The sequence below is a fragment of the Mytilus trossulus genome, chromosome 9 (assembly GCF_036588685.1).
Source record: "Mytilus trossulus isolate FHL-02 chromosome 9, PNRI_Mtr1.1.1.hap1, whole genome shotgun sequence".
In the NCBI taxonomy this organism is placed as follows: domain Eukaryota; kingdom Metazoa; phylum Mollusca; class Bivalvia; order Mytilida; family Mytilidae; genus Mytilus; species Mytilus trossulus.
In genome coordinates this window covers 61719071-61780018 of record NC_086381.1, presented here as the reverse complement: position 1 = coordinate 61780018, position 60948 = coordinate 61719071, and the positions used below count along the sequence as shown (strand labels likewise).

The window sequence follows — 60948 nt, the reverse complement described above, 5'->3', positions numbered from 1 at the left end:
GATTGGTGAGGAGGTCAGAGACACAATTAAAGTATCAGACTTTCGCACATAGTAATCAATTCGTACAAATATGTACTATGGACTGCAAATATTTACAAAAAGGCACAGACGAAATCAATGTTGCCCTAATTCTTGAAAAAGTCGATCCAATCATTTCTCCTCACGTTTTAATTAATTGAAAATATAAGACGTGATCTTAGTTCAAATGATTCATTAATCAGTATTTTAAGACGTGAACCAGAGCTACTATAATGAAAGAAAATTATATTACTTTATTAAAATAGGAACTGAACTGACTGTGTTGTGCGTTATTGATATTTACAAAAAAGAAGAAAAAAAGACAAAAACGCAAGCCCCCCTCCCCCTCCAAAAAAAATTGACAAAATAGATCAAATCAAAGTACTGAAGTACTGAACATCGGATGACCACATTTTCTTGTTGATGGTCAAAAGCACATGTCACATAAACAGATCACATTTATTATACCTGAACATGAGGTTAATTTACAGAGATATTTTTTTCTGATACAAGTTCGTGCTTGGATAATGAAAAATTGACAGGATATTCAACCTCACTGTTATAACTTGTATATTGTAGTGATGCAAATCAGTATACTTTGGACTATTCTTCTTAAATATTCATTTTCATCAAGTGCCTACTATGACATAAGGATATAGAGAATACACTGGTTTGTTGTTTTATATTATATTAATATTACGGTTGAAGGTTTGTATAAATATGGAACTTTTACAATTATGATTGGCTAAAACATACGATTAGAACTAGTCTCCAAGACCAATTTATTCAAACTTGGAGTTCAAATATTAATAACAGTCCTAAAACTGTTAACTATTGCATTTAAAAAGAAAGTTTTGCTTTCAAGAACTATATCAACAAGCTAGACGATAAAGACGTTTTCACTCTTTGTAGATTTAGAACCGTAAATCACAAGCTCCCAATAGAATCTGGAAGATGGAAAAACATACCCAGAGAAAATCGAACTTGTAACTTATGTAATAGTAATGAAATTGGAGATGAATGTCACTATATTCTAGAATGTACAAGACTCCGAAGAAAGGAAAGAATGCATTATTAGATGAACAATTCTGTACCAACATTAATACTCTAAAGTTTAAAGCAGTTATGAATTTTTCAAAACAATCAAAACTTAAAAAGCTGTGTAAGCTCACTAGAATCATTAATACAAAAATGGATTCTCTCTGATAAAATGGAAGCCTCCAAACATATACATTCTTTTTTCTCTATTTGCTGTGACCTCACCATGTTTTATAATATTATTATGTATGTCTATGTATTTCTGTATACCATTGTATCAACATAGGTTCTTCAGAATAAAATATATATATATATATATATATATATAAATTATGTTCATCTATTTGTCTATCATTTTATTCTACTATTATTATAGTGCAGTGCAAGTGCATGGTGGACACAATTTTGTAAAAAAAACCAAAGCCTTAAAGGCTATAAAGGCAATTGCTGTCATGTGAATGTTTTGGGGACTTTTATTTTTCATCCACATATATAAGAATTAAACCTGACAGGACATGAGTGTTGTCTAGTAAGAAACAAGAAGGTTTTAACTTTATATCAATAAAATATTTTATGTGCTTTGCTCATTGTTGAAGGACGTACGGTAACCTTTAGATGTTAATATCTGTGTCATTTTGGTCCTCTGTGGATAGTTGTCTCATTGGCAATCAAACCACATCTTTTTTTTTAATATTTAGCACGAACACATTTTTAATATGTTTTATATTTCACGAGGAGACAACAAGTTTATCAGGCTAAATTTAGGGATAATTATATATGTGCTGAAAAGTATAACTCAAAAAGAAATCATTATAGATTATACCCTGGTAGTGTTTGTAAGGGACGACATCAAAAGTTCAATGAAGGATAAAAAACTTAATTCACATAGTTTTTTCCCTGACCCCCCTCCCCCCTCTTTAACTTAATTTTGGAAAAATTGATTGACCAATATGGATATGTAAAAATCAATGTGGGATAAACAAAACTTGCAACAGTTTAACCCCTACCCCGGAGCTATTTGATTTTAGTTTTTTTTTATTTATCCTACATTGATCTTTTGATGTCATCCCTAACTGGGCAATGCTTTCCTTTATTGATTAAATTTTAACAATTTTCTAAATTAATTTAAATTAACCATTCAGTTAAAACATTTCAACTTTCCAAACGCAAATGTTGAAAAACGGGACAAAAATAAAATATCTTACAAGACATAAACATGTAAAAAATAAATATATATTTCAGCTTACAAAAATATTTTCATAATGTTACTTTGACATCATTTCTTAAAACTAAGTCCCAACCATAATTGCTCAGTTGATATGTGTCATGCTCATGCGATACGATATGACTATAATTCTGATGCAATCCCAAAATAGGGGGTCAACACAGACAAACATGACATTAAATAGTCATTATACGAACAAGAACACACAGCTCTATGTTACTTTGACATTTATCATTTTTTAGGAAACATTGCGAAAAATGATCTTGTTTAATGTGTTACCTTGGTTAAATTAAGAATTATTATTATTATTATTATTATTGTCTTCAATATTTCGAAAACATGTGAAATAAATTGCAGGTCCATTGGTGAGGGGAGTCGGTTAAGTTTGTCAACTGACGGTACAAGGTCAAGGTCGTTAATAACTTCCATCTGTTGTTGTAAGTCTGTTTTTTTATATTACAGGTTATCATTTGGCACTACATATGTATAACCTGTGTGACCTGTGTAGTGGTTTTGATTGTACGTTACATTTAGGAATGAACAAGAGCCCTTGACCTCTTTCTTAACAATCCAATGAAACATATAGACCCGTATTTAATTAAAGATAATTCAGTCAAATTTTCAGTACTTAACCAACAACTGAAATGATTCCATATTTTTTTGAAACATCGTATGAACGGAAAACGGAATTGCAGGTATAGAAAATGCATTTTTTTTCACTTGTAATGACAGCGGATCTATAATTGTTATAGATCTGTTGAAAACCCCAAACTAATTTGCATAATTTATGCATAATGGAAATTTAGGCGAGAGCAATACATCGAAATGACCTCAAGTAAAAAGGACGAGACACGGAATGTCAAACATGAAAACAATATTGAAACTTAAGACTCGGTGAGGCTAAATTCATTGAAAAAGGAAAACATTCAGTTACAAGGGGACACGAAACACGAATATAACTAATATAATGAAGTTTCAAAATGATTAAGTTCATTAATTTACCAATGGACATGCACCAAGGGGGCAATGCAACAAATAAGTTGAAGATCGTACAACTTTTAAGACAACAGTGTAAACATTACATGAAGATGAAATAAACAAAGTTTCCATATAAAACTAAAACCTAAAACCTGAACAACACAAACTTCATGTATAAACCTTTTCTCTATTGTTTGTGTCTGTCTTGCAACTCATTTTACGAACTTAACGACAATTCATACCAGATCAGAGGGCATCATAATTATGCTTGTACTATAACCGTATTGTTAAAAGAAATATGTCTTGTGTTCGATTGAAAAATATTAAATAGTGGCAAAAAAGGTTTGATTAAATCAAAATTAGCCAATAGTTAATTTGTACCTCAGTGAGCGAACTATTATAGTATAATGCATGCGCTGAGTTGGTGTAGACTTGTGTAAAAGATGGTATGTTTTTTTCGACAGTAGATACCTTATACCATAGAAGTTAGCAACTTTAGGCCACCGCACGACCTTCAGCAATGAGCAACACCTTAACCGATAATTGTCAGAATGCTTTCTTGTATTCAATTCAGTTTGTAGAACCAAACAGACGAATAATGAGGAAAATAACTATAAAATTAGTGTATTTTACAACAAATGCTTTCTTTAGTTTGATAGATGCTTTTTGTGCTTGTTTGTTTGTTTCGAGATTGTAACGCAGTGATGACTGCTGTAACCATATTTTGACTAGTTTACCTATTGTGTCTGTTTTGTTCACGCATCGTCGTAAAAATAACGGAATTTGAAACGACTGTCATACACGAGAGAGGTTTAGCGTTATCAAATCTGATTTAATCCACCATTTTCTTCATTTAAAAATGCCCGTACGAAGTCAGGAATATGACGGTTGTTGTCCGTTCGTTTGGTGGATTTTGTCGTTTGATTTTGCCTTTGGATAACGGACTTTCCGTTTTGAGTTTCCTAGGAGTTCATTTTTTTTGTGATTTTAATTTTTACATGTCTAAATATATATGGTACGGTTGATACGGATGTTAAAAATGTGATTCGTAACTATATCATGCAAAAATAAGAATATTTCAATAGAATTTATTGTTTATTCTAGCATTAGCAGCGGACTAAGAACGATAATAAGAACTAACTTGAATAGTATTTATTTCAGCTTACTTTTTCGTTTATTTGACGATTCTTTTTTTCTAAGAATAAACATTGCACACTGTTCAGATTTTTGATGCGAAGATTACTATTTGATTTATTTTACCTTAATTCTTTCAAAAAGAGGTAATTTGTTGTAACCTGACTGTCATGGCTTTGTTGCATACTTATGCATGGAATTAATTATATAAGAAGTGCAAATATATCCATATATTTGACAGTATAACCACAAACTTTGTAAAACTTAGGACAAAGCAATAACTTTATATTGATAGATGCATTTTTAAGAAGTATAAGGCCTATAACATTTGCTGGTAAATAGCATAAAAAGATAAAACAACAAAATAGATTGATAATAATATTTAAAATTTGTCTACATGTATATATGTAACTCGTCTAAACATCAACCCATCAATGTTAGATCTGTAAATTTGCTTTTGCAAATTTTTGGTTCTTCCCTCGCCGGGATTCGAACCCATGCTACTGTGCTATCTTGACACCAAATAGCCTGCACTGCAGCCGTCCCGCTAGACCACACGACCACCTGGGCTCTCAAATAAAGAGCTTTCGCTGGCCATGTGTTACCTTTCCACGTCAGTTTTAATCTAGCGGCGTACTACAGTACATGATATATAAGGCATGAAGATGTTATGGTTACAGATCAGCTAAATTATCTATAGTAAAGGATCCTACAAATTAATGTAAGATACAGTCACAGAAAATAATTATATTCATAAGTATGTCTGAGTCAGTGACAGACCTACAACAGATGTATCCATCGGATCGCCATCAATGATGGTGATACATGGCTGTGTACATAATGTATATACAACTCGTCTAAACATCAACCCAACAATGTTAGATCTGTAAATTTGCTTTCGCAAATTTTTAGTTCCTCCCTCGCCGGGATTCGAACCCATGCTACTGTGATATCGTGACACCAAATCGCCTGCACTGCAGCCGTCCCGCTAGACCACACGACCACACGACCACCTGGGCTCTCAAATATATATACATTTAGGTGAACTTGAACCTACAACAAAGATAATGTATCTTAAGGAAACATAATGCAAGATTTTTACACAGAAACAATCGTTACAAAACCGAAAGAGGTACAAATGTACAGTGTATACAAAAGTCATATACGTTTTGTATATAAGTTAAATGGTACCAGTAGATATCTTATTAGAACTATTTAACATACAAGTATTTATATCTCTCTTTGCATTTATTCCTAATTGGATACTAGAAATTTTGCAGATATGTGACAACCCATATACTTACACTTACTGTAGATGCGAAGATGCTTCCAATTGTCTATATATTTATAGATACGAAGAAGCTTCCAATATTACCAGACACATTGCCATGTGATTTTGAAGACCTTGCCCCAATCATCTTTTGCCTCTGTTCGTTTAGTTTAAACCTTCATACAGAGTATCGCAGGTACATGTATGTCAAGCATATATAATACGATAAAATAATGACAAAAACTATGATCTTGATCAATCTTAACATCTACAATTGTCTTATACACAAGGCATACTAAAAAAAAATCATTAGTCGTAATCAAACTGACAATTTGATGCCACGGCGAAAAATTGAGAAAAAAGATACAACAGTACACAAAACACAACATAGAAAATAAAGCGTGAGCTGCACGAGCCCCTATAAAAATCCGGGATCATCTCAGTTGCCCTGAGTTGCCAACAGATCTTGCCAACAGTTAAAGACTGAACTAAAAGAGGGACGAAATATACCAAAGGGACAGTCAAACTCTAAAACAAACGGACAACGCCATGGCTAAAAATGAAAAAGACAAACAGACAAACAATAGTACACATGACACAACATAGAAAACTAAAGAATAAAGAACACGAACCCCACTTTTACTAAATGTTAGCTGAGACAAGCTTTTCAGAAGTGTATATACGTGTACAAAAAGTAACAGTTGAAACAAAGACACCAAGACATGTCAATATGAACGAAGATTATCTGTGCTAAATAAACTCATTTAAGTTTCGGTTGATGCTTTCTAAAATTAATTATTTTGAAAGTTGCACCACACGCAGTAAATGTATCCTTAATGCAGCATTCAGAACATGAAAACTTGTCCTTGTTACTCTATGAACGAACTTTTCTGTATTACTCCTGGCATATTTGACTATGGAAAGAAATGCAAGCGTAAGCGCATTTAGTTTTGTAACCTTTGGAATACATGTATATGTTAACATTATACTTAATCAATACACCATACATGCAATCTTCTCATTTACGTTATAACAACAGATGTACATGTATTGTGTGAATATACTGCTAGGCCATACAGTCCACACGTATGTATGCTAATTTCAAGCACAACTCCATATACAGACTGTACTTTGACTTTTAAGTGTGACAACAACAGAATAAAAAGGTATGCTATTTCTTATTGATTTTTTACGAACGTCTATTTATTAGTACGAAGTACACCTTTTGTGTCATTTTGACTTATTTTTGTTTTCTTTGACCTTTTTTCTATTACGAATTATTTTCATCACTTATTCTATGTTTCCTCTTTTTAACATTCACTATTGACTCTCTGAAGTTTCCTCTTGCATAAACATACAAACTCAACGTGTGTATGCGTCTATAATAGTTTAAAGGTCACTGTACATTTGAACATGACTAATAAATTCAAGACAGATGTATTTATGTTTTGGACAATGCATCAAATGAAAAAGGATAAAAAGTGAAAAATGTTGTTCATAAAAAAAACGTAACATCATTTAATATGATGTTTCATATGTGTCTTCCTGGTAGTTGATAAAATAATTGCGCTTGAACTTCAAAAAATTGCAAACTGCATACGAGTCAGAGCAAGGATTTATACAATAAAACTGACATTATTTAATGTGCGCCCTCGGTCAGAGTATCAACATTTTACATTTTACGAACAAATATAAAAAAGAAGGTGTGGTATAATTGAAAATGAGACAGCACGACACACAAATTAACAACTATAAGTCACCGTACGGTCTTCATCAATGAGCAAGACCCATACCGCATAGTCTGCTATATAAAAGGCCCCGAAATGACTATATATATATATATGAACTGTATTTGATTCACAGGAAAAAAACATTCATTTGTATTACACAAAGTAACTGACATAATTTCTTTTTATAAGATGTTGCTATCAAGAACTATGTTATTATACTTTTGATATACTTTTTGAATTTGGCCATCTCGATTCCACATTAAAACACAACCCTATTCGATTTTTGATTCTGTACTATTTACATGAATTTAACTCTTTTTTTATTAAATATACGACATTTGTCCGATAAACATCAATATATCTGTCTTGAATTCATTAGTCATGTACAAACTGAACATGAACTGAACTGCTTTAATCCTGCAATGGAATAAACAGCCGCAACAACTGTTACATTGTTGTGAGTCTTTCAGATCAACAAGGTCTGTACCTCAAGTTGTCGCGGCGTTCCATTTTTTTCTTATCAATTTGAAATTGAATGACTAAACATTTTAATCGTTGAGTAATTTGAACATACTGCACTAATTATATTTAAACTACAAAAAACAAATAGTATAGAGAACTATGCAAACATTACTTTTCTCCTTTAATAAAATATAAGTATACATGTACGCATGAAAACAGCATCAACAGAATGATGGATGCTTCCCTTGTCAACCACTGAGTCGTAAAGCTCTTTTTTAAAGTGTTGCATTGACAGATATTTAAGAATGTCTTATACATCGTGTTTACATTTGTTGTAGTAGCAAACATGTTCCTGTCAGCTTTGGTAGTTATTGTAACAACAAGCCTGGTGCTTGTCCAGTGTCATGATTGTAAAGATTATGACTTATCGGCATCTGACCAGTCTTTTCTAATGAAGCATTATCTTCGTACAACTAGAAAAGAGGAAGGCATTTCAACAGGAAGGCCGGTTGCTTCAGGCATGAACGTTTAATATGTATAACTTATGTCAAGAAAATAGATTTTAAAAAGGAAAATAAAACAAAACAATACAAAACAAGACAAAGCAAGAACGAAAGAAAGAAAACAACAAGAAAAAAAATGTATACACAATTTTATACAAAAGATTGAAACATAAAACTAATTTAAAAAGAAAAAAATACACAAAAGATATTGCATCTTTTCAATAATAAAATATATTATTTTAGATGATGACATAATGCAGCTGAACAAAACATATTTAATTTTAATATGTTTAAAATTAAAAAAAGAAAAGGATCAATTTACAATCAAAGATCACCCACCGATACCAATTCCTGCCAAACAAATATTTTTATGAATATCCGCTTTGCTTGTGAGAGGAGGAGAGACATACAAAGTACATGAAGAAATTATCAAAAAGCTCTGTATTCGTGCTTTATGAATCTGGTTGTGCATGCAATTTCAAATTTAAATAATTTCATTTTAATCAGATCAGCATAATGTATCATAAGCACGTAATTTTGAATTTAGAGGCGAAATTAATAATATATTTTGCAAATCAACACACTTAACTATTACTGTTTATTTACGTACATTTTTAGGTGTTACATATATACGTTGGGGTAAGAAAGGATGTCCGAAAGGAGTAGATATGGTTTATACAGGTAAGCAAAAGAAAATAAATACATAATATACAGTTCTGATACAGGACCTCTTTCCACTTCTTTGTTAATCCATTGGGAAAATTGGGCTGCCAAAAGTATCAAGATTAATATATTTTAACTAGCCATGATTTTTGTAAAAAAAAAACGAGACAATAAATATATGTACAAACTTAGTTCGACAAATTTTCAAGATTGACGTACACTCACTCATTTTTATTCTTAAAAAGTCAAGCTGTAGATTATTAATGTAAGCATGACCATTTTGATCTCGTTTTTATGAGGAAGGGGTCACTTGGTGATAGACGGCATGGATGACCCATTAGAACATGTCACTTTTTAAAGTTTTATGATATGTCATAAAGTCAAAAATTAAGATAAAATATATGACAAGGTTGACTGAATCATAAGCAAATGACATATATTTTGTGTCGATTTTTATTTCTAACATGAGACTACGACAGTTGAAAATGCATGTCGAGATATTTGTCAAATATATGTATCTGCCCTTGAAAGTAAGATTGCAAAAGGTATATCTTTTGTGAAAAAATAAATGATAGGGTATGCATTTGTGTTTTTAAAAATGTTTTGAAAGAGTTATATATGTACTTAATCTCTAAATTGTTTACCCCCCCACTACATAATGTACAACACGTTTGTATTGTTAACCGCCTCAACCCCCCTTTTTCTACCGTTCACCAAGTCTTTACTAAATTTATATATACAAAATTAATGTCAATGATACACTACAATAGTACTGAATTATTTCGATGTTTTGTACTTTTCTTTTCATAATGAAAAATTTAACACATTTCTGTAACGTAGGGCAGGTTGGCGGAAATGACTATAGAAACAAAGCTGGAGGTGTCAACTATCTATGTCTACCAAATGACCCGGAAAATGGAGAGTCACAGAAAACTGAAAACGACCAATTATATGGTTCGGAATATGAGTTTGGTTCATCATACAAACCATCAGGAATGAAAGCAGATATGCAAAACAAAGAAGTACCATGCGCTGTTTGTTTCCAAAGAAGAAGATCGGTTCATGTGATGATTCCAGGTATAGTTGGATTATTTATTTTGCAGTTGATATTATTAGATTTTATTGTTATTGACGTTTATCATAATGTGTGTTTCCTTATCATTTAAAAGTCTTAATAAAATTTAGATGAATAGGTTTCTGTTTGTGGTAAAGCTTTTCAATTATTCGCCATTATACAATAAAACAAGATACATTTAAACAAATTAAAACGAAAAAGTTACCTTACCTGTTGATTAAGTTTGCAAAAAGTAAAAACTGCAGCTATAGCTGACTGATAATCAACAAACTTTTATTTGGTAGCTGTTGATTTAAGAACATAAGTCAATAACATATATGCATTTGATCAACAAAGTAGTGATTAAAAGATCATCACAACAACGACCTTATAAATAGACAATAATAGTGCATTGATTTGACATATCAACGATATTAGGACGAGGCTTAGAAACGGGGAAAGCGAGGCTATGCCGAGCATTTTCCCCATTTCGTGCCGAATCCTTATATCGTTGATATGTCAAGTCAATGCACTATTATTGTCTTTATACTGCAATCTAAAAAAAACCATTTTCAATAGTTGTTTAATGTGTTAATTTTATTATTTGATTTAAACATTGGGAAACTCCCGCTTTTATAAAAAAAAAAAGGCCTCATATCATGCAGGCGGAGAAATATACAACACAAGGAAATGTACATTTCCTAATGATCCTAATGAAACATTTAATCGATGGTGAAGGAATTATTGTTTAAGAATAAACTAAAATATCAACTATAAGCATAAAACATAATGATTTAAGTGGAATATTTGTTTTCTAAAAATTGTAAAAGAAAGAAGTTTGAGTTGTTGTATACATTGAAAACAAGAACAGGTTGAATAGGTCGTATGAATAATAAATTACAATTTCGGCAATTTCTGTTTAAATATTCATGAGGAAAAGTGATATCAGGTCAGTGACTGTATATGACATAGAAATATACAGTCAACGCATTTTGACTGCTCAAATAGAACGAGTGCAGTATAAGTTATAGTAAACACAATTGTTCAATTTACAGGTAGAAAAACATGTTACAAGGGATGGACATCCGAGTACAGTGGTTTCCTAATGACAGATTATAAGACTTACAGCAGTAAGGATTATGCATGTGTTGACAAAGATGCCGAACCTCTCGACAATAAAACTGGAGACGAAAACGGGGCTTTATTCTATGGAATCAGAACCAAATGTGGCAGTTTGAGGTGCCCTCCATACAAAGATGCTACAGATGTACGATGCGTTGTTTGTACAAAATAGTTAATAAAATCACGTAAACATATTAAATGGTTTCTTTTTAATTCAAACAGTATATACTGTTAGTATGAGACGATTAGTGAACACCATGACCAACTTTAATGTCAATACAACTGGATTTTTCAAAGAAAATCAACTTTGCTGTAGTTGATATTTAATGCAAAGGTTTAGAACAATTACAAATTTTACAAACAAATTATTTACAATCTTTACTTATAAAAGAACTTTGAAAGACCTCCAAAAAACTAACATTTTACCAGCAGTTACAGCGACTTAGTTGAGACAAATTGTTATTGTTCGCCATGAATTTTCCGTGCAGAGTACCCCTCTCTCGAATAGTCGTCATGAATTACGCAAGAGAAAACACATTTTGTTTTTGGTGTTGTTTTATTTTTTAACTCACCTGGACCGAAGGGCCAAGTGAGCTTTTCTTATCACTTAGCGTCCGTCGTCGTCCGTCGTCGTTAACTTTTACACAAATCTTTTCCTCTGAAACTTTTGTGCAAAATTTAACCAAACGTGGCCACAATTGTCCTTGGGGTTACTAGTTTGAAAATATGTTCGGTGACTCGCCCAACTAACCAAAATGGCCGCCGTAGCTAATAATAGGACAAAGAGGGTAACATGTAGATTTTGGCTTTTTCTCTGAAATAAAAGCATCAAGTGCAAATTTGACATGGAGTAAAAAAGTTTATTAGGTCATCATCATTCTATCTGCCCTAAAACTTTCTGATGAATCGGACAATCTGTTGTTAGGTGCTGCCCCTTAATTTGTTATTTTAAGAAAATTTTGCAGCTTTTGATTATCATCTTGAATGATATTACAGATAGAGATAAACTGTAAACAGCAATAATGTACAGCAAAGTAAGACCTACAAATAAGTCAACATGTCCAAAATGACCAATTGATCCCTCAAAAAGTTATTGCTCTTTATAGTAAATTTTTAACAATTTTCATAAAGTTTGTAAATTTTTACAAAATATTTACCACTGAACTACAGGTCCAAGTTCATTATGGATAGAGATAATTGTAAGCATCAATAATGTTCAGTAAAGTAAGATCTACAAACACATAACCATTACCAAAAACAATCGTGTCATGAATTTATCTGTGTCCTTTGTTTAACATGCACATAGACCAAGAAGGTGACGTAGGCTCTTTAGAGCCTCTAGTTTTGTTTTGGTTACGGTGTAGGTAAAATAATATTTTGATCTACTTTTCATTTTACAATACCTTTTTAATTTCAATTCTTTCAACATTTCTGAGGATGAATATAATTTGATTTCATTAAGATTTTTCTTTTCAAAGATCTTACCAAATTGGTATGAATATTTTATTCCGATCTTTCATTTCTTGCGTTGAATGTGCTTTAACAAGGTTTGATATTCGTCACATGCATGATATCTAACATATATCGGGCTTTTGATTATAACCCTGTTTAATGTTAAATTCTTCTTTGTTTTCACTGATAATTTCTGTTTGCTTCTCTTCCGTTTCAAAAAGATTGATGCAATTCATGTGTTTATTCTGAAACATTGTTTGTGTGTGTAACGTTAATGCAACTACAACTTAACAGGATAGGAAACCATATCGTTCTGCAGACTATTACCACGGAACTAGGGTTTATATTTATACATGTTCTCTTTCTGAATATGCATTAAATTCGCCACTGGACACTAATCAGCTATCCATTCATCCAAATATATTTTTTTAATTCGAAATTGAACAGGGGTACATTTCTGCAGAATTTATAACTAAAACAAGGCCGGAATTTAAAGTGTGATTAAAAGAATGTAAACTGTTGTAGGTTAAGTTTTTGTAAAAGATCTATTTAAACTACTAATAATAATTCATTGTAATTTTGCATGAAGACAGATCATACTTTTTACAATATTTTAGGCGAAAAAAAATTTGGGGTCACCGATGATATTTTCGAGACATGACGTCATCAAAAAGTAAAGAATCGCGTTATACCGAAATATAGAAATAGCGCTCTAAATTGCTAATTGAAGTCAAAATTATTGAAAAACGATGTTTTACTGGTAAAACTATAACAGTCAATTGTAACTTTTACCTTATACACATTTATTTTTCGCAGTTTCCTTAATTTTCAAGGCCTTTGAACATTTCCCGCCGTTTTTAATTTCGATTTATTATAGATTTTTCTTGAAAATAAAAAAATCTACTAATGTTTTTTCCTTCAAACTTCTGCAAAAGTTGCAGCTTCAGGGAAGATTTTAAAACCATAAATAAAAATGGGGGGTCACCGATGTTTTAAATCCGCTTAAACGGAAACAATTTTATAATCGATTTTTGGCGGGAATTATTTATAACTAACGTTATAGAACGACGTTGCTAGCATAGGGGCATTTCTGGCAATGCTTGGAACTATCGGGTTGGACTAAACCTTGTCACAACAAAATATAATAACATTTTTCAGGGTATTTCGATTATTTATCGATATTTTTATCAATCTATCGAAACGTTAAACATTAAATACAGTAACAGTTTATTATAAAGTAATTGTCAAAGTTGAAATCATCTGCATTTTTTAATTGCATTCATTGTATAGGGTAAACGATTGTCTGCCTCATGCCGTATATATTAAAGAAATAATTTACAGCTTGCAGATAAAGAATCTTCTACTTCGGAAGTAACACGTTCCAGTAGACTACAAACAGAATAAATTCACTAACTTGTATATATTCGCACCTGGAAGATAAAACCTGATATGCAGTGTTTAAAAACCCACAAACTTGGCACTGTTTAAAAAAAGAGTCCTTAATGACACCATTTTCGGAAGAAATTTGAAAATGGTTAACATTTCCGTAATAACACCACGCTCAATATATAGGTTACAGACCATATGAGTATTTTGACCATACGCGTACGGTCCGGACCGTATACGTCTACTTGAACGGTGCGACCATACGCGTACGGTCGAACCGTATGAGTATACGCGTATGGTCCATTACGAGCCAACCATGCATGGTTTGGGATCATATGGGTTAAATTTAAACAAACATTTATCACAATCTTTATTTTCAGTTTTATAAATTGTTATCATTACAATTAGATGGATAAAATGAACAATTGATAAATTGAAATTAAATATTTGTTAAAATTGTATATCTGGATCCTATTTTGGTACTTTCGCCCAAGGTGACACTTGCTACAACAATTAATGTAATATTTTTTACATTTACATGTTTGCAGTCCATTCATGTTTCTTTGCATTTGCATTTTTTGTAAAGTTTCTAATATTATAAAATTGTCGTCTACATCATGTTTTCTTCCGATGTCGTAAATTTCTATGATCATAATTCAATTAATGTATTACTGATCGACATGCTAAATACAAGATATTAACAGATTTAATTAGCGTGAATTTTTTCTATAGTTAAAAAATAAAGATTTTATTCCAATTACAATTTTACTTTTCCATATTAATTTGAGAGTTAAGCTATGTTGATCTTAACATGAACTTTACATGCATTTGTAACTTATAAACTTAAGCAACTTCTCAATGATATTAATCAGACCGTACGCGTACGGTCCAAATACTCATATGGTCCGGAACATGTATATATAATCGAACCAAATTAAGTTCGACTCCCAGGTTGAGTTCGAGTTTTATTTTGATTTCGGACATTTATTCGAGTAAGATTTCTAGTCAAAGCTAGAGTTACACTTAGAAACTTTCGAGTTATACTGTTAGATAGAGTCAAAATTTTGGAAAGAGTAAATACACATTTTGAGATCCGATGAAATTAACAGTAAGAATATTGCAGTTTCTATTTTCTGTTGGTTAAACTCTCTTTCTTTGAATGTATATCATATTTATCTTTTATGATGGTATATGTACTTTTTGTTTGCCAATACTGATTGATGATAGTTAATTTGGAAATAACTGATTGAATCTGTGTGTCCATTTAAGCACTCTCTGCTATATCATATTGGCCTTCTTTTTTTAAAAGAACCAAAGAATGAGAGGTTAATTAGCTATACCTTTGTATTAAAAACCTAGTCGTTCTTTTCAATCATGGTCGAAATCCGACAATCTGACTGTACGTACCACAGGCAAGTGATTTGAACTAGCATTACTATTAATTTTTTTTATTTTTTTCATGAATTTTGCAAAATTTTCAGTGGCGAATATTTCATGATCATCAGCACAAAACTTTTGTCTATATTAGTGGAATATTCCTTCACCAGACGGACCATTAATGTGTTGGTTACAGTTAAGCAGTACTCCGTGAAACATGTAAATCTACATAAATACATGTGTGTGTGTGTGTGTGTGTGTGTGTTGAATATTTCTCTTGATGGAGACTTTTAAAGCCAAATGTATAGTACGTGTTAAGAAATTTGTATACGCCCGTTTACGGGACATACATGTATCATGGTATACCGTTGTCCGTCCGTCCGTCCGTCCGTCCATCCGTCAATATGTCGGACGCTTCAACCAATTGACAACAAACTTTGGTGATATTTTTGTATCTACTGACGAGAGCTTCCTTTCGTCTTTTATGAATTTTAGATTTTTCGTGTCCGAGTTACTATTAAAAAAGGTTTTTTTTAAGTTTTCAGACAATAACTAAATAAGTGCTTTCAGCAGTTCCCATGAAACTTTAGTGCATTGTTCATATCGATTGATGTAGGCTCAATTTTATAGATTTTCGATTGTACGATTCTAAGATATGGGGTTTTATTCATTAAAAAGGGGGGCTTTTTCCAGTTTTCGTACGCCTAACTCTAAGATGCTTTTTCCAATTTTCATACAACTTTGATGAATTGTTTAAATTTGTTGATATAAATTCCGTTTTGATTTTCATTAATTTCTTATATGACATTGAGAATAATGAATATCTCTGAAATTGTACCACAAGGTTTCATATCACAAATTGAGGTTGGGGGTACTTGTAATTGCTCTAAACGTTCAGGAATTAGGTTTCAAAAACAAGCATTTAACTAGTTTTACAATTTTACACTAACTTGTGTTTGAGTATATGGATCTGTCTAGAATTGTACTATAAGGTTCCACACCACAAAGGAAAGACTGGGATTGAGTTTTGGGGTAATAACCACAAAAGGAATGGGGTGGGGGTGGGGTGTGTGTGGATCATAATTTTTTTCTGCAATTTTTTGAAATTTCTAATTTTTTGAAATATATCAAGAAGAAATCTCCGATTGCACAATAGTTTTGTAAGACCTTCGACTATATTTATTTTGTGTCAGAAACCTTTATTATGTAAAAAATTTGATCACAGTCCAAATTCCCTAGTATATATATATCAAGCTTGGATATTGTGTCCAAACGTCAGTGCCAAAACTGTTCAACCTCTTCGGGCGTATCAGGCTGCGCTCAGCGTAGCATTTTATTGTTGTTGGTGTAGGTCATCAATAGTACTAAAATATATAACTATTCATAGTGTTTGATATTCCCAGATTATTTGACGTCTAGCGGCCTTATTTCTTACTTGCTGGTCCTTCAGTTCGCTAACGACAGTTTGAAGAAATACTACAAAATGTGTGCCCAAATGTTAGCAGGAACAAAGCATTTAAGAGAGATTGAGTATCATGTACCATACAATACGGTGCTAAAGTTTCTTTGATTTCGACAGCCAGCAACCGATGTAAAATTTTGGATGATTTTCGTTATTATATTAACGTTTTATAATTGAATATTTCAATAAATATGATTACTCTACAAATCACTCGTTTTCATCCTTCCCCCCTTAAAAAATGAGAGGCATTGAATGCCAAAGGAACATTCGGGAAAGATGGACGACACTTGAATTATTTCTGTCGTCACATGTGAAATAAAAAACGAGATCAAATACCACTTCAAACATTATTTACGTTCAGTGGCAAGTTTAGTGCATACAAGTATTCAGAACTAGAACATATTAATTTTGACCCTGCTTTGTATTGACCCGACAGGCTGCGCTGGATAAATATAAATATCAAATGAGATTTTTGATGAATTATTTATACATGTAGTATAAAAAAAAAACTATAGTTATGACGTTTCATGCATTTGATATGAGAAAACTGTAAAAACTCATTGTTCCTATTTACAACTCTCTGTTCGACTGAGATTTCGAAAGGTGTACGCTTACATGCTGCTACTCTTGGTTTATTTGTACCCCCTCTCCCTCCTCCCGAAAATATACCATGAACTCTATATACCACATTGCGACGATATGCTGCCAAAGAAAAGTATTTGTCACTAACTTCGGTTTCGAGAAAATGGTCCGAGAGGGTACTAAATTATATTGAATATGCTATGAATTTCCATCGTTCTTAGTGTTGATTAATCATGATGATTAGGTGTTTTGACTTGTATTGATATGTTTTTTTATCATTAGGGTCTGGATAGAGGGTCGTCCGTTTATTAATATTAATGTTGTGTTACCAGTATTTTTTATTCTTTATATTTAAGCTTCATTCTCTATTCATCTGTTTTTTTGCCTTTTATTCTGCAGTATTTGCCCATTATTCTGTATTCCGTAAATTTACCCCAATACAATCAGACCCTTTTTTGTGGACATGTATTTTTTATTTAATTATAACAGTTCTAAAAAAAAATATGATATGTTCATTGTCATTTCTCCCGCTTGAGTGGAACTGACGTATTGTAATTTTACAACACGGGGGAACTAGCGGTAGATTTAAATAAATAAGAAATACACAGGTTGTACTTTCAATGTTCTATTTTTGAATCAAATTATCTCAATATAGTTACATAAATCAAAGTTACATATGGAAGTCCATAAAACAATAACAACGGCACAGTCCGTTTGAGAGTCCTTAAAAGTAGCAATACGAGTTCCGTATTCTAACGTTCGGTAATCCTCACTGACCATAATTTCTGAATGTTTCTTTTTATAACAAATGTTGAGTTACTCTAATATAGAATGACACTAATTAATACAAATTTGACAAATTTTGTCTATTCACGAGAACTTGTTAAGCTTAATCCGTTATCTCAAAATGACATTAAGTTCTATTTAACTAATTGTACTTTAAGAAGATTACGACATATGGATTTGTGAAAGTTTGTAACAACATAAATATGAAATAAAATCACAGAAATTTACACCATGACAGAACGTCCCTTCGAGCGGATCGTTATTTTTCAAATTAGAAACCTTTACGACGGACACGAAAACGGCGACGTCATAATACAGTTACGACACTATAGCGGCGCCGAGAGCGATGCGTATAAACAATAGTGTGATTTCCCTTTGATGGAATATTAAGCTTCTCAGTGATCAAAATGAGTGTTTTTCAAACTGCTATATAACCAGTGTAATTTTTCTAATAAAACGGTTGGTTCAAATTTTTTGATTTTTTTTATATTTTTATCAAAGGGTCAAATTGAATACTTCGTCAAAGTTTTATGAAAATTAATCGAGTCAAATTAATTTTAGTATAGGTGTTGGGTAGACTATACAAGCAATTGCTGCCATGCTAATGTTTGTGGACCTTTATTTTTCATCCACATAATTAATAAGAACTAAACCTGAAAGGACATGAGTGTTGTCTTGTGAGAAGCAAGAAGGTTTTAACTTTATATCAATAAAAGACTTTAATGTGCTAAGTCAGGAATCTGATGTACAGTAGTTGTCGTTTGTTTATGTAATATATACGTGTTTTTCGTTTCTCGTTTTGTTTATATATATAAGACCGTTGGTTTTCCAGTTTGAATGGTTTTACACTAGTAATTTTGAGGCCCTTTATTGCTTGTTGTTCGGTGTGAGCCAAGGCTTCGTGTTGAAGGCCGTACTTTAACCTATAATGGTTTACTTTTTAAATTGTTATTTGGATGGAGAGTTGTCTCATTGGCACTCACACCACATCTTCCTATATCTATTTAGCATGAACACATTTTCAATATGTTTTATATTTCACCAGGCATTTGCCAGGAGACAACAAGTTTATCCGCCCCCCCCCCCCCCCAAACCCCCTTCCCCTCCTTTAACTTAATTTTGGAAACATTGATTGACCAATATGGATATATGTAAAAATCAATGTCGTATAAACAAAACTTGCAGGAGTTTTACCCTCACCCCGAAACTATTTGATTTAAGTTTTTCTTGTTATCCTACATTGATCTTTTGATGTCGTCCCTAACTGGGCAATTTATTATTTTTCATTGATTTAATTTTAACAATTTTCATAATTACTTTAAATTATATAACCATTCAGTTAAAATATTTCAACTTTCCAGACGAAAAACGGGACAAAAATAAAATATCTTACAAGACATAAACATGTAAAAAATAAATATATATTTCAGCTTACAAAAATATTTTCATAATGTTACCTTGACAGGATTTCTTTAAACTAAGTCCCTAACATAATTGCTCAGTTGATATGTGTCATCCTCATGCGATACGAGATAACTATAATTCTGATGCAATCCCGAAATAGGGGGTCATACCAGACAAACATGACATTAAATAGTCAATTTACGAACAAGAACAAACAGATCTATGTTTCTTTGATATTTATCAATTTTTAGGAAACATTGCGAGAAATTATATTATTAAACGTGTTACCTTAGTTAAATTAAAATTTTTATTAATATTACCATTATTATCTTCCATATATCGAAAATATGTGAAATAAATTTCAGATCCATTGGTAGGGGGAGTCAGTTGAGTATGTCAACTGACCGTGCAAGGGTTGTATAGCCAGTCAAGGTCGTTCAAAACTTCCATCTGTTGTTGTAAGTCCGTCAGTTTTTTTAGATTACAAGTTATCATTTGACACGACGTATTTATAACCTGTGTGACCTGTGTAGTGGTTTTGATTTTACGATTAATTTATGAATGAACGATAATTTTATGAATGAACAAGAGCCCTTGACCTCTTTCTTAAATCTAATTAAACATATAAAAGCGTATTTTATTAAAGATAATTCAGTCAATTTTTCAGTACTAAACAGACAACTGAAATGATTCCATATTTTGTTGAAACATCGTATGAACGGAGAACGGAATAGCAGGTATAAAAAATGCACTTTGTCTTTTATTCACTTGTAATGACCGCGGATCTATAATTTTTATAGATCTGTTGAAAACCCCAAACTAATTTGCATAATTTATGCATAATGGAAATTTAGGCGAGAGCAATACATCGATATCACCTCGAGTATAAAGGACGAGACACGGAATGTCAAACATGTTAACAATATTGAAACTTAAGACTCGGTGAGGCTAAATTCATTGAAAAAGAAGAACATTACAAGGGATCAAGAAACATGAAACACGAATATAACTAATATTATGAAGTTTCAAAATAATTAAGTTCATTAATTTACCTATGGACATGCACCAAGGGGACAATGCAACAAATAAGTTGAAGATCGTACAGCTTTTTAATACAAAAGTGTAAACAATACATGAAGAAGAAACAAACATATAAAACTAGAACCTAAAACCTGATCAACACAAACCTCATGTATAAACCTTTTCTCCATTGTTTGCGCCTGTCTTGCAACTCATTTTACGAACTTAACGACAATTCATATCAGATCATAGAGCATCATAATTATGCTTTTACTATAACCGTATTGTTAAAAAAAATATGTCTTGTGGTCGATTGAAAAATATTAAATAGTGGCAAAAAAGGTTTGATTAAATCCAAATTAGCCAATAGTTCATGTGTACCTCAGTGAGCGAACTATTTAAGAAATAATTCATGGGGGCTTGAATATATCGTGATTTTACCACGGGTTGGCCTTTATGACAAATATTTTACCCTGAGCGATAAAATAACCCGTAGTAAAATTTAGATATATTCAAGCCCCCATGAATTATTTCGATTCTAATAAGACAAATACGGCAATTCTTTTGGATCGAAGCGCTTTAGGTGGAGGCAAATATTTGCCGTTCCCATAAATTAACGCACTTTTAGATTGGCGGTACAGATCGGAGGAAACAGAATTAGTGACATGCTCAAACTATTTAAAATAACATATTTAGATAAATTTGGATGAATTTTAATGATAATTTACCTATATATCTTCTATGTATATAAAAAAAAGGGCTTATACCTCATTTTAGCATCGTTTGTTACCGTTTCTGTGTTGTGATGATTTTCGGTATCAGAAGCGTGTATTTTCCCGTAAAATGCTTAAATTACTACTTCATTATTCTATGACGTCGTGTACTTCATTCATAAACAATCATGTGACGTGGGAGTACAATCGGAACAGCCCAACCAATATATTCATATTTTACCACGGGTGTGTACTCAAAGCGTTTGAAGGACGTCATGGTAGAATATAGTATAATGCATGCGATGAGTTGGTGTACACTTGTGTAAAAATTAATATGTTTTTATCTCCAGCAGATACCTTATACCATAGAAGTTAGCAACTTTAGGCCACCGCACGACCTTCAGCAATGAGCAACACCTAAACCGATAATTGTCAGAATGCTTTCTTGTATTAAATTCAGTTTGTAGAACCAAACAGACGAATAATGAGGAAAATAACTATAAAATTAATGTATTTTACAACGAATGCTTTTTTTAATTTGATAGATGTTTTTTGTGATTGTTTGTTTGTTTTGAGATTGTAATGCAGTGATGACTGCTGTAACCATATTTTGATTATTTTACCTATTGTGTCCGTTTTGTTCACGCATCGTTGTAAATATAACGGAATTTGAAACGACTGCTATACAATTGAGAGGTTTAGCGTTATAAAACCCGATTTAATCAACGACTTTCTACATTTTAAAATGTCTGTACCAAGTCAGGTGTATGACGGTTGTTGTCCATTCGTTTGGTGTTTTTTGTCGTTTCATTTTGCCTTTGGATAAGGGACTTTCCGTTTTGAGTTTTATGTGATTTTAATTTTTACATGTCTAGATATATATTTTACGGTTGATACAGATGTTAGAAATGTGATTCGTAACTATATCATGCAAAAATGAACCTGTAATTGAAGACTATTTCAATAGAATTTATTGTTCACTCTAGCATTAGCAGCGGACTAAGAACGATAATCAGAATTAACTTGAATATTATTTGTTTAAGCTTAATTTCTAGTTTATTTGACGATTCTTTTTTCTAAGAATAAACATTGCACACTGTTGAGATTTTTGATGCGAAGATAATTTTAATACGCAGATAAATATTTAATTTATCTTACCTTAATTCTTTCAAAAAGAGGTAATTTGTTGTAACCTGACTTTAATGGCTTTGTTGCATAATTATGCATGGAATTAATTATATAAGAAATGCATGTATATATTCATATGTTTGACAGTATAACCACAAACTTTGTAAAACTTAGGACAAAGCAATAACTTTATATTGATAGATGCATTTTTAAGAATTATAAGGCCTATAGCATTTGCTGGTAAATAGCATAAACAAGAAAAAAGGTATAACAACAAAATAAATTGATAATAATATTTAAAATTTGCTTATTTGCACCCATTATAGGTGAACATGGACCTACAATAAAGATAAAGTATATTAAGGAAACAAAATGCAAGATTTTTATTCAGAAACAATCGTGAAAAAAAAACCGAAAGAAATACAGTGTTGTAGCGACTTTTAATAGTTTGACTGTATAATTTATCATTATGTAAGATGTCTTTTTTTTTTAATACGTTTGGTTAAATTACATTTCTATAGGGCAATGCCCAGTATTTTTATTTATTTAAACGGTAACTTTATCATGTAAATTCACGTATCTTAAGAACCGCCCGGTACCCCATCTTAGGAACCGTCGGAGTACAGTCCGGAACCCCATCTTTGAAACTGTCAGGGTACCGCCCGGTAACCAATCTTTAGAACAGTTTAGGTACCGCCCGGTATCTAGATATCCGCCCGGTATCCCATCTTTGGAATCGTTGAGGTACCGCTTGTAATTATGTTATAGTTTTTGACCAAGCAAGTCGGTATAAAGATGTTAATCTGGGCAGCTCAGGTGACCCTTATTAACCCAAACGACGTAGGAGTTCGGGTTAGAGGGCCACCCTGAGCGTGCAGATTAACCTCTATATACCGATTTGATTGGCCAATAACTGTTTTAACACATGACGTCATTAATTTACGAGAACGTTTTAGATGTGGACGATGTTCCAAGGATCCTAGGAAAGTTCCTTGTAGGCTTTAGGGAAAAGAAAGGGGGGAAAATCGACTTGAGTAAGTTTTGAATTGCTAACTTTTTTTTAGTTTAGACTTATTGTAAACGTGAGATTTAAAGGTAATTTTTTTTTTAATGTTTCTGTTAAATCTGTTCCCATTTTTTATTTAATAAGTGACGATTAAGAATTTGACAAATTGTGTACTTTCAAATCGTTGTATGAAAACATAACTGAACGGGTTATTTAGCTTTTGAATTTCTTTCCTTCACTGATATGCTTTAAAAGAGAAAGATAAACCGAGAAAGATTACCTAAATTTTAAATGTTGAATAAACAAAAGTACGTTTCTCTTTCCTATCTTTTACGACCTCTCCGAAGTTGCTTTTTATCTACTGTATTAATTTTTAAGACACGATCATCTAAATGAAATATGTTTGATCTCCAGCTAATCTCCGTGTTTTAAAAGAAACTTAACATGACCACTTTAAATTCGATCCAAAAATATGGGGAATAGATATTTAAAAAGTAGTTATAATTTCCATTAAGTCTAAAACTAATCCAAATCAGATTTCTTTTATTCGGATATTCTTAGATACATTTCTTTTTTGGCAGAAATTACCCAAAAAATGTTTTAACCATCTTTCTGAATTTGAAACACTGATTTAAGATTTATGTTCTACACAAAATATAATAAAACATTTAATGTTCAAGCTAAGATGATAAAAAAGGAATAAGAAACCTTTCAGTTTTCCTATTTTGAAACTACGATGTTTGTACCAAGTTCAATTTGTTGAAATTTAAAGGCAGAGTGATGGTTCGGGGGGGGGGGGGGGGGGGGGGGGGGGCTAATATGTCGTCATCCTAGTATTAGACAGTATCGTGTTTTAGCTAAAAATAGTCAATATTGTGCTTAGTCTCGCTACACTCAAAAAATGTTTTTTAATTTGATAGAATAACGCCCCTTAAATATCTACATGTAGGAACCGACCCTAAAGGTAAACATAGATTTGAACTGTGCAGTATATCTGAGGTAGTTAATGCACACCTTTGCTGTGCATTATCCAGATTATACCACAGTAAGAACAAAGAGATTTTACTCATGTCATGTGTTAAGTATATAAGGGTATGCGAGAGAGATCAGAGTAAAAGAGAATAGATAGATTGTTAGTTAGAAGTGCTGAGAGTAATATTGTGTTATTGAATAAGGATTATTGTTCAACTGTTTTATTATGTCAAACTGATATTTATTTACAGATTACATAGTGATTTGATCTGAAACTTTGTGTTGTGGTTTGTTTTCTTTGTGCCATTTGAACATGGATTTTACGTTATTTACGCTACCAAAATAACACACCGACAAACACGAATCCATATAAAAACGACAACGCTACAGTGTATACAAAAGTCATATACGTTTTGTATATAAGTTAAATGGTACCAGTAGATATCTTATTATAACTATTCATCATACAAGTATTTATAACTCTCTTTGCATTTATTCCTAATTGGATACTAGAAATTTTGCAGATATGTGACAACCCATATACTTACACTTAATTGTAGATGCGAAGAAGCTTCCAATATTACCAGACACATTGCCATGTGATTTTAAGACCTTGCCCAGATCATCTTTTGCCTCTGTTCGTTTAATGAAGCCATTCATATAGAATCTCGCAGATACATGTATGTCAATATAAAAAAGAAGATGTGGTATGGTTGCCAATGAGACAACTTTCAACAAAAGACCAAATTGACACAAACATTAACAAGCATAGATAATACGAGTAAATTAGGACAAACACTATGATCTTGATCAACCTTAACATCTATATTTATCTTAAGCCTCGGTTACACCTTACCGAATAGCTCGAACGGACGCCTAACGGATAACTTTTTTCAATCCGTTCTTATCTGTCCATATCCGTTGCATGTCCGATAAGCGTACGTTTTATCCGTTGACGTCCGTTCTGTTCGGTGGAAAACTTTGAGCATGTTCAAAACTTTGAACGGATAAAATGTCCGTTGAACGTCCGTTTTGTACGGTACTCGTCCGTTTCGTTTCCGTTTTGTATTCGTTACGTACGTGTCCGTTATACATCTGTTGGAGGTCTGGAAGATAAATTCGTCAACGGACATCTACCGGACGTTTAACGGATAAAACGGATGTTGAACGGATGAAAAACGGACTCATACCGGACGTATAACGGATAAAACGGATGATGAACGGATCTAAAACGGATAAATGTCAAATGAAAAGTTTGCGTTTGAAATGCTAATTACTAGTATTGGTATGTCAGACTTCTTAAGGTTCGTGAATTCTTAATATTCATAATCGATCTTAGCACATTTTGAATATTTATGCGAATTACATGTATTATTATTGTCGCCTTTGATTTTTCCGTATATCTTGTTCGTCCGTTTTATCCGGTTCGCTTTCGTTAGGTGTCCGTTTTATGCGGTACTCGTCCGTTGGATGTACGTTCGACATCCGTTCTGTCCGGTACGTTTCCGTTTCTCGTACGTTGCATATACGTTGTGTGTCCGTTATGCATCCGTTACACGTCCGTTTTATTCGGTCAGTACATTGTACATCAACGGACTCACAACGGATAACAATTTTGTCAACAGACAACTTTTATTTTCATCCGTTAGGTGTCCGTTCGTGCTATCCGGTAAGGTGTGACAGAGGCTTTATAAACAAGGCATATTAAAAAAATATTAGTCGAAATCAAACTGACAATTTGATGCCACGGCGAAAAAATGAGAAAAGAGAAACAACAGTACACAAAACACAACATAGAAAATAAAGCGTGAGCTGCACGAGCCCCTATAAACATCCGGAATTATCTCAGTTGCCCAGAGTTGTCAACATATCTTGCCAACAGTTAGAGACTGAACTAAAAGAGGGACGAAAGATACCAAAGGGACAGTCAAACTCGTAAATCTAAAACAAACGGACAACGCCATGGCTAAAAATAAAAAAAGACAAACAGACAAACAATAGTACACATGACACAACATAGAAAACTAAAGAATAAACAACACGAACCCCACTTTTACTAAATGTTCGCTGAGGCGAGACACGCTTTTCAGAAATGTATATACGTGTACAAAACGTAACAGTTGACATAAAGACACCAAGACATGTCAATATGAACGAAGATTATCTGTGCTAAATAAACTCATTTAAGTTTCGTTTAATGCTTTCTAAAATTTATTGTTTTGGAAGTTGCACCACACGCAGTAAACGTATCATTAAGGTAGCATTCAGAGCATGAAAACTTATCCTTGTTACTATTAATTGGTAATGAACAAACTTTTCTGTACTACTCCTAGCATACTTGAATATGGAAAGAAATTCGCAAAAGTAAGCGCATTTAGTTTTGTAACCTTTAAAAAACATGTATATGTTAACATTATACTTAATCAATACACCATACATGCAATCTTCTCATTTACTTCATAACAACAGATGTACATGTATTGCTAGGCCGTACAGTCTACATGTATGCATGCTTATTTCAAGCACAACTCCATATACAGACTTTACAGTGACCTTTCAGTGTGACAACAAAATAATAAAAAGGTATGCCATTTCTTATTGATTTTTTACGAACGTCTGTTTATTAGTAGGAAATACACCTTTTCTGTCCTTCGGGAATTTTGACTTATTTTGTTTTCTTTGACATTTTTTCTAATACGAATTATTTTCATCACTTATTCTATGTTTCCTCTTTTTAACATTGACTCTCTGAAGTTTCCTTTTGCATAAACATACAAAATCAACGTGTGTATGCGTTAATAATACATGTAGTTCAAAGGTCACTGTACATTTATACATGACTAATAAATTCAAGACAGATATTTTTATGTTTTGTATCAAAGGATAAAAAGTGAAAAATGTTGTTCATAAAAAAAACGTAACATCATTTAATGTGATGTTTCATGTGTGTCTTCCTGGTAATTGATAAAATAATTGCGCTTGAACTTCAAAAAATTGCAAACTGCATACGAGTCAGGATTTATACAATAAAACTGACATTATTTAACGTGCGCCCTCGGTCAGAGTATCAACATTTTACATTTTACGAACAAATATAAAAAAAGAAGGTGTGGTATAATTGCAAATGAGACAGCACGACACACATGTTAACAACTATAAGTCACCGTACGGTCTTCATCAATGAGCAAGACCCATACCGCATAGTCTGCTCTATACATGTAAAAGGCCCCGAAATGACTATACATGTATATGAACTGTATTTGATTCACAGGAAATAAGCATTCATTTGTATTACACCAAGTAACTGACATAATTTCTTTTTATAAGATGTTGCTATCAAGAACTATTATTATGCTTTTGATATACTTTTTGAATTTGGCCATCTCGATTCCACATTAAAACACAACCCTATTCGATTTTTGATTCTGTACTATTTACATAAATTTAACACTTTTTTTTTATTAAATACACTACATTTGTCCGATAAACATAAATATATCTGTCTTGAATTCATTAGTCATGTACAAACTGAACATGAACTGAACTGCTTTAATCCTTCAGTGGGATAAACAGCCGCAACAACTGTTACATTGTTGTGAGTCTTTCAGATCAACAAGGTCTGTACCTCAAGTTGTCGCGGCGTTCCATTTTTTTTATCAATTTTCTTATCAATTTGAAATTGAATGACTAACCATTTTAAACGTCGAGTAATTTGAATATACTGCACTAATTATATTAACTACAAAAACAAATAGTATAGAGAACTATGCAAACATTACTTTTCTCCTTTAATAAAACATAAGTATACATGTACGCATGAAAACAGCATCAACAGAATGATGGATGCCTCCCTTGTAAACCATTGAGTCGTAAAGCTCTTTTTTAAAGTGTTGAATTGACAGATATTTAAGAATGTCTTATGCATAGTGTTTATATTTGTTTTAGTAGCAAACATGTTCCTGTCAGCTTTGGTAGTTGTTGTAACAACAAGCTTGGTCCTTGTGCAATGTCATGATTGTAAAGATTATGACTTATCGGCATCTGACCAGTCTTTTCTAATGAAGCATTATCTTCGTTCAACTAGAAAAGAGGAAGGAATTTCAACAGGAAAGCCGGTTGCTTCAGGCATGAACGTTTAATATGTATGACTTATGTCAAAAAAATTGATTTAAAAAAGGAAAATAAAATAAAACAATACAATACAAGACAAAGCAAGAACGAAAGAAAGAAAACAACAAGAAAAAAACGTATACACAATTTTATACAAAAGATTGAAACATAAAATTAATGTAAAAAGAAAAAAATACACAAAAGATATTGCATCTTTTCAATAATAAAATACACTTTTTTTAGATGATGACATAATGCAGCTGAACAAAACAGATTTAATTTTATGTTTAAAATTAAAAAAGAAAAGGATCAGTTTACAATCAAAGATCACCCATCGATACCAATTCCTGCCAAACAAAGAATTTTTTGAATATCCGCTTTGCTTGTGAGAGTAGGAGAGACATAAAAAGTACACGAAGAAATCATCAAAAAAAGAAAGTTGTATTCGTGCTTTATAAATCTGGTTGTGCATGCAATTTCAAATTTAAATAATTTCATTTTAATCAGATCATCATAATGTATCATAAGCACGTAATTTTGAATTTAGAGGCGAAATTAATAATATATTTTGCAAATCAACACACTTAACTATTACTGTTTATTTACGTACATTTTTAGGTGTTACATATATACGTTGGGGTAAGAAAGGATGTCCGAAAGGAGTAGATATGGTTTATACAGGTAAGCAAAAGAAAATAAATACATAATATACAGTTCTGATACAGGACCTCTTTCCACTTCTTTGTTAATCCATTGGGAAAATTGGGCTGCCAAAAGTATTAAGATTAATATATTTTAACTAGCCATGATTTTCGTAAAAAAATCGAGAAAATAAATATATGTACAAACTTAGTTCGACAAATTTTCAAGATTGACGTACACTCACTCATTTTTATTCTTAAAAAGTCAAGCTGTAGATTATTAATGTAAGCATGACCATTTTGATCTCATTTTTATGAGGAAGGGGTCACTTGGTGATAGGCGGCATGGATGACCCATTAGAACATGTCACTTTTTTAAAAAGTTTTATGATATGTCATAAAGTCAAAATTTAAGATAAAATATATGACAAGGTAGACTGAATCATAAGCAATTGACAAATATTTTATGTCGATTTTTATTTCTAACATGAGACTACGACAGTTGAAAATGCATGTCGAGATATTTGTCAAATATATATATCTGCCCTTGAAAGTAAGATTGCAAAAGGTATATCTTTGTTGAAAAATAAATGATAGGGTATGCATTTGTGCTTTTAAAAATGTTTTGAAAGAGTTATCTATGTACTTAATCTCTAAATTTTTAACCCCCACTACATAATGTATAACACGTTTATATTGTTAACCGCCTCAACCCCCCTTTTTCTACCGTTCACCAAGTCTTTACTAAATTCATATATACAAAATCAATGTCAATGTTACACTACAATAGTACTGAATTATTTCGATGTTTTGTACTTTTCTTTTCATAATGAAAAATTTAACACATTTCTGTAACGTAGGGCAGGTTGGCGGAAATGACTATAGAAACAAAGCTGGAGGTGTCAACTATCTATGTCTACCAAATGACCCGGAAAATGGAGAGTCACAGAAAACTGAAAACGACCAATTATATGGTGCGGAATATGAGTTTGGTTCATCATACAAACCATCAGGAATGAAATCGGATATGAAACAAAAAGAAGTACCATGCGCTGTTTGTTTCCAAAGAAGAAGATCGGTTCATCTGATGATTCCAGGTATAGTTGGATTATTTATTTTGCAGTTGATATTATTAGATTTTATTGTTATTTCTTGTCTAATTTTGTTTTGCGGTGCATCATATGTTTGTGTTTTTTACCATTTTAAAATAGTCTAAATACGATTTAGATAAATAAGTTTATCAATGCTCACCACTTTAACAGAAAACAACAAAAAATACAACAAAATAAAATTAAATACAAGAAGTTACTGTTGATTAGTGTTATCAGTAACACAAAAAGTTAAAGCTCCAACTTAAACAGATTTTGATAATAAAAAAAAAATGTACTTGATAAATTAAAGAACATTAGTCATTTACATGTGTGAACGAAGCAAAGCAGTGTTTAGAAAAATCAGACGAAGAAATGTCTGGCAAAAACGATCTTATAGCAAACACAATTGTTGTCATTACAGGAAGGGAAACATGCTACAAAGGCTGGACATCGGAATACAGTGGTTATCTTATGACGGATCATAAAAGTGACAGCAGTAAGGAGTATGCATGTGTTGACAAAGATGCCGAACCTCTCGACAATAAAACTGGAAACGAAAACGGGGCTTTATTCTATGGAATCAGAACCAAATGTGGCAGTTTGAGGTGTCCTCCATACAAAGATGCTACAGATGTACGATGCGTTGTTTGTACAAAATAGTTAATAAAATCACATAAACATATTAAATGTTTTCTTTTTATTTCAAACATTATACTGTTAGTATAAGACGATTGGTGAACACCATGACCAACTTTAATGTCAATACAACTGGATTTTTCAAAGAAGGGCAACTTTGCTGTAGTTGATATTTAATTCTGAGTACAAGTTGTTTAGGAATGATTCTTAATTTACTTTTGTATTCAATGGTCATTTATTATTCAACGACTATTCACACGATATTCTTTGGTTATTTACAAATCCCCATCTTTAGGTTGGAAAATATCTCAGAAAAAAATAAACAAGAAAATAATGTGCACATTAAAAAGCTAAAAAACAACCTACCTGTTTATCAATGCAAAGTACAGCATCATTTAAAATTGAGAATGGAAAGTTCAAACGGGGAGTGTGTAAAAGAGACAACAACCGGACCATAAAAAAAAACCAACAGAAGGCCACCAACAGGTCTTCAATGTAGCGAGAAATTCCTGCTCCCGGAGGCGTCCTTCAGCTGGCCCATAAACACATATATACTAGTTCAGTGGTATTGAACGCCATTCTAATTTCCAAATTGTTCACAAGAAACTAAAATTAAAATAAAACAAGACTTGAGACAGGTGCAACAATACAGCGGTGGTTAAATATGCTTGTGAGATCTCAACCCTCCCCCTAAACCTCTAGTCAATGTAAAAAAGTAACGCATTTGTCTCTTCATATGACGTAATTGATCATGCACATCATCCAATAAATCTCAATCGAGTTGTGTTCCAACAACAAAGATATACAAAAATGCACTCATCAAGTTTCAAAATGTAAACATGCAAACAAAAATACAAGAGAGAAAATGTATTTCCTTTTTCAGTTAGAGATGTTTGATTTCAAGTAAACCTATAAATATCAACAGTTCTTAAGGTGTTATTTGAATATTTGTTGAATTGAAATATAGTATTGCAAATATATTCTCAAATGCAGACAACTTTAACATTTGATAATTCATTGATAACAATCTGGCGTATCATAAACAAACAACTTGTTACGTCTCTTTTCATTGGCCGAAAGATTTAAATACAACAACAATGTAGTCAGTGTGCACGTGAATTGACACAGGTGACCAACAATGGAATTTACTATGTTACTACGAACGTAAACACAATAATTTGTATAGTCTACAAACCATTGGTCAAAAGAATTAAATAAATGTTTTGTTAACTTCAAATAGTGGGGTCGAAATATTATACTGATATTTTGTTTTAAGTAATATTCTAAGTTCTTTATGGATGCAGCAACTCAATTATTTTGTACCAATTATCTTGTACCCGTGATGATGAGAAATATAAGGATAACATAAAATACATGTGCCGCTTTTATACGGATGAATGTATGAACCACTTTTAATTTCTTTCATACTGACGATAGGTTATAATCCTAACAATGTCGTAGTCACTTATAATACATGTAAGTATCTCATAATACTGATCCGTTACAATAATTAATGAGGGGGTGCACTGACATTCCTCTTTTATTATGTTCATGCTATAAAACATACACACAGTAGCTATAAGCGTACCATAAACGGAGAAAAGTGTCCCCCAAAGATAGAAACAAAATAACTTTAAACGTATCATTTGTGCACCTGAATGAATTTAGTGAAGGCATGTTGTTGTAATAAATTGAAATGTTACATCGGCGAAAATTATTTCTTTTGCATGTGTGGAACTAATTACATAAAAATGAACGATCCATTCAAATAGGATCCCACTCCCAGGGTAGTTCCCCAGATGAAATGGACAAGTGCGTGAACTGTTTACATTCCTTCTCTCACCTAATCTTCCTATGCCGGTATAAAATATTTGACAATCAGTTGCATCCAAACTGCACACATTAGTTCCACATCACGATATGACGAAGAGACTTAAATCGGCGTACTCTTTTTGGTAAAACGCATTTGTCTGTCTTGGCAGCCGACCGAGTCGTCCATATTTGTTTACCATAACTTTTGTTTCCGGATTTTCAAAGTTGGACAATTCATAGAAAAAATGAGCATTTACTCTATAGTCAATGGAAATATTCTTTAATTAAGCCTTTCTGATATTCTTATCATCATTTTAAAATCAATAACTTTATACTTTCGCTTACTAGGCAGAAAATACCGAGGTGTTGAAAAAATTGACACCTCGGTAATCTCCGGAAAAATTTCCTTAAACCTTTATTATGGGTCGGATACTTTGTATTGAGTACACTTAAATTTTATAAGTATCCATTGAAAACATGAATTTAAAAGAAGCGATTAGGAATTTAAGATTGCACTATATATGTGCGCGGACATATATTTTTTATACCTCGGATATCATTCCAAAACTAATTATTTTCTTATTCGTGCCCTCAAACGCAAATAAAGTATTTATGAACAAAAACTCAAACACTTATCTATGGGAAACAGCTCACCTAGACGAGTGCAGCAAAGTTTTATTATCAACTGATTCAACTGCCCTCAAATCACTTTGCCAGCACACTAAGACCGCTGCAGCATACATGTCTTACAAACATATCTACAATGATAAATAATGAAATAGAATCTTTCATATCACAAAAACATAATTTCATAATGTTCTTTTAACATCTGCAGAAAAGCATAATGCATTTACAATATTATAAGCTTATACAAAAACATGTAAACAGGGGGAGGGGGTGGGGGAAACTTCACTGCACTAAGACTGAGCTTCGAATGGTCAAGCTATGAAAATGTATTTTCAATGTTAACTTTTACCGCGACTGACCAGTCCGTGCTATCATACAAAGAACTTTAAACTCTTAACTTTGTTAAGGTGACTCATTGTTATGCTAAAATAATTTAAATATTATTGTAAACATAAACACATGTTCCCAACATAACAACAAAGCCATGTGCTATTGATAGTTAATAAATACATTTATATATGCATATATCCTTGTATGAATATTAAAATTAGGCGAAAATTAGGCGATGGCAATACACACGAGGTCCTGACGGTCCTCTGATGTAATAACAATGATAGTCTATGTGTGGGGTCAATACAGGATATATTGACCCAAACAGTTTATGGACCTCGGACTTCGTCTTCTTTCAATATACTTCTTTTTGGTAAATACAGGATATATTGACCAAAAGAAGTAGATCGACCGCGGACTTCGTCCTCAGTCAATATATCTTTGTATCGACCTCAAACAAAGGCTATCATTGTATAAAATTTAGAAAAAATAGTAACTGATCGACGCACTGCGGGATAAACACAGATACATGTTCATTTGTATTGAGAAATCCATTAAATGACTTGAATTACTCTGATTTTATCTATTTTTGTACATGTATGTTTTGTTATTTGTTTCTTATTTTTTTTACACTTTTTAACTGCAGTTGTAATATATTTTTGTTTAATTGTGATGTGTTTTATACTAGCATAAGTAGCATTGATTTTAAAAGTACTTTGTTTTTTATATTTTATCATTCCTAATTATGTATGACCAATTTATTGATTGTGAAAATAGGTAGGTCACCGGAATTTCTGTTTTGATTGTTATTTAAATATTTTTAAATATAGATTTTGTCAGAAGTTGAAAAGGTAAAACATAAATGTAGTCTTCTCTATAAATAAACAGATGATCGGTTAAACTTGGTTAAATACCATTTTTCTGAATATGGTATTATTCATACACACTTAGGTGTATTCTATTTATAAGAAAATAAAGGTTACAAAGAATCATGGCGAAAAACATAAACTGTTTTTTTGCATTCATGTGGATTATTTTATTTGGACAAGGTAATTTACTATTTGGAACATACTTAGATCGAAATAAAAAGACATTTTTTTTTCTGTCTTTCTAACACAAATTATATAATCAAAAGTTCTCAAACTACCACAATTTGTCAAAAAAAACGTTTTAGCTTTCAACATCCACGAATCACTACGAGGTTCCTAATCGTGACATATCAAAATGATATACTATAAATTTTATGCGATTATAACTGTTATTTACTTCCATGAAGGGTCGACCATTCAATACAAATAGAACTTACTATCGCATGCAACAACGTTGTTCGTTCCCTAATTTTATTAGCATTGAATCTCAACTCATTTTCTTATGCTTGGTCGCTGCTTGGCAGCCAACGAGTTTGGTTTGTTAAGGAAAACTCAGCTGCAGAAGACTGCGTAACAGGAGCATATTATACGATATAGTTCATAAGACAAACAGTATACATTTTTGTATAATACATCTTCAGAAATTAATCTGTGTGTATTACAGCTTTAAATTAGACAAGCATCTTCTCTACCTTTTGCATAAAAATTGACAGCTTAGACAGCACATTTCTTTTACAATATTTAAGCATGCCAAGTACTTTTTTTTTATTTGGATATTTTTTAAAATATCGAGGTATGCACGTCCGCCTTGAATCATCAATTTCACAATTGATACATTTTCATATATAGTGGTATACATACCCAAAACCAGCGTTACAAAGAGGACAAATTATCTCATTTTGTGGTTCATTTCTCTATCTTGCTGTTTCGATGAGAAACTTTAATAACCTTAATTTACATATATTTACTCCATGACCCCCCCCCCCTTAATTTAAACAGATATGATTCTAAGCAAACCTCTTCTTTAAAGTGTAAATACCCGCCCCCTTTTTGAAGAGTTGTTTATATCAGACAAACATCAAAGTACTGTAGTACTGAACATCGGATGACCGCAAGATCTAGTGGATGGTCACAATTAACATGTCTAAACCTAAAGGGGAGGTTAGTGTATTTTTTTTTATTCTGAGAAAAGTTCGTGCGTGGATGATAGATAAATATCATGGAATTCAATCTCATCTTGTTAACTATTATATTACAGTGATACAAATCAGTATATTTTGGTTTGTTATAAGATGAGGGTAGTGATGCCCTTCACCAGCAGGTTCAAACGTTCATTTTTTTAACATCGTTAGCGTCATATTGGTTAAAATGTTACCATGATTCATCAAAATATCCTAATTGTGATTCGTCAGCGGCTTCAAATAATTATCGTCAGCGTCAATTTTGGTAAAAAATTAGCTCGATGCGTCATAATCAGTCGAATATTTTAAATCGTCTAAAAGAAAATAAACATTTTATCGTCATGCACCAATAATGACCGTTAACATCATTCGGCAAGAATAATCACAAAAAGGCGACAGCAAAATATCGGAATGCCCTCACTGTCATCCGATAAAAAAATGAGCGAGTGCGGAATTAAATTTTTTATTAAACTGTCCGTTCTCTCAAGTAAACATTTTAAAATTCAGTTTCTTTATTCTGACACTTAAATTTTAGTTATTGACCAAACAAGTCGATTTATAAAATTTAATATGCACTGGTCGGATGACCCTATTCAAACCAACAGACGTGAAAGTTCGGATTAAAGGGTCATCCCAATTTGATTTGCCAATAACTGCTTTAACACATGACGTCATCAATTTACGTCAATATTTTGGAAATATGCGGACGATATTCCGCAATCCACGTCTCCTAGGAAACTTTCTTGTAAGGCAAAGAAAGGGGGAAATACATTTTTATGTAGTTAAAGATTGATAAGTATTAAATTTAAAATTATTACTATTTCATTATATTTAGGCTTTTTATTACATGATTTGGAGAATTGGAATTCGATGTTTAAAAGAGGTGTTAAACGCCAACATTCAATCAATCATTTCTTGTACATAAATTAGGCCGATAGTTTTTTTTGTGAGAAAAGTTTATAAAGAATAGAGAAAAATGCATTAAAAATGAAGAACATGGAATTGGAAACTGAACTGGAGGACCCTCATTCAAACTCTTTCGTACATTATGTGTTTAGGCTTTTGAAAAAGTACAGATAATGCCCCAGAATGTTAGATAGCATATTGTCCATTATTGAAGAAATTATATTGAGCTTTCTGATATTATAAAGCACACTGTTTCTATTTTGCATCAGTCAACGTTGTGGAATATGGAAGTGAATGAAATAACAATTACTATGTTGTTATTGTCTAGGATACACTAGATAGTATCTATGAAATTCTAACAATATCAAATGACGATTTTGATACAAATATGTTCGGAAATTCATAATGTGACAATTATAGTTTATTTATGAGGTCAATACAGAATATATTGACCCAAAGAAGTATATCAACCTCAGACTTCGTCCTCAGTCAATGTACTTCTTTTTGGACAATTTGTCCTTGTATTATTAATTCGTATATTTTAATAAATTTGATTCGTTTAGGAATAGTCATATGTTTAACTATATTTTGAAAGGTAGAGAGAAACGGAGGATAGGAAAAAGCATATTGCACGGTTAATTTTAGAATATCTTAAATCCGATATACTTTGTGACGTCATTTAATAAATTTCTGGATATTGTTAAACGAATTGAAACCAACGATATCTTTGATCGATTATTTGAAGACCAAAAATGTCAAATACATAAGATGTCAAACAAACAAACAAAAATGAAATAACAACTAACATTTTTTTATTGTCAAGGAGACATTATGATATCTATAAAACTCCTACAAAATCAAATGACGATTTTGATACAAATATGGTCGGAAATTAGTAATATAACAAATATAGCCTTTGTATGAGTCAATACAGGATATATCTATCCAAAGAAGTACATCGATATCGGACTTCGTCCTCAGGCAATATACTTCTTTCTGGTTAATATATCTTTGTATCGACCTTATTCAAAGGCTGAATTTGTATAGTATCGACCATAAACACAAGCTAAAATTGTATGATATTTTAGAAACATATCAACTGATTGACGCACTGGGATAACACACATATGTACATGCAATGAATTACTTGTTTACTTTCAATTTATCTATTTTTTGTACATTTATATCTAATTACTTGTTTCTTTATTTCTTTACACTTTTTACCTGCAGTTGTAACACATTTCTGTTTAATTGTTGTGTGTTTTATGTTTAATATAGTGGCATAAGTGGAATTGATTTTGAAAGTATTTTGGTTTTTCTATTGCATCATTTCTAATTATGGTTGACCAATTTATTGATTGTTAAAATAATTATGTCACCTGGATTTTCGTTTTAATTGTTACTTAATATATAGATATATAAAGATATTGGCATAAGTTGAAAACGTAAACAGCAATGCTGTCTGCTCTTTAAATTAGCGAATGATCGGTCAAACTTTGTTAAATACCATTTTCTGAATATGACATGATTCATACAAACTTATGTGTATTCTATTTGTAAGAAAATATAGGTTACAAAGAATCATGGCGAAAAATATAAACTGTTGTTTTGCATTCATGTGGATTATTTTATTTGGACAAGGTAAGTTACTATATGGAACACACTCAGATTGAAAAACAAAGACACAATAGATTTTTTTTTCTGTTTTTCTAACACAAAAGATATAATATAAAGTTCTCAAATATAAAAAAAACATAAATGCGATATCAGTATTAGATTTCAACATACAAAACGAAATAGTCCAGAATACACAATAGTGTCGCGATAAATTGCTCAATAAATTCATTTAATGAAAAATACCGTCATGTATCAAATGGTATTTTTTTTGGACACCGTTAGCGTCAAACTGGTTACAATTGTACCGAGAATCATCAAAATCAGTCGATTTTTTTAATCGTCTGAATGAAAATGTACATTTTATCGTCATGAACCAAAAATTACTATGGACGTCATTCGGCAACAATTGTCACCATTATTCGCCATGATGGTACCCCCGTCACTACCTCTAATATATATTATATTAATATATTACAGTTACTTGTATATACAATTTTCATCCATTTGTATAGCATTCTATTCTACTATTTTGATTATAGCGAAGTGCATGGTGGACACTCTTCTGTAATAATTCTATTTTTCTGAAAGATTCGATTTACGTAGGCATTCATGTTTTACTGTTGCAGAGTTAACGGTCCTTGAGAAAAAAGTAAAAACACAAAAATACCGAACTCCGAGGAAAATTCAAAAAGGAAAATCAAAAATCAAAAGGCAAAATCAAAAGTCCAAACACATCAAACGAATGGGTAACAACTGTCATATTCCTGACTTGGTACAGGCATTTTCTAATGTAGAAAATGGTGGATTGAACCTGGTTTTATAGCTAGCTAAACTTCTCACTTATATGACAGTCGCATCAAATAGAGAAAGAGCGTAGACCGAACACTATGCATAGGAGATTGCAAGTTATTGAGATATTCCTCCGCATGCATTAACACACTTTTTTTCTGTACGTGTTCATAGATATATATTTTTAACAATAAAACATTTTCATAGTATTGATGTATGTTCTTTAAAAATATCCATTTAACAAATGAATTTATAACAAGCGATGATGAATGTTATTTTGCTCTCCATAATGTATGCGTATTTACCATGTACAATCCCAACACGACAATTAGGTGAATTAAGTTACAATCTAATTAAATTGTTCGTTCTCTAAACTAAACATTTACGAAAATCAGTTTCGTACATCACGTGTATGCATAAATACATACCTGATGTAGAAACTCTGGATTTTGTTCAAGCCTTTGAAAGTATCTTGAAAGGTTTGTTCTTCATTTATTACAAAATAATTTTTTTAAATGTAAATATAACACAAATAATTGCAGTTTTATTCATTTCCAATTTCATCAACACTGCTCAACAAAAAACCACAGATTTTGTTAAAATTTCTGTTTTTCTTAAAATTCCAAAAAAATGGTCCAATGAATATTTTTTTTAAATTTGACACAAGATGCTCATAACAATGAGCTTTAAAAAGAAAAAAAGAAAAATATGGGTCACTAGACTATTTTTGCCCGAAAAACGATCAACAGCATTTTTTTGTATATCTTTCATCATCGGTGATCAAAGTGTGACATATGTTGTCATAGCCTTTGTTAATGCCCGCGTCACACTGTCCCGATTTTTATATACGATGGACACCCGAATGCGAAAATTGTAAGTTCTTACGTAGTTGATCCCGATCTTGTTAAAATACCAAAAAGTGACCGAAGCAAGTACTATGAATGACGAGGTCTATACGATGGTGCCGAAACTATATACGATAGTAAAAGATGGAAATACGAAAGTTAACCGAAGACGGGTAATTCAGCTTCATATTTCAGCCGAAGCCTACACGAGATATAAAGAAGGCATGGATTTCGAAGGCTACACTATGGATTACGATGATGGCGCGATGGCCATACCATGTCTAAAATACGTCATGTACAGCTTACGATGCATTTAAATTATATGCCGAAGGCATCAAGCGTTTAAAATCGTTTGATCAATGTTGAATATTTATTATATTGTACATTTTATTTCTGGTTTAATCATAAGACGGAAGACCGTGGGCTCGAAGGGTAAAACTTGATTCTGAGTGTCTGCATATAATGCCACCAAAATCAGGGAGAGGCAGAGGAAAGGGGAATGCATTGCAGGAAATCGATCTTTTTGTCTACTTCTTATAAAACTTAGTTTATTATCCCCTCGCCTACTACGTATACATGTAAGTTGCGTGTAGATAAAATTGTTGTGGACACTCTAGAACCAAAATGCTCAAAACTTGGTATGGTGTTACTCGTTAAGAATATCTTAAGCGCTATTGACTTTAAAGTTCTATGGTCAAGGTCACAGTGGCAGTTGTAATACAAGGCCATATCACTCTTGTGGACACTCTAAAACCAATATACTCCAAAAGATTTTAACCACATTTGGTATATTGTTCCTTCTTGTATTAATGATCTGACATTTTTTACGTTCAAGGCCAAAGGTAAAGGTAACTAACATAATACACAGGAAATTTTTTGCTAATGTTTTTACCTGCTGGTTCTAAAGACAATATTACAAGTATTTCAAGTTACTGAATGTTTTGGTTGATTTCTAAACAATAGTTTATGTATCAAATATGCATATTCAATTTACCGTTTTCTGTATGTGTCATATACAAATATAGTGTCCATATTTATCCCCAATACGTTACGTATCGGAATTGCCTTGTTTGAACTGTAAAATGTATGCACTAGTCTGAATAATCACACATAATTATGCCCATGTTTACTGATCTATCTTAAAGGTAAGGTAATTGGTTCGTTGGTCCCTTTTTTTACAAAGGAGCTCTTTTCAGAAGAATATCATAATAATATAGACAAAAGGAAGGATGTGGGGAAAGCAACAAATGCGGCAAAATTTGACATAGAAAACAAAATGATTATGGAGTAACCATTCGGGTGACAACAACTCAGACGAGACATAAAAAATCCGAATAACGAAGAAAAATATATAAAAAAAAAAGATGTGGTATAATTGCCAATGAGACAACTATCCACAAAAGACAAAAATGACACACACATTAACGTTTATTGATCACCGCACTGCCTCAACAATGAACAAAGCCCATACATCATAGTCAGCTATAAAAGGCCCCGATAAGACAATGTTGGTTTCCCTATATACGTGTACCTGAAGTGTTGGTGTCCGGGGAACGTTTATGATTTTCATTATGTTACTCGATATGAAAAATTGACAAAAAATAATATTTTACTTGTAAAAGTAAATTCTGAGCCGGTAATAGCTGCTCTTCTTGTTCCATTTGAATTAATAGAAACAACGCTGTCGCCTTTCTTGTTCTCATAGAATCATTTGATATGAGCTCCATGTTTTGTGAACGTCTTTTTAACTGTCGTACTAGACTGACCAGTGCATATCGCACATGGCACTTTGAATGTATTTTAGCGCAAAAATTAATTTACATTTAGCTGGATTTATTGCCGTCGTAGTTCCATCTTGTCGCCTTCGTACTTTTATTCGATGGAAACACGACGGAATTACGAGGTCTTCACGAAGTCGTTTTGCCATCATAAGACCTTCGGATAGCTTCGTGATTCATTCGTGTAGACATCGGTATGTCAAAACTGCTCTATGGAAACGATGGAAACACGAATGCAATACGATGTTCAAAGATGCATTCCCGGTGACATTTCGATTGTGAGGATGGTGATACGAACTCAATAGGAACCTTCAACATCGGACGCACCTTCGGGGATTTTTTAACATGTTAAAAAAATTAAAGTTGTCCACGAAGGCTAGAAAAATGGCCGATGGTTCTACGACGGTTGAAGATGGCACTACGAATAGCCCGATCTGGCAACGATCAGTCCCGATTTTGAAAATTTCCATAATCGTGTTGCCATCTGCGTAAAAATCGGGACAGTGTGACGCGGGCATAAACTAACACAGAATAATACAGTTTCACAAGTCAATTAAATGAGAACATTTTTTTGGTTTCTCTGATCAACGGTCACCATGGCAACAGGACATGAAGTTGGAAATTCAAGTTTTTGCATTGTTCTGATGTGCAAGAGTTACAACAGACAATAGCAGATCAAATACCACGATTTAAATGCAGCAACACATGGCTTCCATGTAAATGTAAACAAATATGATGATACATTGTAATGCAGCTTATATTAGCATTACTGTGGTCTTAAATGAGCTAAATAAATTACTCAGAAGTTAGCGAAAATCACCAAATATGTTTTTTTTAAATTATCGATTCATAGGTAACATGAAAAAATAAAAATGATGAAATTATTACTTGTTCAAAGGTTTGTCAACTTTCTTTATTTTGAATGCCTCAATAATCAAGCAAACATATATGTAAATAATTTACTCCTCTGATTCAGTCAAGTACTGATTGATAGTCATAGCATTATTAGAGTTTACTTTGTTCTCAGTCAAAATTGTCAATCCTTCCATATTCAAAGGTACATTTTGCTCTCAGTCAGATATATCATATTACAATGTATTACTATTACTATTCTTTTCTTTTAAAATCTTTGTTTTCTGGTTATCGGTTTGCCTCTCTTATTTCTTATTCATACATTTGTACTTTCCCAAATTTTCGGCGTAACTTTTCCTGGGGAACATTCTGATGCTGCATTTACCTGAAAGTTTAATTTATTTGTAATGCAAAGGTGTAATGTATACTAATAAACTACTAAAACTATATAATATTTCAGAGAGTGCAAAATAAATCCAATCATGCATTACAACATCAATTTAAAAAGATCATATTATACCTGACTAACAAAGGTACTCGTTAAGAGTTTTATAATATGATATATGGCCAGGTTTTTGAAGTGATTGCAATAATTAGGTTAGCTGATGGGTATGCATTTTATATTGCTTTTGCATATGATGGACATCCTTTTTAGTGGTTTTTGTATTGTGTATAATGGCAATTTGGAATGCAATAATTGACAATATATATGATATAGGGACCATTATAGTGTCCAATGCAAATTCAAGGTATGCATGTATATTTAATAGGTGTGACCTTTACCATTTACCTTAAATCAATACAGTTGAACTCTTCTTTTTGGTATAAATTTACATATACAGCATGTAATGTGATCAAGTTTGAAATGAACATAAGTTATCTACATCACATAGTTATCTTCATTGTCATAATTGTGGCACATAAGAACCAGTGACAGTCTTGATAATATACTTTGTATTTAAATTATAAAATAAAGTACAAATCAATAGTGTAAAATATGGATCACTGTGACCTTCTTTTTCCTCGAAGCTGAGTTACTAACTGAGACTCTAAGAGAGTGTATATACGTTTGCATGATCTGACACCTTTTAGTTACTCAGATATACATTTGTGGTATATGAAATTGGATGTTTAATGTCATCAAAGTCAGTGAAGTGGAAAATGTAGGTCAGTGACATCTGTGTACAAGTCTACATGATCCTACATTTTATAGTTGAGTCTACTAAATATATTGTCCAAAAGGAAATGTTATAAATGCCTGCAAAACACCATCATCAGATTAAAAAGTCTCAAATGAAACCAAAGTTTTTTCTCAAAGGTAACTACATGTATGTATTTAGTACACTAGTAATTTTGGGGCCCTTTATAGCTTGTTGTTCGGTGTGAGCCAAGGCTCCGTGTTGAAGGCCGTACTTTAACCTATAATGGTTTAATTTTTAAATTGTTATTTGGATGGAGAGTTGTCTCATTAGCACTCACACCACATCTTCCTATATCTATTTACCATTGACAGCCATCCTTCATTTTTCTGCAAAACTGCTGCTAATAACCTGCTGTTAAATGATGACCATGTGACTTACAATGGATAAAAAATATAACAAAAATTAAATAAGTAAAGTTATATTAGATAGGATTCATAATAAGTGAGAGTTTCCTATTTATAAAGTTAAAGCCTAAATTCTTTGAATTTACCTTTCTTACTTTCATAGTTTCAACCAGTAACAAAAATTTGCCATTCTGCAACAAAACTAGCTTCAACCTAATGAAAAAACGTGGAAACAAATATATATAAATGAAAGTCCATGCAGTGTTCAAATACTATAGCTACATGTAAAACATATTACATTTAAAATTAACTGGAAACTCAGGCTGTTAACAATGACATTTGTAATAATAATATGTATAAAGGCTTTCAAAACCAAAAAAAAAAGGTTTCATTAAATTTGTTGAAATTACACACAGACAGTATCCGCAGGGGACAGTTTTACATATTAACGAACATATTCTGCGCTAGTGGGTGATCAGCTAGAGCTAGCCGTCGATCTTCTTTCCAGGTTTCGTCAAACGAAAGATCACTGTCTGTGATCGGACGCCGAATTTCTCCAACATACCCACCCAAAACTTAAAATTTATCAACACGAAATCCAATAAAATCTCCGGGTGGGAAGTAGATTTTGACCCCAGAGGATTTTTCAAATATGAATGTAAGTGTGCATTTAAATTCTTTATTGAACAGCTGGTGACTAATTTGACCTTCACAAATAGTTTTTATGAACATCCATACATTTTACTTGTTTGATAGGCTATTTCTTTTACTGTCTGTATTTTCCGTATGTCTAGAAATGTTTGTAGTATGAAAATAAAAAGATGTGGTATAATTGTCAATAAGACAACTCTCCACAGAAGACCAAATGACACTGAAATTAACAGCTATATGTCACCGTACGGTCAAATGTTTATAAACGCCCTCAGCTGCAGCGGGTGATATAAAAAATCAACGTTTTAATACTGAAATTGTACATACCCGACCAATGGCCGACTATCACTTCGACCTCTATACGATCAAGCCGATCTGGTCTGGCAGAGATCAGTTTGATATCGAGTATAATTGATTTGGTCTAGTTAGTCGAGTAAAGATCGTGAATTGGTCGGAATCATCGCAAATGTATTCAATTAGTGGTCGGGTTTGAATCGTGATGGATTCATCAAGCAGTTGTGAATGGTCGAGTTAAGTTCGTTTACAGTCGGATAGCAGTCGGGTATAAGTCGTAAACAGGCCAGATCAAGAATGAGTTATGCTTGGTCGTAGAAATTTGGACAATTGGGACTTGCGTTGATCTGATCGACAGTATGAACCTAGCTTAAATTGACGTTAAGTATCTTTTTTTTTTTTTAGGATACTCAGATTTGCAGCTATTTTTTACAAAAAAACATCATATATGGTCAAGATTATCTGTACGTCCAGTTCCGATCCGTCCAAACATTAACGGATGTTACAGTCAACAAATTGATTGTTCAAAAAAACAATTCAGCAACTTTTGATGACATCTTCGAAACAAATTTCAACAGCATTATGTGGAAAGATAGTAAAATGCAACAACGATTCTGTGTAGAAACATGGAGTGGGGTATGTGCCAATGTTACGGATATGCATATATCCAAAGACAATGTTAACTGTGAAGATACTGGCACATATAGAGGAATTTTAGAACTCTCAGATGGATCAAATATAACAGAACTGGCGCAGTTGGAGGTAAAAGGTACGTGTGTACGAATTTTAAGAATCAATTTTTAATGTAAGTGAATAATCTTTTAAGATTACAGAAGAACTTTATACACCTATAATTTTTTCACCCCGGATCGCCATTTTGTCTTTCATTTATATGATCTATAACAGTCTTAAACGAGTGTCATATCGAACAAATATTGGAGATCCTTTCAGTACTAATGCAAACCTTATTTTCGAACAAAAACGTGTTATCATTCCGAGTAACTAGGTGAATTAAAATCCAACACATATAATTGTTAACAGTAAACCTTATCTAAATTGACGGTCCTACAATCTATAATCGATGCATACGTTTGAATTGTTAGACATTTGTTATGATTGGGCTTTTATAGCTCTATGTGGTATCGACTTTGCTCATTGCTGAAGGCAAAACGATTCATTATATGTTCTAACTTTTATTACATTTGAATGTAGATGTCTTATTTGCAATCATCATATATAGTTATTAGCATTGCCTTTATCTTTGATGTTCAGGCTTTTCAAATGTTTTCTTGTTTAGTTGTGCCTGATAGAATAGAACCAATAGAATTGGTTAGCGGTCAGAATGATTCTTTGCCATTTCGTATGCATTCTAAACTCGTCCTCCTGTGTACTGGCAGTGTAGGAGATCCACCAACGGACATCCACTGGTGTATCAAACGTTCAACGGAGGGTTTTTCAAAACTGTATGATATCCAAGAAGATATCAGCAATGGGATACCGTATCTGGTTGGTTGCCAGTATATCCAGACATCAAACATCACATATGTAGTTTCAAACAAGGACAGCCACACTCTTCTTAGATGCTATGCAGGAGATTCTCACCAATGTAATAACAATCTAATACCGTATGAGGAGTTCTTAGTTCAAAAAGGTATGATTTTACTGTTTTTTAAAAACAGTTTGAAAGATACGAAGCACTACAAAAAACAATAATTAAAAAAACTGATAGACATCACTCCAACACAATTTGGGATGAACTCATGTGATCTAGACCAGTCGACAAATTATGTCCCTAACATGACACCCTTTCAACCCAGTATACATCCGCTGATAAGTCTCCTTAAGGGATGTCACAATCGAAGGAAAAGAAGGCGAAATTACAGTTAAGACTTTTGAAACTTATTAGTGGTCACAGATATTTCATAACGGTCAACAGATTAGATGGCTCCGTAAATCTGTCTTAATTGAGGACCGTTAATTTTACAAATAAGACGCCTTGAAATGAGCACGAATACACATATATTTACTGTTGTATCTGTAATATATATGATGTATACAAATTACAGCATTCTTTTGTCTTTTCTTTGAAGTAAAATGATTTTATATGTTTTTATCTGTTTTACACAATTGAATAACGTTTTGTTTGATTTGTTTCAGATTCTACCAATGCTGGAAACAATATTGGTATGATAAACTTATATTTTTACAGTTTTCATTTCTTGTTAAATTGTCTGGGTTGTACCGTTTGGTGGATACCTAAATGTGTGCCGAAACACAAATTGAACTGGGGTGCTCGGGATGGTTTAGCAGACCCTGTTTCACATATGATACCCGTCATGTTGCTTATATGAGTATACACCCGGTGATGATTTAATTCTGTAGATCATATTCAAGGACTCATCAGTGTTTGAAAATTATTAAAAGAGGCTGTACTTGCTGTGTTTCATTGGCTTGTATTTGACGCCGACTACATATTTCTTTTTGTTTATATGATACAATTTGTCAGTTGTTTTATTGATGTATTGTGAATTTGTATTCTAGTATAATACATTCGATCCTACAACTAATGATTGTCACCTACATTGTTAAAAATAGTACTGAAAATACATTTTACACTTCAAGACCGCGACAACACAGAAAATACAAGAACCGTAAGAAACACGCATAACAGTGTAGGCGTGTACATGGTTAAGGCGTTTTTAATTGACCTGAGCATGCAAGCAATGTCAATCTACTAGGATTAAAAAAATTAACAAGGGACTTTGTGTATAACAAAGAATATTAGTGTAGTATTTGACTTATAAAATTAGTTGAACAACTGGAAGAGAACGGGTTGTTTCGAACTTAAAAGAGTAAAGTGTTGCTTCTTACAGATGCCAGTTTAAACGGTGTGGTTTTTTTTTATCTCGTTTTCATATCTTCTAACAATAATGGTTTAAGTGAAAGATTTTGTATATTTTCTATACTTTTGTTTTATAGATACCACCTGAAATATGGTACAAAAATGAAAAATCGAACACGATATTATAATAATGCTATACTTGTATTATGAATCCTTGTATTGATTTTAGCTAAACACTTACACATTTATTTCAGTCAGCCACTATCATATACACTTCTAATGTACCTGTTATTATTTACATACATGCATATCTTTTATTTCAGACTGCGCACCCTTAACGTTTGTTATGTGCATATTCGGCATGAACTTGCTGAAACAACTTTAAAGAATCAAGCTCGTTGTGTCGTGTACATGCCATTTATTTTGTTGGTAGCAACAAACATGAATTTAGACAGTTATAATGTAAATTGTCTTTAAAGACTGCATAAGTAAAAGTAACAATTGACGCTAAAGAACATTTAACATTTTGTTAAAATGTATTGAATTATTATTAATATGTATTGTGGATTAACAAGTACTAATTTTACCACTGGTATGTTATATACTAACATTAACGAGGATAAGGCACCGGAACTTTACCGTTTTTATACTAAAATGGCCAGCATTGCAAAAAACAAAAATAATATAAGGGTAAAATGATTGTTTTTTCTTTCTATTATTTAAAAAAAAGTTAAATCACAGAAACATAACTGTTTATAATGTTGATCTTCCTACCAATTGGCCATACACGTCAAACTATCAGTCGTCTTTTTATTTGAAATATTGCCATTCATTTTTATTTTAAATGTAACCATTTTTTTAATGTTTACCTATTATTTTTAAAACTATAATCATCATCATGATCATAGATAAAAACTTTACATTTAAAAATTGATCAGCAAGATAAGTTCTATAATTAAGTCAAGCATCGTCAAAACTGTCAGTCGACTCAGTTTTAAGGTTATTGACCTTTGATGACGTTTTTTACTATTCATTTGTATTTGCCTTGTTTGGCTTGGATTCCTGGCGATGGACAAGGCCATTAGTTAATTCTAATTGGTCTAAATAGATGTTCGAACACCGTATGAGCTATGGAGTTGGGGTGTTTGGATAGGCTTTGTCAACATTTTATTGAAATATTTTGGGAGCAGCTAGGGGCGTTTGTAGGTATTAAGGAGTGCAATGCCATTGGAATTGTTTGGGTATAAAGCCCATCATAATAAAGAAAAAGCTCATCATAATAGAGAAAAAGCTCATCATATTAGAGAAATGCCTCATCATAATAGTGAAAAGTCTCATCATAATAGAGAAAACCTCATCATAAAACAGAAAAAGCTCATTATAATAGAGAAAAAGCTCATCATGACAGAGAAAAGCTCATCATAATAGAGAAAACCCTCATCATAATAGAGAAAAGTCTCATTATAATAGAGAAATCCTCATCATAATAAAGAAAAAGCTCATCATAACAGAGAAAAATCTCATCATTATAGAGAAAAGCTCATCATAATAGAGAAAAATCTCACCATAATAGACAGAAATCTCATCATAATAGACAGAAATCTCATCATAATAGAGAAAAAACCTTATCATAATAGAGAATACTTCATCATAATAAAGAAACACCTCATCAAAGTAAAGAATGAAGTACTATACGGCAGTTACGGCGTTTCAAAGCAACTTGTTCAGCAGTCGGAATTATATATCATTTACCTTTTTTTTGTTAAAGTTTAACCCTTACGGATTGAAATGCTAACATAATATACATAACATAATACAATAAATGGAAACAAATATGCTATACATTGACAATTTGTAGTTTTACTATAAGTAACGTATAAATCTATTTCATTTTTCCGACTTATATTTTTTATATTTGTTGAGTTCTGAAATGAATACTTTTTCAACAAAAAATTTAAGAATACACAATAAGTTTCTGTAAACGATACCAACTTCAGATAAACTTTGAAAAAATTATGTTTACACATTTATATTTTACCTTAATCTAAATATAAATTCAAAGCTAAAACCTTACAATCATATCCTACCTAATGACCTTTCGAATTATGTTACACAATTATAATATTATATTTCAGTAATGTGTTACTGATACATGTATGATTTTTATTTCAAATTACAGTTTTTGTAATATTTGTCTCTCAAATTGATCAACATCGAGCATCATCATGAGGGTACTACGTAATTCTATCTCCAAACCGTAAACAAAAGAACGATGGGTTTAGAAGTGAATTATTTTAAGATAATGAATACACTTAGGTACATTCATTAATATGTTTTCAAATAGAGATGACTCGTATGAATATTGATACTGTGTGTATGTTATTTCTTCAATGATCAACTACGGGAACGACCGTTCAACTTCAAGAACAAAAGGGGGGAAAGAGGGGGGGGGGGGGGGGGGGGGGGTAATAATTATCATGAATTTGTGCATGAAAAAACTAGTCTGAACCTGAATTTGCTGAAACAAATGGGGTCAAGCAGACGACAAAAAAATATCTGAATCCAGATTTTCAAAAACCTTCAATACAATGTTAAATTAAAAAAAAAAATAATTCGATTGGACAGGTCTAAAAACAAAAAAAAAGTATTTCCTGACTTCTCTTTTGAAATTAGATGGTTGCTCCATAACTTATTCCACCTTTTTATAAACAATGGTTACCTGTTTAACCAAAGCTGTTTTAAAACTGCATCTACTGATATATCGATACACAATGTATCAATTATTCTTTGCATAAACACCATGTATACTGATAAAACCACACTATGTCATTCACCTTTAGTTATTGTCTCTAGTTATAATAGTCAAATTGTCAAAAGCCACAAAATTAATAGGGGATAGGTCAGATTTTGACTGTTATCTAACTACTATAGTATAGAGAGTCCACAGTGCAGGTGTACCACTCAAAATAATGTTTACCTACAATAGTTACAATTTGATATTGAATGCGGTAGATAAAGGCAACAGTAGTGTACCGCTGTTTAAAACACATAAAAAATCAAAATCGGGGTAACAAACTTAAACCGAGGAAGACGCATTAAATATAAGAGGAGAGCGACACAACATTCAAATGTAACACACACAGAAACGGACTAAACATTAGACAAAATCCGATGAGAATACCAAATATTACATCAAAACCAGATACATGAATTTGGGATAGAAATACCGTGACACATCTTATAGTAATGTGAATTTACACTCAAATATAAGAGAAAATAAACGACACAACGGAAACAAAACGTTAAAATGTAACACACACAGAAACAAACTATATATATATAATATAACAATGACCATATTCCTGACTTAATACAAGACATGTTTAAAGAAAAAAATGGTGGGTTGAACCTGTCAAACCTTGCAATTGGAATAATAGCTAACAAAAGGCATCAGGTTTTAAATTCAAAACGTCAGAAACGCGCCTCGTCCAAACAAGACTCATCAGTGGCGCCAAGATATGAAAGTTCGAAAGTCAATAAAAGTACAAAGTTGTATAGCCTTGAGGATCAAAAGTTCAAAAAGGTTGTGCCAAATACGGCTAGGGTTTACTACTTGGGAAAAGAAAATCATTATTATTTAGAACAATTTATGCTATTGAAAACAGTTATTTTTATCAAATGAATATAAAAGATATATATACATGATAAAACATAAGTATAAACTACAGAAAACTAAACCCGGATACATTACAAAGACCAACATAAAAAATAGACACACCCGACATAGTCAATTCCTCAACGCAAAAAGTGAAACAAGTGACGTCACATACTAAGTGGTGAAAAGCCACAAAATTAATAGGGGATAGGTCAGATTAAACAAATAAAAAAAGGCAGTACTGAATAGAGTGAAAAACAAAAAGACAGGAAAGAGATTACAATAAAAACAATAATGTGTCCTCAGTACACGAATGCCCCACTGGCACAATCATTTATCATGTTCAGTGGACCTTGAAATAAGGGTAAAAACTCTAATTTGGCATTAAAATTAGAAAGATCATATCATAAGCAACATGTGTACAAAGTTTGACGTTGATTGGACCTCAACTTCATCAAAAACTACCTTGACAAAAAACTTTAACCTGGAGCGGGACAGACGGACGGACGGACGCACAGACCAGAAAACATAATGCCCCTCTACTATCGTAGGTGGTGCATAAAAAAGGAGAAGGAATCGGATAAAAATCATATAAAAATAGGGAGATTGATTACTAATAAAAGGCATAATAGTGCGGTGACTGAAGGTAGATTTTTTTTAATTTAATCTCCCCACCGAACACACACCTATATAATATATCATTGGAAAGAGGAAATCGTGTACTATAATAATATGCCTGTCGTCAGGACTTGGTATGGTCACAATTTTTTTTAATTGAGGTCAAAGGTCATATGTGAAAATCTGTGAAAATTTGGGAGGGTTTCAATTTTGACATTTTTTTCTATTTCTAAACTCTACATAAATACAAACGATACTGTTTTGGCTTTATTAATGTTTGTTATTATATATAAACCTTAATCAGTAAGATTTATTTTATCAAAAAAATCCTAAAACGACATTTTATAAACAAAACTTCAAAAATTAAGTTTTCAACCTATAAAATGTTAAGAGCACCTTAACCTTTTGAAAAATTTGAATTTCAGGTAAACATTAAGTGTCATGCAGGACAATACTTTAAAATTATTTTTTAAACTATCATATTGGGTGAGGTATCAAATCAAAGCAATAGAACACTACAGTCAAATATGACCTCAAATTGATTTGCGAATACTTCAGGTTTTATTATAGACTATTCGTTGCTTTTGGTTTTTTTTCACAATTATTACTGCTTCCATATAGTATTATCTGTTGTTGCGTATTTTACTCTGGTTAATATCTATTACATTATAAGTTTTGTACCTATACCCCCCTTTTTTTCCTTGCAACGTACCACAAACTTCAAAAGTATTCCATATAAAAAAAGAAGATGTGATATGATTGCAAATGAGACAATCCTCCAAATGAGAAAAAAAATACCAATACGTCCCGTACGGGCTTCAACAATGAGTAAAATTTATACTGCATAGTCTTCAATTCACGAAAAGAATATTGTAAACAAACGAAAAATCTCTCGACCTGATTAATGTACAAAATGAATAAGAAACAACAAAATATAGTATATATAAACATACGAGAAACACTGCATTACCGTCTCGTGACTTGAAACAGACACAAACAAAATGTGGCGGGGTTTGACTTTTTTAAGGGCACACCAACACTCCCCAAACCCGGCGGCTGGGACCGTGTGTTTCAGTTCAACAAGCTCTATACATAATCATCCGTTATCTCCATCATCTTCATTTTCACCAACCGTCAGAAGACATGTTTTTAATTTTTCTATACATTTCACTCATGGCCACAGGTATGAACATGAAAGGTTCTGCTCAAAGCAAACACGTTATTTTGAGTTTTTCTTTACAAGTACAGACAAGGTATTGTAAGAAGTCCGAATACATTTGTTCCCAAAGAAATACCAGCTTCAAACCATCCCTTTCAATTCATCCAAGATTTAACAGAGATCTAAAATGGGGTTAAGATAACATCCATATGCTTGTCTTCAAAGATGATAGGAAAACATTATGCATGAGACGAACACTATCTTGATTTCGCTCAATTTCATGGTTGGCAACACATTAGATAGCGTCGAACTCTACTTTAAAATCCATTGGCATTCAATATTTCAACAAGGTGTTTCGAACCAAACTCATGGTACATTTGTAAATTCAATCCTAAATGAAAAGGAGTTAAAAAAAAATGGCCACACAAATGGTTGACGCAACAATTGCGCAACTTCTGTAATGCAATTTCCTGAGAATAGTCTTGGCTATGCAGTTTCATCGAGTTACCATAAAATGAATTGCAATAAAGACGAAGGCATTGACTGAATTGAAGAAGAAAGAGACAATTCTTCCGAAGTTGGGTATACTTCTGTAGAGTTTGTAGAAATGTCTTTTCTATTGTATACTTGCAGTGGAATGACATATCTGTCCGTTATTTGTGTCTATTACATTTGACATTAAAATTTTGAGTTCAGTTTTCAACTAGCAACTGATATGGCATCTCAAATAGTTATTTTGCTACAAAATATTGTTATATTTGCCTTGAACTTGTTGAAGTTGTTTGACAACTGAATTTCTATAGAAATCAATGATTTTAGACTGCATTTTACAAGTAGAATATTTTAAATTAGAATCAGCTGGAAGAAAAAATCTACTACTAAGAAGTATATTTATCTAGTAACAGTGTCATGAGGAATGACCATTGATTACATCGTTGTCAATAGCCAAAATAAAATTAGTAAAAGCAGTAACGTGATCTTAGATACATGTATCTGCTTTTTTTTCGTTTTTAGCAAATAATTTGTAATGCAACCAAAATGACAGAGTGCTTGAAGTTTCAAAGATGGACGGGAAACTATTTCAACTTTAACTTTATCTGACATGGTTAAAACATTCTTAATACGCTCATCTGATTCAAACTTGAGTAGTGTTTGATCTTTCTAAAATGTTTTGTTGCAACAAAATATACAAGCGCTCCAGTTGAACGACTGCATTCTAGAACGCGTACACATACCCGAAACTTAGGGACAACAGTCCGATAATTGTATGTCGTCATTAAATATCAGATTAGAAGCTTCCTCGCTCTAAGAGGGGGAACAAATATGTTTACTTGTGTAACTTTTGTAGCATGAACAATGATAAACAGCCTGCACGGACTTCTGTAAATTAACAGCTTTTCGCATGAAACATCTTGATGTTCCCCTCATCTAATCTTTTATTCAATGCAGATACAAAAATCGACTTTCCTATACTGGTAAATTGACTCAAAATTTCAGTCGATTTTTCTTTTCTTTGCATATTAAGCACGGCATAAAAAAATTTAACAACTTTTGTCTTTTCTTTGGACTTAATGGAGCAAGTTGCAACGGACTTGACATATCACGGAATATTTACTGAAACTATCCGTCAATTATTTTGATTTTACAATTAGACTTTTCTGACAAAGTATATTTAATGTTTTATAACAAAAAAAACATAGAATAAAACACATACAAACAAAGAATGTAGCATATATCAGTGTAAATATGTGTATATTATAGCGAAAAGGTAGTAATATCATATATCAGTTGAGAGCAAATTATTGACTAATACACAAAATGTGACGGAAGGCAAGTGATTAAGTTCCGTGTTGAAATTGAAGTTTTTATTCCATTCTTTTTCCATTGATTTCTTAAGGTTTTTTTCATATTTTGCTTCCGAAATTTTTATCACTGATTAGTTTTATGAAATACTATATGCTAAAAATATTATTGGATAATTTGTATTACTACTATGAAGAAGAAACTAAAGTTTGTGTCTGAATTTGCAATTAAAATTACCTCAATTTTTAACAGTCTAAACTTCGCAAATTGTATAGATTATAAGAAAATGAAATACTAAATAGAATATTTCGATATATGAAAATAACTTCAGGAAAAACTATTTCAGTTAAATGTAAGCAAACATACACAATTTTTCATTTTGAAAAAGGGGTGTTGAAACTCTCCAATATACTACTAGTCATTAAAACGACTTTTTAGAAAAATGTGACCGTACGAAATTCTGACGACAGGGCAAAAACTAAAGAATACATATTTGTCTTTAAGTTAAGACCATTTTTAGCCGTGTGTTATTTGGGGAGATTAAACTCGCTATCTAGACGACTTTTTACACCTCTGTCACCGCACTATAAGAGATTTGTCATTTTGGAAGGGATATGTATACAGATATAAGAAGATGTGGTATGAGTGTCAATGAGACAACTCTCCATCCAAGTCACAATTTGTAAAAGTAAACCATGCAGGCCATTATAGGTCAAAGTACGTTCTTCAACACGGAGCCTTTGCTTACACTGAACAGTAAGCTATAAAGGGCCCAAAAAATGACTAGTGTTAAGCCTTTGAAATGAAAAACAAATGGTCTAATCTATCTTAAACAAAAATATGTCCAAATTACACGGATGCCCCACTCGCAATATCATTTTCCATGTTCAATGGACCGTAAAAATGGGTAAAAATATAATAAAGCATTAAAATTAGAAAGATCATATCATAGGAAACATTTGTACTAAGTTTCAAGTTGATTGGACTTCGACTTCATCAAAAACTACCTTGACCAAAAACTTTAACCCGAAACTCGCACTTTCATTTTCTATGTTCAGTGGAACGTGAAATTTGGGTCAAAAGTTTAATTTGTCTTTAAAACTAGAAAGATCATATCATAAGGAACATATGTACTAAGTTTCAAAATGATTGGACTTCAGCTTCATCAAAAACTACCTTGACCAAAAACTTTAACCAGAAGCGGGACAGACGGACGAACGGACGGACGAACGTACGGACGAACGGACGCACAGACCAGAAAACATAATGCCCCTCTACTATCGTAGGTGGGGCATAAAAATGCAGGACACATTTTTCATCCTAGCATCCCCCTTACAAATCAAATGGTATCTTACGAAAATGCTATAGTCAAAAGCTCCGTTGAATAGTTGTACTAACACGCAGTTCAAGAAAACACTACAGTTTAAATCCCCACAAATGTCAATGTCCATCCAATGTCATGAAAATCGTTGATGGTTTCCTCGGTCTATGTACACAATTAACATTATGTTTCTACTCCCTCAGAGAAAACTAGGACAGTTTAAATAAACTAAAATGCAGGACAGACGTTTTCAGTATAAAAAAAAAAGGTCATGATGAGCAACTTCGCAAAAATGAAGCAGGGTGACAATTTATGTAAAACCAGTCTGGTTAAACTAATAAAAAAAGGCATGACCGATTACAGTGAGAGAAACAAGAAAGGACAACGATTACAAGTAAAAACAAATGCAGGACATTTTTTTTCAATCAGATGTGATATCAACTAAAGTTGACTATAGCATGTAAGGGATCTACCTCTTGATTTGTAGAGGTAGGATGAAACAAAATTTTACCAGTGTTGTCAAGACAAACATAGTTTTCTTTTTACTGGTTATTCGGATAATCTTTCTATCGATTGACTATTTAACTGGTAGTTAAGTTGGCGTTTGCAGGTGTTATCTATCGTACCAAACACATGCACGTATTTATACAATAGATTAAAGTTTATCCTTGGGCTACATGGCTAGGCTTTTTAAGTATTATAATCGCCATTACTAATACGATACTACCGTATCTACTATAAGGTTTGTATAAACTGCATAGTCAGAAGAGGAATATTTCTCGACAGGGTCTTTGAATTAACAATGTCTAAAATCGTTGCCAGTGTCTCAGAAAATGATATGGAGTGTTTCAAAGTGACACTATGGAACGCCAACACTGTCTTGTTATGACCATTTTCATTATATGATGTGCATTTACCTGTATATGATGTGCGTGTACCTTTATATGATGTGCACTTATCATTATATGATGTGCAAAAACCTTTATATCAATTATATTAATTATAGGTTAAAGGTTTACTTCATACTATGATGTCGAAACGTCATTATAATGATGATGTGCTTTCATCGTCGTTATGGTCAATTTACATGATTACGATTATAATGATTTCTGTCTACGTCATAACTGATTCCGTTCTACTTCTGTAAACTATTAAACCAGCTGAAATATGTGTCTTTCACTAGCGAAAGTGCAATTTATAGGGAAAATGAGACAATGCAATTTAACAAAATCATCGTTTCAAACATTTCAGTGGAAGATTAAGATCAGTTAATACAGGAGCTAGTTGAAGACATTCCCGGCTGTGGAGAAAATGATTAAACAAATGTTGGTGCTCTTTATAGCTTGCTATTTGGTTTAAACTTAGTGTCCGTGTTGAAGGTCGCACGTTTACCTATTATAATTGTTACCTCTTACAAATTATGACTTGGATGAATAGTTGTCTCAGTGGCTCTCATACCACATCTCCTCCTTCTATTCATTGCAAAAGACACCATTGAAATCAGTCAGTTTCAAAAATATTTCATAACAATAGCTATAACATTATCTACTCATGCATAATATGGCGATATGGTTTAATTTATAAAATGTTATTGAATAATATTAATCTGTAAATGGTATTATCGCTATTATCTGTATTATTCCTTTGATGTTTTTTTGTGATAATTTTCATATCACTCGTGTAGAGTGAGAATGAAAAGTATCGCTAGTTTCTAAGGTCCTTATCAACAGCGTATTATTCTAATTCATGCGCTAGAGTGTCGTCCAATCAAAAAAGATTAGCCAGAACTAAACAAAAAACTGTTATCGGATGACTTCGCTGAAATGTCAACAATAAAAGATGATTTCTCGTTTTAATATTTTACCGTGAATTTCGCCGTTAAATAATTTATTGGAAGTTAATAAAAGTAATCAAATCATGTTATTAACAAATAAAAAAATCCTTTTTTTTACATAAGTCTACTTCAAATCATCGTAGGTCTGTCTGCATGTACATTTCGTCATGCATGTATATTTCTTCGTCTGCTTTGAAAATACATAATATTTAACCGTTCACTTCATTTTGATACGTAGAAACACCAAATTACAGCTTATCAACAGTGAAAATGGTTTTCGCCATATTTGAACATGCCGGATGGTCAGATGAGATATCTTTTTTCAAATGAATGAACTACCTGAACGACTTCGTATATATATCAAATAAGCCTACGCCAAAAAAAAATAGTATCACAAAAGAAAATGCATTATCATCGTATACGATACTTTTTTTTTACTGAAATTTAAATTAAATAATATTCGAAAATACAAATAACAGCGATAACTAGATTATTTATGGTTTTTTTTTAAACTCGATGCATTTTCTCATTCTCATCTCATCTCAGGGCTCCGCCCGCCCTTCGATGAGATGAGAATGAGAAAATGCATTTCGTTTAAAAAAACATAAATAATCTATAAAGATGGATAATGTAGTATTGAATATGTACAATGATATTGAATCTAGTATATCATATAATCTATGCTACTAAAAGAAGAATCATAAAAGAAGAGACCGATTTCATTGAACCGCAGCTCCTCTAAAACTATACAAAGTCGGAAATATTTGTGATTTGACGTAAACACGTGGTGTTTTTTACTTCTTTAATTTGTCTATGAACCAATCTTTTTTCCACAGAAAACGCCAATTATGTGATAAAATACCCAATTTCGGAGACCACAAGCTTAGTCGAGGTAGTGCCCGCGAAATGCGAAATGGCTATGTTTGGTAATTATTAAAAATAAAGAGGATGTGGTATGATTGCCACTCAAACAACTCTCAACAACAGACCAAATGACACAGAAATTAACAACTTTAGGTCACCGTACGGTCTTCAACAATGAGCACATATTTGCATATTCAGATTGTTTATTTACAACTTATTTTAATGGAGATTTTTTCAATTGTTAATAAAACTCTGCAACTTGAGTATGTCAAATGATTTGGAGTAGCGACAACGATTTCTGAGATACAGGGGGTTGATTTCTGATGAAGTGTTTTTTTCGTCTGATTAGATTGGATTTTCCCATGGTGGTAATCATTTTGATCCTTTTTCGGTAATGTCAACGGATTTTACGTAGGTGATATAGTTATTGAGTTAAAAGGCTAGGGGAAAACACTGAAAATCACACTTTGCCACACTTTTTCCAATTAAGGGTATTTAATATTTTTATTTTCCAACCGAGATAAATGAGGTGACGCCCGTCTTTTGCATTTTGTTCCTCTTTTTCGTCTTTAAAGAAAACATAATAAAAAGCATTAACCTTGTCATAACTATGTCCACCTTATTACTGTGCCATCACTCTTTGTTTCACCACTCGCTGGCATTTCCGTGTATCACCGGTATAGTGGATAGAGGTACTATAACCAAGCGGTCGTGATCGATTTTTCTTCTGACACGGTACGGAAATCTTTGATTTGTTTACATAATATCAATGTGTACTTCAATTTAAACATAATTGTTGTTTTAAGAAATGATTTGGATTTTGTCGTATGTTGTTAATTAGATAAGTCTTACTATTTTCCCTAGAAACAAGAACGCTAACTAAAAACATGTGCAAATACCTGTCAAAGAAGTTGGCACTCGTCTCATCCGATATGATTCTATATTCATTGCAACTCTTTTTTTTGAAAAAATAGAAGGCCACTGTGTGTGCGTAATAAGTATAGCTGTTTCAATAATTGGCATTGAAATCTTTTATACATATGTTATGTTTCGATATTTTATTCCAACAAGAAGCGTTGTGTACGGTGCAAAGCTGACACATACAATTTAATCCTTCTGTACGGTACATAGGTAAATGAATGTACGGTATATAGTTTTTCACACTTCAAAGTACCTATAAAGCTATATCGGCTTTACCGATGATACACGGTGTTAATTATAATTCGGACTACTTAAGCAATTGCTTGCTTGTGACAATGGTGTTCGACAAGAAGAACACGTATCACCTTTACTATTTTATTTACTTTTGATTCACTAAAATAATTTAATAGTGACTAAAAATATTACCGGACTTAACAGAACTATACCAGAAGATCTGGAAAGAGAATTGGAAATATATCTGAAGTGTTTTGTTATATATTGTTTGCAGATGACACGGTTTTGTTGTCTGAAGCAGCACATGACCTGCAAACGCAACTCAGTGCTTTCCATGATTATTGTAAGGCTTGGAATTTGAAAGTAAAGTTGAAAAAAAAAAATCTTAGTGGATTCTTTGGACGGAAGCTAAAAAATCTCCGATTTTTCTTACATTATTACAAGTGGATTATCGGATTTCTCCAATCGAGATAGATAAATTATCAATTAAAAAGTCCGAGTGTCGGCGAGGACTTTAAAATTCTAAATTTAACTATCGAGATGGATAAATCCGATAATCCACGCATTACAATGTAATAATCTGTTTATCTAATGATTAAAATATAATTTTTCCTTTTTTCTAAAACACAATCCCCTT

The 60948-nt window shown here is 32.3% G+C and overlaps 3 protein-coding genes across 3 annotated transcripts; all 3 read left to right on the top strand.

Annotated features, from left to right (window-relative positions):
• The first annotated feature begins 8977 nt into the window (after nucleotides 1–8977).
• Nucleotides 8978–11375, top strand: LOC134684092 (short-chain collagen C4-like). Its single transcript, XM_063543373.1, has 3 exons — nucleotides 8978–9039; nucleotides 9862–10098; nucleotides 11131–11375. Exons 1-3 carry the CDS (start codon nucleotides 9027–9029, stop codon nucleotides 11367–11369), a joined length of 489 nt encoding a protein of 162 aa, XP_063399443.1. The 5' UTR covers nucleotides 8978–9026; the 3' UTR covers nucleotides 11370–11375.
• A 17059-nt stretch (nucleotides 11376–28434) lies between these two features.
• LOC134684830 (short-chain collagen C4-like) lies at nucleotides 28435–30987 on the top strand. Its single transcript, XM_063544140.1, has 4 exons — nucleotides 28435–28610; nucleotides 29214–29276; nucleotides 30097–30333; nucleotides 30749–30987. Exons 1-4 carry the CDS (start codon nucleotides 28439–28441, stop codon nucleotides 30985–30987), a joined length of 711 nt encoding a protein of 236 aa, XP_063400210.1. The 5' UTR covers nucleotides 28435–28438.
• A 7154-nt stretch (nucleotides 30988–38141) lies between these two features.
• On the top strand, nucleotides 38142–50208 carry LOC134683198 (uncharacterized). The gene is made up of 5 exons (XM_063542349.1): nucleotides 38142–38329; nucleotides 45466–45829; nucleotides 46358–46711; nucleotides 47218–47244; nucleotides 48226–50208. The coding sequence occupies exons 2-5, from the start codon at nucleotides 45643–45645 to the stop codon at nucleotides 48285–48287; spliced, it is 630 nt and encodes a 209-aa protein (XP_063398419.1). The 5' UTR covers nucleotides 38142–38329; nucleotides 45466–45642; the 3' UTR covers nucleotides 48288–50208.
• The last annotated feature ends 10740 nt before the right edge of the window (nucleotides 50209–60948 follow it).

Excerpts from the sequence above, each read along its gene's own strand:
- LOC134684830 (XM_063544140.1), top strand. The coding sequence starts at position 28,439 with ATGTTCCTGTCAGCTTTGGTAGTTGTTGTAACAACAAGCTTGGTCCTT. Across the intron at positions 29,277-30,096 it reads AGTAGATATGGTTTATACAG|GGCAGGTTGGCGGAAATGAC; the intron begins GTAAGCAAAAGA and ends TCTGTAACGTAG. Across the intron at positions 30,334-30,748 it reads GGTTCATCTGATGATTCCAG|GAAGGGAAACATGCTACAAA; the intron begins GTATAGTTGGAT and ends TTGTCATTACAG.
- LOC134683198 (XM_063542349.1), top strand. The coding sequence starts at position 45,643 with ATGTGGAAAGATAGTAAAATGCAACAACGATTCTGTGTAGAAACATGG. Across the intron at positions 45,830-46,357 it reads GGCGCAGTTGGAGGTAAAAG|TTGTGCCTGATAGAATAGAA; the intron begins GTACGTGTGTAC and ends TTTCTTGTTTAG. Across the intron at positions 47,245-48,225 it reads CAATGCTGGAAACAATATTG|ACTGCGCACCCTTAACGTTT; the intron begins GTATGATAAACT and ends CTTTTATTTCAG.
- LOC134684092 (XM_063543373.1), top strand. Across the intron at positions 10,099-11,130 it reads GGTTCATGTGATGATTCCAG|GTAGAAAAACATGTTACAAG; the intron begins GTATAGTTGGAT and ends TTCAATTTACAG.